Source organism: Salmo salar, chromosome 01 (assembly GCF_965601325.2).
Source record: "Salmo salar chromosome 01, fSalSal1, whole genome shotgun sequence".
In the NCBI taxonomy this organism is placed as follows: domain Eukaryota; kingdom Metazoa; phylum Chordata; class Actinopteri; order Salmoniformes; family Salmonidae; genus Salmo; species Salmo salar.
This window is the reverse complement of record NC_138291.1, coordinates 47458125-47530213: the sequence shown is the minus strand read 5'-3', so window position 1 is coordinate 47530213 and position 72089 is coordinate 47458125. Positions and strand designations below refer to the sequence as shown.

Below are 72089 nucleotides of genomic sequence, written 5' to 3'. Positions count from 1 at the left end.
CCACTCCATGGACGCGACGCTAGGCCTCACAGCACCTCAATGGACCCTACCTCCCTGGGATGAACAAAGTTTGTCTTTCATTCAGGTTGGAACAACCACCTTCCCCATCTCCCCTCCTTCTTCTCGTTCATTTTCTTCTCCAATAAATCTCTCCTTTACTCCTTCCATTTTCCAGGAACATAGGACCGGTCCTGACCTCCGACCCCTGTAAAAGCAGGACAAACACAGGAACGCAAAGCGACCATAATGAGGATAAACAGCATCGGTGTATGTGTGTGTGTGTGTGTGTGTGCGCACAGCGGCACTCATACAGGCATTTCGTTTGGTTAGTTTAGAGAGGGGCCGGTTGGTAAACATTTGGACAGGCAGCCTAGGCTTCACTCCTGCTCCTGAACAATGGGAGATGTGAGGGGCCAGTGTGGACTGCTATTATCAGCCGGGCCAGGTGAGCTATGTGAGGCCCATTGTGAATAGGGGTCGTATGGTATGTCCACTCCAGGTCAATTCTGAGACAGAGAGAGGAGCGTGAGGGGTCAGTGATAAGCTCTTGAGAAAGCAGGTTTTACGAGCGGTGAAATCTCCCACCAAACAATGGAGTGACCCTGCCTGAGCAATGTAGGACCACTAGCCACTTATAGAAGACTGTTGGGAGATTTCATGATCTCCATTCACACTCAAGAGACACAATGCTGGGGGAGTAAATATTGGGTAGAGACGGAGAGAGGTTTGGCTGGCGAGAACATTCCAGCTATGTCTTTTTGTACAATTAAGTGATTTCTTGAAGATTAATATATCAATCATGCAATATGACAACACACACACACACACACACACACACACACACACACACACACACACACACACACACACACACACACACACACACACACACACACACACACACACACACACACACACACACACACACACACACACACACACACTCAGCTGCTTACAGGGAGCATGAAGCACTTGAAGCCCTCAACAGGGTCACATTCATTGTCTTCTCCAGTGCTTTAATCCAGTGCATGTGCGTGCTTATGCGTGTGCCTGTGTGTGTTATACAGAGCTGGGGTCAGTTCCGAGTAGCAGAGCCTCGGAGCTGGTGTCCACTCCAAGAAACAAAGTGTTCCTTTATGCCTTCTTCAGATGACCATAAGGATACTTCAATGGTGACATCTCAAAGGAAAGCATGCTAATGCTGATGCTTAAATGCATTCATATTTCAGCTGACAATCTTTTATACCTACAATATGCCATTGATACATTTATTTTGTTGAACACACTATGTCAAACGATGAATGAGTCACTATGAGAATTTCACTTTGTTATGATTGTTCACCTCACAGCTGATTCAAGTAATTGAAACTTGATGGTGATGAGTTGATTATTTGAATCAGCTGTTTAGTGCCAGGGCAAAAATCAAAATATGCAACCTTTGGGGTCCCCAGGACCGATTTTGGGAAACGCTGCACTAAGGTATCCATGCACATGTAGTTCGTTAGACACACCTGAAGTCTCTGTCAGGGGTCATCGGCTCACAGGTCTCTCTGCTTCCTGTCTCTACCTAGTGTAGGGGAGGAGCAGTGACGCGAACCGCTGTCGAAATAATCAGTCGGAAATGAAAACATCATGGCAGAGCAGACCCTATTACGCTGGAATGGAGGAGAAACGCTTGTGGGGTGACATCACCGTCCATTCTCTCCCACTCTCACTCTCTAAGCAGTTTTTTATGCCTGTGGATATGGGAACCAACGATTAGCACATAAACACAATTCCCCACCGACCATGTCTAAATGGCCCACAGCTGGGGTTACATAGGGCTGGGGCTGAGCTAGGGTCGTCACCCAGGGCCTAAGGTTCATCACGGGGACACACTGTATTATAAACCACTTTATTGTGAATGAGTGCACACACACACACACACACACACACACACACACACACACACACACACACACACACACACACACACACACACACACACACACACACACACACACACACACACACACACACACACACACACACACACACACACACACACACACACACACTCATGAACACACATACTGTTCATTGACTTATGATAACAAAACCATGCCGTATTCGCCTGTGGACAGCAAACTGCTGCTATAAGATTGTTTGTTTGTTGTTAGTAAAGGACCTATCAGTTGTTCACAAGGTTACCCGGCCCCTTCTCCAAAATATAACCACAAAATGTATTACTGCTATTCTCCACAAAGTCTATACGATTTAGCTAAACCAACTCCAATAAGCAACAGCTTTCCTTCAGATTTATAAAATCAAACAATAAACTCCTCCTGTCATTCCCCTCCAGACTGTGTTATAGTTTGGACACAGAGGGAGCCATTGATTAAGGGTTTTCTCTCCCTCCCTCTGCTCTCGGTCCATGCATGACCGTGGACACACACTGCCCTGTTTGTCTCAGGACGGTCAGAGGGAGCAGGCCTGAGCCTTGGAGGGGCGGTACGGGGCCATTGGCGGACTGAGGGGTGTGCTGTTCACCTTTCTCCGACGGGAGCCAGAGAAAATCTGTGATTCCCGTTGGTGTGAGACAAGTAAACAGAGGCTGACCCACTAGCGGCTAGCTCACTGCCTAGAGCGAGCGCGTGTGTGTCCCAGGGCCTACTGTAGCTTGCCAAATGTCAGGGAAAATGTGCACAGAGCAGCTTTCATGGGGACATGGGCTCCTCTTGCCTGTCAATACAGGTGCCCAAAGAAGAGGAGGAGAGAGGGTGGTTTGGGAAAGTCAGAAGAAGGGTTGTTTACAGTAAGTGTGAGTGAACAGGTATCAAATCCAACAAGCTCTCACAGTCTCACTGCAGAATTAGACATTTATCCACATTTATCCAAATGTTTTTGACAGCCTGGGTTGACTCCTCCTGCTCAGTATCTTTCTGTTTCTCCAAACATCAAATTTTGAAGTTGCTCCAAACGTCAAATTTACAAGGCTAAGATTTTGGATAGGGTTAAAACATTAAAGGAAAATTCCACCCACAAACTCTCTTTTGGTATTTCTTTAATTAGTCCATTGTTGATAGAGTCCCAATCAAGTTAAAGTACATAACTTTCAAGATATATCTTGAAAACTTGATTGCTCACATGCAAAACATTTTGAGACGATATCAACAATGGACTAATGAAACAAATACCAGAAGATAGTTTTTGGGGACTCATTCTGAATGGTTAAGGTTAGGGTTAAGGTTTGGGATATGTTTAAAACAAAACAAATAAAAACACAACCATCTGATCCAGAGTCATGGGATTACGCCCATCCGTCCCAAATGCCCTTAAAAAACCTTACAAAACCCAACCTTACTTGACGGTAATAACGCTCACTGTAGCCCCTAGTGGCCGGTTTTGAAGGCATTCTCGACTCCTCAGGACATGGAAAGACATCTAATTTCGAAGTCACTCTTAGCTTGATCATATCAACCACTCGACTCAAGACCATGTTAACCCACTGAGGTAAAGCCTAGACATCAGTTTTGTATAAGGGCACAAGGTGAGACCCAGATGCAGACACGGGAAGCAGATGGTTTGAGTCTTTGATATTTATTAATAATCCAAAAGGGGTAGGCAAGAGAATGGTCGTGGACAGGCAAAAGGTCAAAACCAGTTCAGAGTCCAGGAGGTACAGTGTGGCAGGCTGGCTCGAGGTCAGGGAAGGCAGAATGGTCAGACAGGCAGGTACAGAGTTCAGAAAACAGGCAAGGGTCAATACCGGGAGGACTAGCAAACGAGAACAGAAAAGGCAGGAGCACGGGAAAAACACGCTGCTTGACTTGGAACATACAAGACGACCTGGCACAAACAGACAGAAAACACAGGTTTAAATACCCAGGGGATAATGGGGAAGATGGGTGACACCTGGAGGGGGTGGAGACAAGCACAAGGACAGGTGAAACAGATCAGGGTTTGACACTTTGGGAGTTATGAGTCTTAGGCAAGGCATATGAGTCTTAGGCAAGGCTATTTAACACAAATAGGTAATGAGTTGTTGGAGGTAGAAGGATAGTTTTGAGGGGGAGAACAGAGGGCTAGCTTTTGAGAGATGGCTAGTTTGTGTATACTTGGCTGATAATTCACTGTAAGACTTACTTCATCACAGCTCCAGAGTTGGAAAGCACCATGCAACTAAAGCCCAGGCTTAACACACTCTTCCCCGCAGGAAAATCAGAGCTTATAGCCTGGCCTGGATCTAAGACCAGAGCATGTCCCCCAGACTCAATGCAAGGAACAGTCACACATACAGACATGCATGCAAACGCACACACACACACACGCGCGCATGCACACACACTCCCAATACTCATACTGGCGACACATTCATGTATTCCTTACCCAGAGCTCCCCTTACCACCAGCTGATATCCTTTATCCCCCTCTCTCCCAGGGCCAGTCTCACATCTGTCCGACATTTCTCCTGTTTTCCGAGTGTGAGAGAGGGAGAGCAAATGAGTAGTGGTGAAATGTGGTCAACATGTGTTTGGCTGAGCTCCCTGAGCCCATTATGGTCTCTGAGTCACTTATGAATTAATAATATAATAATTCATAACAGAATAATATGGCACTACCTCCTCCTGTTCCTCCACCATTAGGGTCGTCACAGTCAACGCTGTGAGCTCTCCAACCAGATGGTCTCCATCCATTTAGATATTCATCAGACACTCATCTCACCATCTCCACCTCCCCTAACCCCTCCTTTAGGGGAAAAAATTAGTCATAAATTAGTGATGAGGTCATATTCCTGAGACTGAGGAGACGTATCTATTATTATCTGTATTGTAGCGAACGGCGCCAGTTCAATGACTTCAGCTGTTCTTCAATCTAAGTCTCCCAGCCCATAAACAAAGCCTGTAAACTTGCTAACCACTGCTCCAATAGGGTTAACGTCCTCAGAGTTGTTATAATAGTATCAATTAAAAACCTTTATTTTGCTTTGTGTGTTTGGCTGACTTGACATAGCCTACCATTCAGCAGTGAGACTCTCTGCTTGCTTTCAGAGCCTCACTAAACCTTTCCAATAGCCACCTGGTCTGAATATCTGATACACTCAACATTTGTTTTTCAAAACCCTGATGTCTGTCATGGCCCATACAGGAGAGACAGACAGAGATCTGTTCGGCCGGTCTGAGCGTTGGAGTTGGTTGCGTGCCCTACCTTCAGCTTTAGCGAGCTAGCGTTAGCACCTCGCTGTAAAGTGTTCGGCCTGGCTGGGAATAAATTATATCAGTTCTCGGAAGCAAATATAGGCGTGCTAATGGGGAGAATAGTTGACACCCAGCTAAGCAGTCTAATGTGAGAGACCTGTGTTAACGAGAATCGCTGGATAGAAACCCAATGAGAAGCCCAGAGCAGAGCCGACGGCTAGACATAGAGAGACTGTGTTGCTGTAGATACTGTATTCATGTAACACTGTATTACAGTATTAATGGATTACTGTAAATGTAAACTCAACTCTGGGTCTCACTATATTGAACACTATGAAAAATGTATGTTTCTTCATGATATAATGGATCGATGATATTGTTGTTATATGATGGTTATGACAATGATGATAAGAATGAAATCCAATTAAATTTTTCCAAAGGAAGAGGTACAAAGTCATCTAAATCAGATGGCTAACAAAAGGGGGGCTGGAGAACAGCTGTAAGACGGTCAGATCTAGCCCGTCAGATCCACTGATAAGACTGGATGATGCAGCAAGGCCAGGGTCTGTAAGAGAGGGTGGAATGGTTCTACAGGTCCAGGAAGAGAACCCTGTCTGTCCGGTGTGTTTGAGACTCAGGTTCTTTGATCTCCTCTCTTCCTCTCAGCTCTGTTCTGACTGTTCCAGGAGAGCCCTTCTGGAGCCACTCTCCTTCAGCTCTGCCTTGGATCTCACTCTCCTGTATTAACAGCCCCTCCATTGCCCGTAAAACTAACCTCAAAACTTCACTTTCTTTCTTTCGTTTTCTGTTTGTTTCTCTCTTTCCCACTTTATTTTTTGAAATAAATGTTTCTCTCTACCTCCCTCCTTGTCTCTGTTTCTCCCTCTGTGTTCTGTTGTCTCTTCCTTTGTTCATCTCCCTTGTCCATATTATGCCATTGTCTGTCTCATTCTTTCTATATCTCCTCTTTCTTGTCTTTCTCTCACTCCATCTTTTTATAAAGCCTGTGTGTCTATGCTGGTAACTCAACATTATACATGCCAGCTACCAGAGCAAGTGAAATCACTGCAACACTTAACAAAGAGATGCAGTCAGTTTTAGAATGGGTGGCAAGTAATAAAATAGTCCTAAATATTTGAAAAATTAAAAACATTGTTTTTGGGACAAATCATTCACTAAACCTGAACTAAATCTTGTAATGAATAATGTGGCAATTGAGCAAGTTGAGGAGATTAAACTGCTTGGTGAAACCCTGAATTGTAAACTGTCATTGTCAAAACATAATAATGCAACGGTAGCTAAGATGGGGAGAACAAGTCAACTAGAGGCCCTAGCTTTGTCGCACCTGGACTACTGCCCAGTCATATGGTCAAGTACCACAAAGAGGGACAGAGCAGCATGGATGGCCCTTAAATGTATACAGAGAGCTAACATCAATGGCATAAATGTCCATCTCTCCTGGCTCAAAGTAGAGGAGATATTAACTGCATCACTACTTGTCTTTGTGACAGCCTTCCCTGTAGCTCAGTTGGTAGAGCATGGTGTATGCAACGCCAGGGTTGTGGGTTTGATTCCCACGGGGGGGCAAGTACGAAAAAAAAAAAAAATGTATGAAACGAAAATGAAATGTATTTATTCACTACTGTAAGTCGCTCTGGATAAGAGCGTCTGCTAAATTACTAAAATGTAAATGTATGGACTTGTTGATAACACCAAGCTGTCTGTTAATACGACTAGCCACAGCTTAGACTCCCATGCATACCCCACAAGACATGTCACCAGAGGTCAGTCGATTCACAGTCCTAAGTCCAGAGTGGACTCTGGAAAACGCACAGTACTACACAGAGCCATGACTACAGAGGTGAAAAAACAAAGTGAAAACATGTTTTTAGAAAGTTTTGCATATGTATTGAAAAATAAATACAGAAATAACTAATTTACATAAGTATACACACCCCTGAGTCAATACTATGTAAAACCACCTTTAGCAGCAATTACAGCTGTAAGTCTCTAAGAGCTTTCTACGCCTGGATTGTGCAAAGTCCCATTCATTTTTGTAACCAGGAATACTGGCTGGTACAGTCAACATGATAATGCTGCAGAAGCATGGGAGACACACAACAAATTGTAACCTGTACCCTGAAGTCACTGTTCGCATGATTCAGGGCGACACTGCGCATGAGCGCCATTGGTAGGAGCAGACAGCGAGACTCCCGTGAAGTGCCATCTGAAGGGGTGGGACACCACCTTGTGGACTGGGAGAGATTGGTTCTTCTTCCATTTCTACCACTCTTGATGGCACTGACAGAGATGGCAGCTTGTATTTCTACCAATACAAGATGGCACCGATAGAGATGGCAGCTTCGCTTCTAGTCCTTAGGAAAATTTACACTATTTTGTTTTTTGATGTAGTATTTATTACATTGTTAGCCCAGAAAACCTTAAATGTTATTACATACAACCGGGAAGAACTACTGGATATCAGAGAGACGTCAACTTATCAGCACAGCCAGCACTACGACCAGGAATACAACTTTCCCAAAGCGGATTCTTTGTCTACACCTCCCAGGGCATTTGAACTGATTCCAGAGGCCGACCCAAAACAACGCCGCCGGAGGAGAGGGTGCCGGAGCGGTCTTCTAGTGAGGCTTCGGATGCGCACACCACCCACCGCTCCAGAGTATATTACTCGCTAATGTCCAGTCCCTAGTTAACAAAGTCGACGAAATCTAGGCAAGAGTTGCTTTCCAAAGAGATATCCGGAATGGTAACCTACTCTGATTCACGGAAACATGGCTAGCTGGAGACATGCTGTCGGAGTCCATACAGCCAACGGGATTTTCAGTGCATCGAACCGACAGGAATAAACATCTCTCCGGTAAGAAGAAGGGCAGGGGTGTATGTTTCATGATTAACGACTCATGGTGTAATTGTAACAACATACAGGAACTCAAGTATTTTTGTTCACCTGACCTAGAATTCCTCACAATCAAATGCAGACCGTATTATCTTCCAAGAGAACCCCCGCAGGTGGATACCAAGATGGCCATCAAGGAACTTCACTGGACTTTATGCAAACTGGAAACCATATATCCTGAGGCTGCATTTATTGTAGCTGGGGATATTAACAAAGCTAATTTGAGAACAAACCTACCTAAATTCTATCAGCATATCGAGTGCTGTACATGAGCGATTAACAAGCTCGAACATTGCTACTCTAACTTCCGCAATGCATACAAGGTCCTCCTTTAGGCAAATCTGACCACGACTCCATCTTGTTGCTCCCCTCCTATAGGCAAAAACTAAAACAGGACGCGCCCTTGCTAGGGTCTATCCAACGCTGGTCTGTCGGATTCCATGCTTCAAGATTGCTTCGATCACGTGTACTGGGATATGTTCCGGGTAGCCTCAGATAATAACATTGACGTATATGCTGACTCGGTGAGCGAGTTCATAAGGAAGTGTATAGGCTGTTGTACCCACTGTGACTATTAAAACCTTCCCTTACTAGAAACCGTGGATTGATGGCAGCATTCGCGCAAAGCTGAAAGCGTGTACCACTGCATTTAATCATGGCAAGGCAACTGGAAATATGACCGAATACAAACAGTTTAGTTATTCCCTCCATAAGGCAATCAAACAAGCAAAGTGTCAGTATAGAGACAAAGTGAGTCGCAATTCAATGGCTCAAACACGAGAAGTATGTGGCAGGGTCTACAGACAATCACGGATTACAAAAAGAAAACCAGCCCTGTTGCGGACATCCACGTCTTGCTTCCAGACAAATTGTAAAAGTTCTTTGCGCGCTTTGGGGACAATACAGTGCCACTGACACGGCCCGCTACCAAAGACTGTGGACTCTCCTTCTCCGTGGCCGAAGTGAGTAAAACATTTAAATGTGTTAACCCTCGCAAGGCTGCCAGCCCAGATGGCATCCCTAGCCACGTCCTCAGAACATGCGCAGACCAGCTGGCTGGTGTGTTTATGGACACATTCAATCTCCCCCATCCCAGTCAACTGTCTCCACAAGCTTCAAGATGGCCTCCATTGTTCCTGTACCCAAGAAAGCAAATGGAACTGAACTAAATGGCTATCGCCCCATTGCACCTACTTCTGTCCTCATGAAGTGCTTTGAGAGACTAGTCAAGGATCATAGCACCTTACCTGCCACCCAAGACCCACTTAAATTTGTTTACCGCCCCAATAGATCCACAGACGATGTAATCGCCATCACACTGCACACTGCTCTTTCCCATCTGGACAAGAGGAATACATATGTAAGAATGCTGTTCATTGACTATAGCTCAGCATTCAACACCATAGTGTCCCGTGTGGCTCAGTTGGTACAGCATGGTGTTTGCAACGCCAGGGTTGTGGGTTCGGTTCCGACGGGGGACCAGTACGGAAAATAATTTATGAAATGTATACATTCATTACTGTAAGTCGCTCTGGATAAGAGTGTCTGCTAAATTACTAAAATGTAAATGTACCCTCCAAGCTCATCATTAAGCTTGAGGCCCTGGGTCTGAACCCTGCACTTTGTGACGGGCTGCCCCCAGGTGGTGAAGGTAGGAAACAACACCTCCACTTTGCTGATCCTCCACACTGGGGCCCCACAAGGGTGGTTGCTCAGCCCCCTCCTGTACTCCCTGTTCACCCATGACTGCGTGGCTAAGTAAGCCTCCAACTCAATCATCAAGTTTTCAGACAACACAACAGTAGTAGGCTTGATTACCAACAATGATGAGACAGGCTACAGGGAGGAGGTGAGGGCTCCGGGAGTGTGGTGCCAGGAAAATACCCTCATACTAAACTTCAACAAAACAGAGAAGATGATCGTGGACTTCAAGAAACAGAAAGAGGGAGCACCCCCCTATCCCCATTGAAAGGACAGCAGTGGAGAAGGTGGAAAGCTTCAAGTTCCTAGGCGTACACATCACTGACAAACTGAAATGGTCCACCCACACAGACAGTGTGGTAAAGAAGGCGCAACAGCACCTCTTCAACCTCAGGAGGCTGAAATAATTTGGCTTGGCACCAAAAACCCTCACAAACTTTTACAGATGCACAATTGAGAGCATCCTGTCGGGCTGTATCACCGTCTGGTACGGCAACTGCACCGCCCACAACCGCAGGGCTCTCCAGAGGGTGGTGAGTTCACCCAAAGCATTACACCGGGGGAAAACTACCTGACCTCCTGAACACCTACAGCACCCGATGTCACAGGAAGGCCAAAAAGATCATCAAGGACAACAGCCACCCGAGCCACTGCCTGTTCACCCCGCTATCATCCAGAAGGTGAGGTCAGTACAGGTGCATCACAGCTGGGACCGAGAGACTGAAAAACAGCTTCTATCTCAAGGCCATCAGACTGTTAAATAGCCATCACTAGCACATTAGGGGCTGCTGCCTATATACATAGACTTGAAATCACTGGCCACTTTAATAACTAGAACACTAGTCACTTTAATAATGTTTACATATCTTGCATTACTCATCTCATATGTATATACTGTATTCTATTCTACTGTATCTTAGTCTATGCCGCTCTGACATTGCTCATCCATATATTTACAGTGTGGGAAGAAAGTATTTGATCCCCTGCTGATTTTGTAAGTTTTCCCACTGACAAAGAAATTATCAGTCTATAATTTTAATGGTAGGTTTATTTGAACAGTGAGAGACAGAATAACAACAAAAAAATCCAGAAAAACGCATGTCAAAAATTGTATAAATTGATTTGCATTTGGATTTATTGAATAATGGATTTAATGGTGCTCCGTGGGATGTTCAAAGTTTCTGCTATTTTGTTATAACCCAACCCTGATCTGTACTTCTCCACAACTTTGTCCCTGACCTGTTTGGAGAGCTCCTTGGTCTTCATGGTGCCGCTTTCTTGGTGGTGTTGCAGACTTTGGGGCCTTTCAAAACAAGTGTATATATACACTGAGATCGTGTGACAGATCATGTGACACTTAGATTGCACACAGGTGGACTTTATTGAAATAATTATGTGACTTCTTAAGGTAATTGGTTGCACCAGATCTTATTTAGGTGCTTCATTTGCACGCACCACTTTTCAGTTTTTTCTTTTTTTTTTATGTAATTTTTTTCATTTCACTTCACCAATTTGGACTATTTTGTGTATGTCCATTACATGAAATCCAAATAAAAATCCATTTAAATAACAGGTTGTAATGCAACAAAATAGGGAAAATGCCAAGGGGGATGAATACTTTTGCAAGGCGCTGTATTACTGCACTACACCCGCAATAACATCTACTAAACACGTGTATGTGACCAATAACATTTGATTTGATTTGATCCTGGTAGACCAGGTTTCTCCCTTCCAATATTGACTGATACCATTCAATTCAATAATAAAAAAAGACAATACAAGTAAAAGTTGTGTCTAGTAAAAATGTAACGCCGAGTGCCAGATCTCTCTCCAGAGAGATATAGCTATGGGCTAAAAAACATAAATAAAAAACGTTTGCTGGAATGGGCTAGTTGATCTGGACTTTTCTGACAAGTTTTACATTACCGTTCAAAAGTTTGGGGTCACTTAGAAATGTCCATGTTTTTGAAAGAAAAGCACATTTTCTGTCCATTGAAATATCAAGTTGATCAGAAATACAGTGTAGATAGACATTGTTAATGTTGTAAATGACTATTGTAGCTAGAAACGGCAGATTTTTTATGGAATATCTACATAGGCGTACAGAGTCCCATTATCAGCAACCATCACTCCTGTGTTCCAATGGCACGTTGTGTTAGCTAATCCAGGTTTATCATTTTAAAAGGCTAATTGATCATTAGAAAACCCTTTTTCAATTATATTAGCACAGGTGAAAACTGCTGTTCTGATTAAAGAAGCAATAAAACTGTCCTTCTTTAGACTAGTTGAGTATCTGGAGCATCAGTATTTGTGGGTTTGATTACAGGCTCAAAGTGTAGCTCTCTAGGGTATGCAATGACTAACATGACAAGAGTAACTGATGATGCACTACCCAATTTCCAAATTGCACTTTGTGCATTCTACTATTACAACTTTCAAGAGTAAGTTTAAAGCTGGACCGAGGAGAGGGTCACAGTTGGGGGGGGGGCAGAGTTTGGGAACCACTGACATAGGTTACGGTTGAGAGGAGGTTAAAGAGGAGGGAGGAGGCAGGCGGGTTGGAGTGTTTCTCCCTCATTATTAAGGGAGAGGGAGGGCTTTGGGGTGCCTCATGGAGGAAGAACCCGGGGTGATATGGGAGCAGAGAGTGAGGGGTGGTTCTGGGGTGGATGATGGGAGGGGTGAGGTATTACTTAGGGGAGGGATCAGGGCCCAGGGCAGCACCTGACTTGGCTGGTGCTGCCCTCCTCCTGGGGCAGGCATCCTAGCAATACCTAATGTGGAGGCAATTAGATTATTAGAGCTCCAGATGGCAGTTACACAGCCAGATATCTATTCTGTGATAAGCTTACAAGACTCTGGTGTGCTACACTCACTTTCTCTGCTCTATTCAAATCTCTCTCTCTTAGCTTGATTAAAGTTTTTCTCTGTCTTAGCTCGATTTTTCTTTCTCTCTCTCGGATTCAAAGTTGCTTTCTTTCTCTCCTACATTCATCTCTCACTTTCTTGTTTACCCTTCCCTGTCTCTCTCGCTCACACACTCTCTCTCATTCATAGTAAACATGAATGCCAAATGATCTTCTTTCATTCCTATACCCTAATGATCGTATACAACCTGTAAGCCTGAACATAAACACCAGTGGGACTAGCAACTTGTGGCAAAGTTAAATTTATTATATTTTGTCACAGCACATTTATAAATCACAGAGAAGAATGCTGAGCAGTTGATTGATTGAGGGTTACGTGGTGTGGTGTTAGAGAGCAGTGTTTCTCAACCTTTTATATGATCTCTCAGATTATGGCTGGGATTCAATATGATTCAATCTGCGTTTTGTAGACAAAGCAGTTATTAAAGGCAATGTTACCGAGTAAGTGGAGATCGCATCAAGGTAAACGCTGCAGATGTCGTCTCAATAGAAATTACCTTTAAATGTAAAGTGCGCTAACAAGGATCTAGCGAATCTAGGCCCAACACTAGCAATTGAGAACTGATTAAATCGTTGTTAGCTAACCATCTGAGGGACTGGTTAGAAACAGTAACAGTCCGCGTATTAGGGGTGTATCAATGTTCTATATCAATGGGAGAAACACTGGTATAGAGTGAACACATTCCCTTTTCATGTAACAGAGACCACATTGGGGATGCTCTCAATAGTCATCTTCATACGATTAATTTCAATAAATACTATACAAAAAAATTGATCTAAGACCGAGATAAAAAACATGGCACATGCTGAAAAAAGTACATACCCTTTACAATTAGCTATAAAAACTAAATGATTTACAAAGATGTTGGTACACTGCACTGTGTATTACATACAGTATATATTTCATTATGAGTTTGTATATACATGTATATTACTTACTTATGCTTTTAATAAAGTGCCTTTCTTAAAAAAAACAAGTTTACAAAAATTATACCTTATCTTTTCAAAAGAAAATATTCCTGATAAAAAAGGTTTGCAACGTAAACTTTCAAATGTAAGCCCAATACGAGACATCTCCAAAAAGACTAAAGTATTTTTCCATGACAAAAACAACAAAGAATGTTTCAAATTGAGAAACAGCATTGAAGTTGGCCAATGATAAATAGCACAATGAAACACGTTGCCAACTGCAGTGTACTAGGAACATTTCTCCCATAAACCCATGAACTTTAAAACAGATGGTTTTGCATCATCATCACCCCATTGGTTTGTAAGAAAAGTAAACACAATCATTGTATAAAGTTGCACTTTATTCCCATCTCACAAGCTCTATCACCTTAACATTTCCCTTTGCTAATAAAAGGTCCAACAATGAGACAGAATCTGTAAGGTACATGGAAAAGAGTCGAGCAATTCATACTGTGCTGAGTGGATTTAACAGTGGCCATTGAAAAATAGTCAGTTTGTTACTGTACAGAAACACTGTACAGAGAAAGAGAGAGGGCAAGAGGGAGAGGTGGACGTGGCTTGCTTTGAAAACAATATAACTTTGAGAATCAGGCCAATGTCAATACTTTCTAAGAAACAGTTCTGATAGCCAGCCTTTCTTCCATCCCTATTTTCCTCTTCTCTCTCCTTCTCTCCCTTTTCCTCTGTAGCCATACTTTACTCAGCACTCCCACAGAACACACATACACAGATATCTATCTACTGCAGTGGAGGCACCTCCTCAGAGGAGGGGAGGACCATCCTACTCAGTCATTTCATGAAAAATAGTGAAACGTTATAAAGGTTATCCTTTTAAGATGATACTATACTAAATATATTCACATGTCACCAAATAACTGATTAAAACACACTGTTTTGCAATGAAGGTCTACAGTAGTCTCAACAGAACTCTCTGGGGTAGCACCATGGTGTAGCCGGAGGACAGCTAGTTTCCGTCCTCCTCTGGGTACATTGACTTCAATACAAAACCTAGAACAATGGATTAAAGTGATCTTTAAGAAATCATTCACTGCCTTTTTTTTGTTGAGTGCAAAAATGAAGGAGAAGCAGCAGAGAGAGCGAGAGCTAGCTCTATTTATTTTTTTATTTTTCCTTTCATTCACTTAGCTAGCTAATTCAGTTAGCTAATTTAGCCTACTCAAACACCCAGCACAAACAGAAGCATGCTATCTATGTTAGCTATCTGGCTAAGGCTAGCCAACACTGGAACTCTTCCAAGTCAAGGTAAGCGGTTTAATTAATGTATTGCCATGAGGCCCGCTGGTGTAACTGCTAAACTGCTTGCTGTACACTGTACTGCGTGATTGTAGCGGGTTTACTAACGTGTTAGTTCTAGTAGCTATGTTGACTATGACGTTAGCTAATATGGTGACAACGATGTAGGCTGTGTGTAGTGGTTAGCGATTACGGCATGAAGGTTTGGCATGGAAAGTTTATTTTTGCATGGTCACAGACAGCTGTTGTGCACTGAAAGGGAAAAGGTGAGGGGAGGATAGCACGTAGACGCGAGAAGGAATTATACAATGAGCAAAGTGATGATTCTGTTTGTATGTGGCTGCTATGAAAGTGAACTGTGTGTGCGGGTGATTAGGGGTGTATTCATTCCACCGATTCTGTTGAAAACCGTTTCTTAAACGGAAATAAACAGAACGAAACGGGGATAAACCTACCTGAATTTGTCCAATAGAAACTCTCGTTTGCAACTGTTTGGACTAATGATTACACCCTAGATCAGCTATATTCAGGCAAGAGTGTGCAAGGCGGTATTGAATGCGTCACTGTCTGTCACCTTGATTACTCCAATTTGTCTCTCGATCTGTTATAAACTTTCATTCGTAGACTAGGTTGTAGCAACCTCATGATAGATATAGGGAAAATTCAAGAATCATGTAGCCTAAACCTATTGATGTTACATTGAATGGAATATAAATGACACTCATCCGATATGCTGTAATAGAAATAAGGCCTTGCGCATAAAAAAAAGGTCCTCCCTAATCTTAAACGGCACCAACCACCACTGATCTACTGAACCTAGAGGTCCTCTGAAAAACATACACGCTTGCACGTGCATACACACAACACAGAGTACATTCCTAGGACAGAGAGATATGCTGTGAGAGTCAGTGGAGGCTGTTGCAATAGAGTGAATGTTATGGTATCAAACACATGAAAACCATTATTACTATGAGTTGTCCTCCCCTCAGCAGCCTCCACTGGGTGTAGTGGTTGTAGTGTAGTGTAATGTGATGGTGAAACCTGAGGCAGCAGCAGGCAGGCTGGAGAGCCATGCAGCAGTGTGAGCCTGAGCTGTTAATGCCATGAGGATTCAGGGGGTTTTCACAGCTGGGCCCAATGGAAGATGAACCCAGTGTAGTGTGAAGGTATCCATTACTCCATGCCAAACAGTCAGAATGGACTCAATTAAAGAGGGACTTCATCCCAAATAGTACCCTATCCCCTTTATAATGCACTACTTTTGGTCCAAAATAGTGCACTATATAGGCGATAGGCTGCTATTTGGGACAAATTCCCTCTTTAATTGAGTCCATTCTGACTGTGTCTGGCATGAAGTAATGGATATCTTCCAGGGACTGTGGATGGTTAACTGGTCATATCCCAACGTACACTCCTCATATGAATCACTGCATTACTTTGTCTGTGTTCACTTGGCTGTGTGTTTGGTAGTGATATGAAGCAACAACGTGATGGTCAAGGCAGTTTGAGTCCATAGGAACACATCACATTCAATGACAAGGCTTTGGATACTATGTGATTAAAATGTTCAAAATCCATGTAAAACATCACAGCACAATTTGAAAAATATATGGCACATGAAAACCAAACGAGGGTGGTCTGCAGTGATAGGTGGGATGGGCTGAGAGTGGCTGAGGGGTGGGATTAAAGAGCTCATGTTCGGTAATGTATTATTGTTATGTGATTGCTTTATATAAAAGTACCATGTATGTAAAATCTATATGTACAATGCATGTATAAGTAGCAAAAAAGCTGTAAAAAAAACAAAAAATATATTTGTGTCCTCCGATGGGGGGGTTAAGGGGGAAAAAAGGGTGAAAAATGGCAAGGCTTTGATCAGAGAATGTGGACAAATGTTACCAGCACCGTGTCTCAACAGATGAAGGAGAACGCATGTCATGCTGCTGTTTCATCTGAGAGAATTTGAGGGAAAAAAAAAAACGTTATTCATACCAGAGGCTGTAACGCTCTTCTCATATTATGTTCGTCAGTGTGTCTGAGTCCAACTACTACAGCCCTCTGTGTTCTTATTGTGATTGGCATCTTGATGAATTGGGATCTCTGTGAAGTTTCCAAACGCTATTCGCTTAACTGGCTTCGATATGGCAGAGTGCAGGATGTTGAGGGAATACTGGAGGGCTGCCTGACTCTCTGTGTGTGTGTGTGTGTGTGTGTCTGTGTTTGTCTTTAGTGACGGCCTGATGACAACCTACAGAGAATTCCCCTATGCCAACTTGAGCCAGTTATGAATGGGCATGGATGAGGGCGAGGGAGAGAGAGAGAGAGAGAGGGAGGAAAGGAGAAAAGGAGCAATCGAGCTACCAGCTCCCACAGTCTCACGTCAGAATTAGACTTTCATCCATGTTTCTTAAACGTCAAATTCAGAAGTTGTTCCAAATGTCAAATTTCAAAGTGTTTAAAGTTAGGTTTAGTCATTAACTCCAAATGTTTAAGGTTAGCGGTTAACCTCAGGCATTAACTCCAAATTCTTAGGTTAGGCAGTAACTCCAAATGGTTAAGGTAAGGTTGAAAGTTTGGGATACCCTTAAAAACAAAAATACTTTCCATTGCTGGTTTTGAACTTGCAACCTTTGAAATCAGAGGCAGATGATTACGCCCAATCCCCGTCCACAACACAACACCATAGCAAAACCAAAACCTTCTTGAAGGTAACAGTGCTCACTATTGCTCCTAGTGGCCGGTTTACACATAATTTCCCGACGTCGTCAGATGTGGATGGACGTCGAACATTGACTTGTATCACGGGTGACCTGGATGTAATTAGAGTATAAAAAAGGGAAGGAGAGGATAAGTCCCGTGTGGCTCAGTTGGTAGAGCATGGCTCTTGCAATGCCAGGGTTGTGGATTCATTTCCCATGGGGGACCAGAATGAAAAAGTATTAAGATTGTATGCACTCACTACTGTAAGTTGCTCTGGATAAGAGCATGTGCTAAATTACTAAAATGTAAAAATAAGAGAGAGAGTGACTGAGTGTGTAACACCAAAGGTTGTGTATTGTTTCTGCTGTTGTCATTGCAGTGTGGAGAGGGAGAGCTGTCCATCAACACTATTCTTTCAGGATGTATTCAGCCTCAACATCTCTCAATGGCACTCAGTCTGATAACCAGGGTTAGTATTAAGACCTTAAAACAACACCAGGCAACAAGACAGGGTGGAGGGGGAGAGGCAGCAGGTCTTGGACACCAGTGAAGGGGAGAGCTCTTCAAAGGGTTCCACTGTTTACAGAGATGTCTCTCCACTTCCCCTCTGCTCAACTCCCACTCCTCTCTGGAGAAAGGACCTCCATGCATCAACTGAGCCCAGACACCCCTCTCCTGCACCTTCACTTCTACCTCCAGCCTCACTCCATCCTCCCCCTCACCCCTAGAGAGTCCAAGTATCTCTCTCCTTTCAAGCCCCCCTACCAAGCGTTTCCCCCTCTTCCCTCCTACCTCTCTCCCTCTTTTCCAGCACCTCTACGACTGTCTCTCTGAGTGTCTCGGGTTGCGAGGAATGCAACACCGTGACTTGTTAACAGGCGATAAAAGGAAAACATCTCAATACGGCTCAATTATGGATCAGATTAAACGATGGAGCAATCCTTAGGAGGAATACAAGCGGTGCGTCTGTCGATGAGAGAGAGAGAAAGAGAGAGAGAGAGCGACAGAGAGACCTTCAAGGTTTCAACAATGTATTTTTATGTTTCCCCCAGGATTAGCTAACCATGACCCAGTGCAACTTTATCTGACGGAGCATTACGGCCAAATGGCTCAGGAGGATGAGTATCTGGTCTTCTGATACTGGATATGACTGGATGAATAACACAATAGAGTTCTAGGGGTCAACATCTCCAAAGAAATATGTGGCTTGACATGAAATAAGAAAGTAAGAAAAGCACAATGCATCTTGGGGCTGTGCTTGATCAGTCTGTTTTTTTGTTCCGACTGGAGTTGGGCCAAGAGAGAGAGAGAGCGTTGGGGAGAGAAATAGAGAGAGATAGAGAGAGAGAGAGAGAGAGAGAGAAGGGAGGGAGGGAGGGAGGGAGGGAGGGAGGGAGGGAGGGAGGGAGGGAGGGAGGGAGGGAGGGAGGGAGGGAGGGAGAGAGAGGTGGATAGAAAGAAGACAGAGATTGTGAGAGAGAGCTTCAAGTCTAAGACAATCAACAACTAACATTCTGTGTTGAATTCATCCCCATTTTAGCAGCTTGACAGGAATTCCTTTCATGAGACAGAGTATTTGAGTAAATACAATACAGGCCCAATATGAGTCCAATAAATACACTATCCATGTTCCTCCATGTTCCCTCAGGGGTTCTGGAACAGCCCATTGCAACCACTGAGCCATCCCATCCCCCTGTACCCATCCCCCCATCCCTTTTCTCAATAGCAGCAGCACATGTGAGTCTATGGGGTGGTGGGTTGAGGGGTGTCAGAGAGAACTAGGACAATCTAATTGCAGTCTCTCCCTCTTTAAAATTTCCCAACGTTTACAAACCAGTGTTTTTTTTTCTTTTTTTTTGAGTGTAGCCCAAAAAAATGCTCTCCAAAATCCAGACTTTCACAAGCAATAAATTACCAGTTAGAAAATAGTTGTTTTTTTCTCTTCCCGTAACACCACAGTAAGTCATCCATGGGAAAGCATATTCCAATTGGCAGGTGGATTCTGATGAGTCATCCAATGAGGAAATGCTTGCTGGTGATGATGTCATAACAACGCGCCATTAAGACGCGACGCTCTTAGAGTTTTCCCACCCACTCCAGATAAGAGTACTCAACTTGACTCCATTTTGGATGGGTGGCTGCCGGGTTGCCTGATTAGAAAAATGTAAAATTTCGTTATTCACTAAACTCTGTACCATAATGTGTCCAAACACTGAGTAAGGGGGAGGGGGTCTCCAGGTCTTTCATCCAAAGCAACTGATAGTTAATACAATATATTCAGTACATGGCCCATGCCCAAATCCAATAGAGCCATTGGAACCAAGTGTCTCTCTCCCCACTCAGGATCTCAGTACTCCTCCCCCTCTCCTCCCTCAGTACTCACGGGCCTCCACTAGCTCAGCCTGGTACACGTCCTCTGTGGGGTTGTGGGCACACTGCAGCCCGTTGTTGGGCGGCCTCACAGAGTGGAAGCGGCTCCAGTCCCCTTTACACAGGATCCAGGGCAGCACGTCCACTTTGTAATGCAGCTCCGGTGAGAACTCCGTACTGATGAGGTTTGGCGCGCCCGCCCCTTTCCCCCGTGTGATCAGCTTCATGTGGTCATCGTAGCAACAGTGCTGCGCGGCCAGTGTGGTGCTGTCGAAGGAGAGCATGGAGCGTGTGCAGAAGCGAGCGGAGGGCTTGTAGATGTCCAGCCGTTCTTTGGGGCCGGAGGCGTCACGCCAGCGGTAGGTCTTACGCAGCGTCTTGTCGAAGATGTTGACGGCGCTGTAGACGGCCTCAGATGGGTAAGAGCAGGGGCAGCTGGGTAGTTCGGTCAGCACCTGATGGAGGTACTTCTGGAGAAAGTCGTTCTTGCAGCTCAGCCACTTCTCACAGCTGTCCACGTCTGGGGAGGAGATTAATCATACAGGAGTCAACAGATGATGAATAAACTATCCATCGATACCACAAGTCAATCGACAAGGATCAATCAATGATCAGCAGAAATCAATTAACTATCAATAAGCACAGAAACATACACTAAGCACCTGCTACTATAAGTGATGCAAACATATAGAGTTGAATCGTAGCTGAAGGCACAAACAAACCATGGACTTTCACACAAATCACCCATTGACATCTATGCATATTTGTGTGAAACATCACATTTTCAATGCGTATGTGACGGTCGTGATAATGGTCGGACCAAGGCGCAGCGTGTGTTGAGTTGCACATCTTTATTTGCAGTGAAAATTTGAACAAAAAACATACAACGACCGTGAACTACGTGGTGCAGAATGCACTCACACAAAACAATATCCCACAAAAGCAGGTGGGAACAAGGACACCTTAAGTATGATCCCCAATTAGAGACAACGATAATCAGCTGCCTCTAATTGGGAACCATACTCAATCCCAAACATAGAAATGAATCGACTAGAACACCCCCTAGTCACGCCCTGACCTACAACACCATAGAGAGCCCTTCGTTCTCTATGGAGGATTATCATTTTTTGCCTTGGTCCGTCCATTATCACAACCGTGATAACGCATTGAAAATGTGATGTTTCACACAAATCATGCATAGATGTCAATGGGTGATCTGTGCGAAAGTTCAGGGCGTGACAGAGTATATAAATAAAAAATGGATTCGGACCATATTTAATACATTTTCCAGCACATAGAATATATACAGTATATATATCTATGAAATACTATAATGCATACTAATCACGGTAATCAACCGCTCTCTTTCGACAGCTCAGGTTTTGGCCGTAATAAAAAGATGACTTTCGGGGAGGATTATAAGCTAAGACAGCGTTGGTAACCCTGAGGAAACTAGAGAGACGTTCCAAGCATAAAGGAGTGATTTCAGCGCGTTAAAACCCATTACTTTGAACCGGGGGGCTGCAAAGCTCTCAAAGACCATGGAGAGCAAATGAGAGCGGGTTAAAAAACAAAGCCATAGTCAGTGCTAGAGAATAAAATGTTGGAGGCTGCGGTCAAATTGGAACCTATTCATTATAAACATTTATGTTCCGTAGTGGATTGGGGAAAGAGCAAAAAAAAAATGGACACTTTATCTTGTTATGTTTTTGTTGCGCATTCTTTGTTATTTTTGCCCAGAGTGAAAAGACCTATCCCTTTCACTGGCCTGTGCCAGACGTAGGGAGAGCAATAAAAGACAAACTAAAAAGCAATTCAAACATTTCTTGGAGGAACAGTTGGGTTTTTCATGGGCTTTGTAACAATCTCGGTGGAGCAATCCTTAACGCGGTGGAGGGAGGGAAAATTCTGACTACCCCAACTGGACTCCTGCAGTCTCTCTATGATTGGAGCCCCAGTAGAACAGTTTAAACCCCCCTAAACAGAACAGACCATTAAGGCCCCCCAAATACTAGAACGGGCCGTTGGCTACAGAAAAAGGGACAACCAGGTAATACACAGCCACGCATGCACACACACACACACAAACACACACACACACCAACTTGTCATATACACATTTCAACCAACATACTTGTGTCGAGGGAGTCAGTGCCATTTGTTGTCTCCAGAGGTATCAGCTCAGTCACTGCTAACAGGTCATCTACAGAGAGAAGGGACGCAGACACTGGTTAGGAAACCTGCTGAATGGAAAGCCTCATACCGTAGGCAAAGGGAAAAAAATGTTTCTGAGTAGCTGTTGATATGACTAGGGGGACTGTCTATGCCCAACACACACACACGCGCACCCACACACACCTTCCTGGGTAGCAGTACGAGCCTTCATTGAGCGTTTTAAAACAGACATGGAGCTGTGTACACACCAGGACTCTGCAGGAGGGCAACAGAACAAGCAGCTCACTACTAAACACACTAACAGGGATCAACATCACGTTTGTCCATGTCCCAACTGTACTGATATAAAGAGCCCTGTACTAGAAGCATCAGGCAGACCTTTTAGGAAAAGCCTAATGGTACGATCACTGTAGAACTGATCACTAATATATGAAAGGCTGGATACGTTTTAGCCTGTTGCTTTAACACGTGTAAAGTCCTTTGAAATCAGTGATCATGAAGGAAAGGCGGCACATAGAGGATGCTATTTGGAACTACTGGGACCCAACCAGAGGCAGGCAAGGTCTGATGACATCACACAGCCACGAAACATGGCCATTGTTGATGACATTACATAAGTGTCTCTCTCACCTGGGCATCTGTCCAGGTCACAGGTCCGGGACTCGGTCGCCGTGCACGCATAACCACATGAACGGATACGCTTCTGGTTGCCATGGCCACAGGTGACGCTGCATGGAGACCAGACGCTCCACTCCTCCTCCTCGTACTCTAAGATGGGGGGATGAGAAAGGGGGAGATGGAGAGATGAGAAAGGGGGGGAAAGAGGGACGAAAAAAAAGCAAAGGGTTATATTAGAGAAGTGCGGTATGTCTTTGAAGTGAGCCTAGTGAATTCCTCACCCAGCTGGTGAGAGCGTTATGCAATAAAGCAGCAACGACCAAACATGTTTGGAGCTACAGTAGAGTGTTCATCTGTCAGCTCTAACATGCATACATAAACCTTCTTCAATGTGCTGGCTGTGGCAGGAACAACTGAGTATCTTAGTATCTCAGGAACAACATAGAACAAAGTAGACACCAGGAACAACCGTGTCTTGGAGCAGACCAAAAAAACCACACTTCAAAAAGCCAAGGAGGCTTCAGAAAGGAGTGAGAGTCTTTTCATGAGGCTGTAGCTGGTGGCTGTCATTAACTTCACTAGGGCTGTAGCTAGTGGCTGTCATTAACTTCACTAGGGCTGTAGCTAGTGGCTGTCATTAACTTCACTAGGGCTGTAGCTAGTGGCTGTCATTAACTTCACTAGGGCTGTAGCTAGTGGCTGTCATTAACTTCACTAGGGCTGTAGCTAGTGGCTGTCATTAACTTCACTAGGGCTGTAGCTGGTGGCTGTCATTAACTTCACTAGGGCTGTAGCTAGTGGCTGTCATTAACTTCACTAGGGCTGTAGCTAGTGGCTGTCATTAACTTCACTAGGGCTGTAGCTAGTGGCTGTCATTAACTTCACTAGGGCTGTAGCTAGTGGCTGTCATTAACTTCACTAGGGCTGTAGCTAGTGGCTGTCATTAACTTCACTAGGGTTAGGGTTAGGGTTTTAGTTTTTGCCTTAGCATTAACACACCTGATTCTAATCAAAGGCTTGATAATGAGTTGCTTATTTGAATCAGGTGTATTAATGCTAGGGGGAAAAAACTAGGGTCCCTAGGACCAGGATTGACAAACACTAATCCAGTACCTGCTTTAGCTAGTTCCACAGGATGATGTCTATAACAGAGAAAAACGTACCTGCTATAGACATACTTTTTTCAATCTTTACTAATGACCTGCCACTGGCTCTGAGTAAAGCCTGTCCGTCTATGTATGCTGAGGACTCAATCGCCAAAAATAAAACAGACACTGTACCTGCTATATTCTGATCTACTGTAGAACCTGTCAAGTACAAGTGAATATCTTTAACAGACACAGACATCAAGCTGCTATATTCTGATCTAAGACCTGTCAGGTAAAGTGATTCTCCTTAAAAGAGACAAACACCAACCTGCTGTAAACTGATCTGGAATCTGCTTCTCTCCGTCTCAGTGAGACTCCATCCCACCACCAGAGACGCTTAACTGCTCCCTCAGTTTCCACACAGAAGTTAATGACGCGTGAATTAATATTGCATATTTTTCAGGAAAGTATAATCTCGCTAATGATCAGGATATGGGGCCAGTTGGCAGGCTAGGGTGTGTGTGTGTGTGTGTGTGTGTGTGTGTGTGTGTGTGTGTGTGTGTGAGCATGTCTATGTACCAGTGTGTGTGTGTGCGCGTGTAGATGTGTGTGTATCCGCAAGTGTGTGTGCTTGCGTGCTCGTGCATGTGCCATTGTGTATGTGTGTGTATGTTTCTCTTGGTTGTAATAAATATGTCAATGGCAAATTCTCAGCAGCATACAGCGGAGTGAACAAAGCCAAGACAAACAGTGCCCCAGGACAGCTAGCCCTGTACTAGGCTAGCTAATAGGTTTTCTGTTTCTCTAATGAACAATCAGTTCTTTCCCCATGTTAGGGAAGGAGGAAGAGAGGAAGAAAGAAAAGATGGAGAGACATAGGAAAGAGAGAGACACACAGTGAGGGAGAGTAATGGAAAAGATAAAGAAATAGAGAGGGAGAGGGTAAAAATGTAAGAGAAAGGGCAAGTGGAAGAAGATGGGCATAGGGACACATGCTAGGTAGGACAAAGGGAGGAGTGCAAAAGGAGAGCCATCAAGGAACATACTCAACGAGGTGATCAAGGGATGGAGCGAGAGAGAAGAACATAGAAAAAAAGAGAAGAGAGGAAAAGGAGATTAGTTCATCCAGCGTCCTGCTGCCTCTCCGGCAGTTAATATGTTTTTGGCTAGTTGCCGTTGGTTGCTAGTTTGGGGCTAATTGTGAGCTCTGGGCCTGGTGTTGAATGAGATGGAGCCTTCTCCTGTTGGCAGACTACAGTGTGTGTGTGTGTGTGTGTGTGTGTGTGTGTGTGTGTGTGTCTTGAAGGAGCCTTCTCATGTTGGCTGGCCAAGTCAAACAACACAGAGGTGTGGGTGACATGCTGCACTCCTCCACTCACTAACACTAATCCTGGAATGCTCTGTAGTCTCTGTAGCCACACACACACACACACACACACACACACACACACACACACACACACACACACACACACACACACACACACACACACACACACACACACACACACACACACACACACACTGTCTCTCTTCCCGTCTTGTTCTTCCCTCTTTCATTCTGTTTCCTTCTCCCTCTTCCTCCTTGTCATCCCTCTCTCCATTTCTCTTTCTCTTAATAAACCCCACCTCCAACTCTCCCTTTCTTGCTCTCTTGTATACTAAGGGTGTGACAAAACTGAGCACATAACATACATTATGGGTTCCTTAAATGTACAGTGCCAAATATAAACAAATAAGGTCTCCTAATGATAATGAATATGAATTTGGATGACAGAAATTATTAAATATTAAAGCACTAAACGCATCACTAAAGGCTTCAGTCATACAAAAGTTATACTTAAATCCGAACTGGTTCTCTAGCAAATTCATAAGAATGTCTCACCCCATGTTCAAGAATGGCCTTTTTCACTTTATTCAGATTACAACCTCGCACTTTCAGTTATTTTAAAAGGAAATAATCTCCCAAATATAGCCATAGGTTGGTTGCAATTTACATTTACTCCACCAGAAAAAAAACTGAACAAATAATACAACTAATATTGTGGTTAAACTCAAATATACTAATAGATTAAAAAAATTAAAAAAGAAGATAAAAAAATTTAAAAAATGTATAATCTTTGTAAATGATATCATAAATAGGACTGGTGGAGTTATGTCACACATGCAGCTAACAAAAATATATGGAAACCCAAAATTACAACCAACTAATTCCAGCATTATCACACAAATGGAAGAGGAAAGTGGAAGGGGGAAAAAGTAGGGAACTTGTCTGGCGGGCATGCATTAAAGACAATAATTGGTTAAAGAAAATTGTGATAAATAAATAAGTATACCAGTTTAATTTAAGGATCAAAAAATTGACTGCTGTGCCATATAGATTGCAAAATAGTTGGGAAGAGATATTTAAGTACCGATTCCATGGCACATGGTTTATGAACTGTGTCACGACTTCCACAGAGGTCGGTCCCTCTCCTTGTTCGGGCGGCGCTCGGCGGTTGACATCACCGGTCTTCTAGCCATCACCGATTGTTACGGCTTGGTAATCGTGGAGGAGGAATGAGGCGCAGGAAGCAGTGAACACAGGGTAGTGGTGTTTTTAATATACACTCACACAAAAAACAAATGTTCCCACACACAGGGGAGAAAATACATACGGCGTCCAACAACGTCGACACGAACATAAGCCGTCTGACAAGAAACAATCATTAATCCCGCACGAACAGGAGCGGGCCAGCTAAACTAAATAGCCCCTCTAATGGCTAATTGACCACAGGTGTCACAAAATAAAAAAAGGGAAAAGCAAAAGGGAATCGGTGGCAGCTAATAGGCCGGTGACGACGACCGCCGAGCGCCACCCGAGCAGGAGGGGGCGCCACCGTCGGTGGGAATCGTGACAGTACCCCCCTCCTGACGCGTGGCTCCCACAGCGCGCCGACGCCGGCCTCGAGGTCGACCCGGAGGGCGAGGCGCAGGGCGATCCGGACGGAGGTGGTGGAACTCCCTCAACATAGATGGGTCCAGGACGTCTGCCGCCGGCACCCAGCACCTCTCCTCCGGGCCGTACCCCTCCCAGTCCACGAGGTACTGTAGGCCCCTCGCCCGGCGTCTCGAGTCCAGAATGGCCCGTACGCTGTACGCCGGGGACCCCCCGATGTCCAGAGGGGGTGGAGGGACCTCCGGCACCTCATCTTCGTGAAGGGGACCAGCTACCACCGGCCTGAGGAGAGACACATGAAACGAGGGGTTAATACGGTAATAGGAAGGGAGTTGCAACCGATAACACACCTCGTTTATCCTCCTCAGGACTTTGAAGGGCCCCACACACTGCGGCCCCAGCTTCCGGCAGGGCACACGGAGGGGCAGGTTCCAGGTCGAGAGCCAGACCCTGTCTCCTGGTGCGAACACGGGCGCCTCACTGCGGTGGCGGTCAGCACTCCTCTTCTGCCGCGCACTGGCCTCCTTTAGTGAGTCCTGGACGGCTCTCCAGGTCTCCTTGGAGTGCTGGACCCAGTCCTCCACCGCAGGAGCCTCGGTCTGACTCCGGTGCCATGGTGCCAGGACCGGCTGGTAACCTAACACACACTGAAAGGGTGATATGTTAGTAGAGGAGTGGCGAAGTGAGTTCTGGGCTAACTCAGCCCAGGGAATATACCTCGCCCACTCCCCTGGTCGGTCCTGGCAATACGACCTCAGGAACCTGCCCACCTCCTGGTTCACCCTCTCCGCCTGCCCATTGCTCTCGGGGTGATAACCGGAGGTCAAACTGACCGAGACCCCCAGCCGCTCCATAAACGCTTTCCAGACCCTGGATGTGAACTGGGAACCTCGATCAGAGACAATGTCCTCCGGCACCCCGTAGTGCCGGAAGACGTGGGTAAATAGGGCCTCCGCAGTCTGCAGGGCCGTAGGGAGACCGGGCAATGGGAGGAGACGGCAGGACTTAGAAAACCGATCCACAACCACCAGAATCGCCGTGTTCCCCTGAGAGGGGGGAAGATCTGTCAGGAAGTCGATGGACAGGTGCGACCATGGTCATTGTGGAACGGGGAGGGGCTGTAACTTCCCTCTTGGTAGATGCCTAGGAGCCTTACTCTGGGCACATACCGAACAGGAAGAGACATAGGACCTCACGTCCTTAGCTAAGGTGGGCCACCAGTACTTCCCCCTTAGACTCCCCACTGTCCTCGCCTCACCAGGATGACCCGCAGTAGGTAGCGTGTGCGCCCACCGAATTAAACGATCACGAACACCGAGCGGCACATACATGCGCCCCACGGGCACCTGCGCAGGCGCAGGTTCCAACACCAATGCCCACTCGATGTCCGCGTCCACCTCCCATACCACAGGTGCCACCAGCCTAGACACTGGAATGATGGGAGTTGTATCGATGGGCCGGTCCTCCGTGTCATAGAGACGGGACAGCGCGTCGGCCTTAGTATTCAGGGAACCCGGTCTATAGGAGATGGTAAACCTAAACCGGGCGAAGAACATGGCCCACCTCGCCTGACGTGGATTCAGTCTCCTCGCTGCCCGGATGTACTCCAGGTTTCGGTGGTCGGTCCAGATGAGAAAGGGGTGTTTAGCCCTCTCAAGCCAGTGCCGCCACACCCTCAGAGCTTTAACCACTGCTAGCAACTCCCTGTCCCCCACATCGTAGTTACGCTCCGCCGAACTGAGCTTCTTCGAAAAGAAAGCGCAGGGGCGGAGTTTCAATGGCGCACCCGAGCGCTGTGATAGCACGGCACCCACCCCAGCCTCGGATGCGTCCACCTCCACTACGAACGCTAAAGACGGGTCCGGGTGCGCCAACACGGGTGCATCGGTGAACAGCATCTTCAACTTCTTGAAGGCTCCGTCCGCCTCCGTCGACCATCGCAAACGCACCGGCCCCCCCTTCAGCAGTGAGGTAATGGGAGCCGCTACCTGGCCAAAACCCCAGATAAACCTCCGGTAGTAATTGGCAAAGCCTAAAAACCGCTGCACCTCCTTCACCGTGGTTGGAGTCGGCCAATTACGCACGGCCTTAACGCGGTCACACTCCATCACCACCCCCGTGGTGGAAATGCGATAACCCAGAAAGGAGACGGCTCGTTTGGAAAACTCACACTTCTCAGCCTTAACGTATAGGTCATGCTCCAGCAGTCTACCAAGCACCTTGCGCACCAGGGACACATGCGCGGAGCGGGTGGCGGAATATATCAGAATGTCATCGATATAGACAATCACGCCCTGCCCGTGCAGGTCCCTGAGAATCTCGTGAACAAAGGCTTGAAAGACGGCTGGAGCATTTTTCAACACATACGGCATGACGAGGTACTCATAATGGCCTGATGTGGTACTAAAGGCGGTTTTCCACTCGTCTCCCTTCTTGATACGCACCAGATTATACGCGCTCCTGAGATCCAGTTTTGTGAAGAACTGTGCTCCGTGAAATGATTCCACCGCCGTAGCGATGAGAGGTAGTGGGTAACTAAACCCCACCGTAATAGCGTTTAGACCTCGGTAATCAATGCACGGACGCAGACCTCCCTCCTTTTTCTTCACAAAAAATAAACTCGAGGAAGCGGGTGAGATGGAGGGCCGAATGTACCCCTGTCCCAGGGATTCCGTGACATATGTCTCCATAGCCGCCGTCTCCTCCTGTGACAAGGGGTACACGTGACTCCTGGGAAGCGCAGCGTTAACCTGGAGATCTATTGCACAATCCCCCTGTCGATGAGGTGGTAATTTAGTCGCCCTCTTTTTACAAAAAGCGATCGCCAAATCAGCGTATTCAGGGGGAATGCGCACGGTGGACACCTGGTCTGGACTTTCCACCGACGTGGCACCTATGGAAACTCCTAGACACCTACCTGAACACTCCTCTCACCACCCCTGGAGAACCTACTGTTTCCACGAAATATGGGGATTGTGACCAGCCAGCCAGGGGACCCCCAGCACCACCGGAAACGCAGGCGAATCAATAAGGAAAAAACTAATGCGTTCCTTATGATTCCCCTGCGTTACCATGTCCAGTGGCACCGTAGACTCCCTGACTAGCCCTGACCCTAATGGTCGGCTATCTAGGGAGTGCACGGGGAAAGGGGAATCTATCGGCACCCGCGGAATGCCCAGCTTAATGGCAAGTCCACGGTCCATAAAATTCCCAGCTGCGCCTGAATCGACTAGCGCCCTAGAGGGAGAAAATTTAGTAAACAAAACAGGTAAAAACACATGACCAACAGGGGGTTCTGGGTGAATCTGGTGCTGACTCACCTGAGGTGACCGAGAAGTGTTCTGCCTACCATCTCGACTCCCAGACTGGCTCCTCCAACACCGGTCGGCCGTGTGTCCTCTCCGACCACAGCTGGTGCAGGAGGAGCCACCTCCTCCGGTGCCCCTTGGCACGGCCCCCCCTACCTCCATAGGGGTAGGGCGGGGGTGCACGGGGGTGGAACGGGCAGGACCCTCTCCGAACGCCCGCGGGCAGCCAGCAAATTGTCCAGTCGTATGGACATATCTATCAGCTCGTCCAGGGACAGAGCTGTGTCCCGACAGGCCAGCTCCCTGCGGACGTCCGCCCGGAGACTGCAGCGGTAGTGGTCTATGAGGGCCCTGTCGTTCCACCCCGCCCCAGCAGCCAAGGTCCTGAAGTCCAGCGCGAAGTCTTGGGCACTCCTCGTCTCCTGCCTGAGGTGGAACAGCCGTTCACGGCGGGTGAACTCTGGGTAGTGGTCCCTCGCCGAGTCTGGACCGTTCCAGACCGCATTAGCCCACTCCAAAGCTCGGCCCGTCAGGCAGGAAACGAGGGCACTCACGCTCTCCTCCCCCGTGGGAGCAGGTCTGACGGTGGCCAGGTACAGCTCAAGCTGGAGCAAAAACACCTGGCACCCAGCCGCCGCCCCATCGTACTCCCTCGGGAGCGCCAGACGAAGCGCGCCAGAGCCAGACGTCATGGGAGGCGAAGATGGCTGTATCGGGGGAGGTGGAGGTGGAGAGAGGATACCACTTCTCTTCCATCGGTCCATCCTCTCCATCATCTGGTCCATTGCCAATCCGATGCGATGGAGGACTGTCGTGTGGTGGAGTACGCGTTCCTCCATCGAGGGCAGAGGAGTGGCCGCTGCTCCCTCTGATTCCATGCCTTCTATCGAGGCGCGGGATTCTGTTACGGCTTGGTAATCGTGGAGGAGGAATGAGGCGCAGGAAGCAGTGAACACAGGGTAGTGGTGTTTTTAATATACACTCACACAAAAAACAAATGTTCCCACACACAGGGGAGAAAATACATACGGCGTCCAACAACGTCGACACGAACATAAGCCGTCTAACAAGAAACAATCATTAATCCGGCACGAACAGGAGCGGGCCAGCTAAACTAAATAGCCCCTCTAATGGCTAATTGACCACAGGTGTCACAAAATAAAAAAAGGGAAAAGCAAAAGGGAATCGGTGGCAGCTAATAGGCCGGTGACGACGACCGCCGAGCGCCACCCGAGCAGGAGGGGGCGCCACCGTCGGTGGGAATCGTGACACCGATCCACTTTTAATTTTCCATTTGTTTTGTCTGTGGGTTTTTCCCACCTGGTTTCAATTCCCCCATTACATGTTCATTATTTAACCCTCTGTTTCCAACATGTAATTGTGTGTGTTTGTTCTATGTTGATGGCTGTATCTGACGGCTGTTATTTTGTTACCGGGTTTTGTAATATGCACCCGTGTAATTTTTGTGGTACCGGTATATTTCACGCACCGTTGTATTGTTTCTATACTGGTGTTTTTCATGTATTAAATATCTTGTCCATGCATCTCAGCTCTCCTGCACCTGACTCCTTTTCACCAGTTACCCAAAGCCTTGACAAACTGATACGCAAAACAACGCCGGATTCAAAACTTAGAATTATTCAGTCTAAATTATTATACAAAATTCTTGCAACCAATAGAATATTATATATACATGGGGGATACAACCTTCCCAGCTCTGCAGATTTTGCTGCGACGAGACAGAAACATTATATCATCTGTTTTGGTACTGTCCATATGTAGCTTGTTTTTGGTCGCAGGTTCAGGAATGGCTGAAGAATTGCAACATTTACTTGGAGCTAACTCTGCAGATAGCACTACTGGATGACCTGAAAAGTCATAAGCTGTGTTCGAATACTCCTACCAACCGCACTAACCGGAGCTTATTGGTCATGGTATGGATATAGTTAGTATGCCAAAAGTTCCCGACTGTTGTACTAAATTCGCCAAAATATGAAGTATTCGAACACAGCTTTAGTCAATCGATCAATAAAATAATAATACTTTTATCAAAAATCTGTAGAAATTATGAGAATAGAAAGGTTCAAAACTTTTATGAAATATCACAGCCCAGTTGAAAAAGATATGGCAAATAGAAATCCAATATGGATGGTGTTAAGAGATAGATGGGAGGGGTTGAATGGAGCTGAAGGTTGGGAATAATAATAATAGGTTGGGAATAATAATAACTAATAACAACAAGATGACTAATGTAAAACAATGTGTTCGTAAAATGTATATAGGTTCAGAACTTTTGTGAAAGAAATAGATGGGAGAGGTCGAGGTTAGAGGAAGGACAGGAGAAAAAACAAACAAAATATAACTATTGTAAAATAGACTGTGCCCGGAAAATGTATATAGTATGTACAAGCTGGAAGTAGAAGCCTTAGCGTTGTTGTTCAGTAGTTTTTCTCCAATTAGGGGACGGGTGGAAGGGTTAGAAAGTAACAAAGGAAAATATATTTCTTTAAGTATGTGTATATACAGTACCAGTCAGAAGTTTGGACACACCTACTCATTCAAGGGTTTTTCTTTATTTTTACTATTTTCTACATTGTAGAATAATAGTGAAGACATCAAAACTATGAAATACCACATATGGAATCATGTAGTAACCCAATTTTTTTTTAAACAAATCAAAGTATATTTTAGATATTAGATTCTTCAAAATAGCCACCCTTTGCCTTGTTGACAGCTTTGCATAATCTTGGCATTCTCTCAACCAGCTTCATGAGGTAGTCACCTGGAATGCATTGTAATGAACAGTTGTGTCATGTTGAAAGTTAATTTGTGTAATCTATTTCCTTCTTAATGCATTTGAGCCAATCAGTTGTGTTGTGACAAGGTAGGGTTGGTGTACAGAAGATAGCCCTAAAAGACCAAGTCGATATTATGGCAAGAACAGCTCAAATAAGCAAAGAGAAACGACAGTCCATCATTACTTTAAGACTTCGTCAATCCGGAACATTTCAAGAACTTTGAAAGTTTCTTAAGGAGAGTGGTTAAATTGTTGTGAAGAAGGCTTCAGGGCGCCCAAGAAAGTCCAGCAAGTGCCAGGACCGTCTCCTAAAGTTGATTCAGATGCGGGATTGGGGCACCACCAGTACAGAGCTTGCTCAGGAATGGTAGCAGGAGGTGTGAGTGCATCTGCACGCACAGTGACAGACTGATATTATGCAAAAGGTACAGGGATTGGACTGCTGAGGACTGGGGTATAGTGATTTTCTCTGATGAATCCCCTTTCCAATTGTTTGGGGCATCCGGAAAAAAGCTTGTCTGGAGAAGACAAGGTGAGCGCTACCATCAGTCCTGTGTCATGCCAACAGTAAAGCATCCTGAGACCATTCATGTGTGGGGTTGCTTCTCAGCCAAGGGAGTGGGCTCGCTCACAATGAATAAAGGATTGTACCAACTCATCCTCCGAGAGCAACTTTACCAACCATCCAGGAACAGTTTGGTGACGAACAATGCCTTTTCCAGCATGATGGAGCTCCTTGGCATGAGGCAAAAGTGATAACTAAGTGGCTCGGGGAACAAAACATCGATAATTTGGGTCCATGGCCAGGAAACTCCCCAGACCTTAATCCCATTGAGAACTTGTGGTCAATCCTCAAGAGGCGGGTGGACAAACAAAAACCCACAAATTCTGACAAACTCTAAGAATTGATTATGCAAGAATGGGCTGCCATCAGTCAAGATGTGGCCCAGAAGTTAATTGACAGCATGCCAGGGCGGATTGCAGAGGTCTTGAAAAAGAAGGGTCAACACTGCAAATATTGGCTCTTTGCATCAACTTCATGTAATTGTCAATAAAAGCCTTTGACACTTCTGAAATGCTTGTAATTATACTTCAGTATTCCATAGTAACATCTGACAAAAATATCTTAAGACACTGAAGCAGCAAACTTTGTGAAAATTAATATTTGTGTCATTCTCAAAACCTTTGGCGACGATTGTATGAGAATTCCTTAGATATCGTTCACCAGCTGTTGTTTACAAATATACATAGACCTTGTCTTACCAGAGACTACTGTTCTATCCTGTCGATACAGTGTATAACCCGCCAGCTGTATGTTATTCATGTCGTCGTTCAACCATGACTTGGTGAAACATAAGATATTACCGTTTTTAATGTCCCGTTGGTAGGATATACGTGCTTGTAGTTCATCTATTTTATTATCCAATAATTGTACGTAGGCTAATAGGACCGATGGTAAAGGCAAATTACCCACTCACCACCAGATCCTTACAAGGCACCCTGACCTTCGTCCTCGAAATACGGGGATTTGGGCCTTGTCGGGTGTCTGGAGTAAATCCCTCTCGCCCGACTCGTTAAAGAAAAAAATGTCTTTCAATATGAGGTGAGTAATCGCTGTCCTGATTTCTAGAAGCTCTTTTCGGGTCATAAGAGACGGTGGAGAAAAACATTACGTGCAAAATCATTTACAAATAACAAAAAAAAACACACACAATAACACAATTGATTAGGAGACTGTAAAACGGCAGCCATTCTCTCCTGTGCCATTGTGTAATCTCAGTGACTTCTGGGAAGGGAAGAGTAAATTAAGTTTGGCATTAAAAAGAGGGCCCCACTTGCCCCTCAACAAAACAGACATGGAATCACTGGTCACTTTAATAATGGAACACTAGTCACTTTAATAATGTTTACATACTGCTTTACTCATTTCATATGTATGTACTGTATTCTAGTGTATTTTAGTCAATGATATTCTGACATTGTTCATCCTAATATTTATATATTTCTTAATTCCATTCTTTCACTTTTAGATTCACGTGTATTGTTGTGAATTGTTAGATACTACTGCACTGTTGGAGCTCGGGACACAAGCATTTCGCTACACCCACAATAACATCTGCTAAATATGTGTATGTGACCAATACAATTTGATTTGATTTGACAACTCCAGCCCCTCCTCCTCCACCCCCTAAATGCCTGTGCTCCCCCCCTCTCTTCGGTCTAAATGATCACAAATAAATATTAGTTGTTTGGCCAGGGGGTTGTGAGGAGACATCATGCCACCATTACCCTGAGAGTCAGCGCCAGCAGAGGTTCAAATGACTGCTCTATCCCAAGAACCAGTGTCAACTTCAAAGGACACACACTTCAAAGGACACACACGATGGACTGACGGTCGAGCGCTCGCTCGCTCTCTCAGTTCCTCCCTGAGCTTGCCCTCGTGCTCTCCATCTCTTTCTTTCTCCCCCTTTCAATTTGTTCTCTCCAGCCCAATAGCTTTATCTTTCCCTCTGTTATTATCTGACCTGTATTCTACCATATCTTTAATCTTGTCTTTTAATCATTTTTGTTGTGATATTTTTTTGTTTTATAGTTTTTTTCTTAGGGTACATTACTATCCATTTCAAATTAGAAGTTTATAAAACCTGTACCTGTAGGCTACCACTCAAAATAACATTAAGAAATACATAGAGTTGAATAATAAATAATACATTCACTATGAACAGGAAAAGAAAACAAAAAAGATTTGGGCCTCCACCCCACCCCAACCTCCCATCCCATTCCCCCAACTAGCCAACATGTCTCCATCCAACCCCCCCACCCCCCAGACAATGGTGGCCTGTCCGCTGTGAATATGAGAATAGTAATAATCTATCAGAGCTCTTTTGGCAGAGCGCTACAGACAAAGCAGAGCCGTAGCACTGTGGGCTGACTGGTCTCACTTAGAGGTGAGTGCCTACTGATCAGGTTAACAGCATTAGAGAGCTGTTAGCTAGTCTGGTGGCTAACTGCTACTGTCAGAGAGAGAGAGAGAGAACAATAAAACAACCAACTAAAAACCAGTAACACAGAGCCAGAGCCAAGAACTGAAGCTCTTTCCAGAGGGCTTAATGAATGAGCTTGAGGGTTGACAAGGAGAGTTCAAGGTTCAGACAGATTATAACTACCGGAGCCGAAATAAGGTCTTCCGAAAATGTTCCTACCTTCTTCATTGAATGCAGCCCTGTGACTTGACTACTGTAATCATTCTATTTTGGCCATATTATTTCAGTTATAATATGATCCACATATTAAAATAGTTAGCTACAGTTATCCCTGGAAGGGAAGGGAGAGGATAAGGAAAGGCTATACAGAGTAGTCTGTAAGAGCATGTCTTGGGCAGTTTTCACTATAAAGATCAACCTTCTTAGATGTCTTATAATGGGACATAATGACCATCAAAAGCAGCATTTCTAAAGAGGCTAACCTACAGGCCTACAGTATACAATATCAAGTTTATAGTAAGTTATCTCTAAATCTTTAAGTTCTTGGAACATAAATCTGAATCTCTAGGATGTCAACAAACACCTCTAATTGTCTCCCCAGTAGACAGTAGGCCTAAACATTCAACAATCCAATCATCTTTCATGCCATGAACATGACTTTATCCAAGGTGAACACAGTACACCTCACAGGCCAAGTCCTGTTCCTCTCGCTCCCTGGCTGGCTGTTTTACAACTGATAGGCATCAGAGAGGTGAGGGAGGGAGGGAGAGTTTGGAAGAGAGCCTCAGGGAGGGAGGGAGGGAGGGAGGGAGGGAGTTGACATGTTTATGTAGCGGACCTTGAGCGAACAGCCTCGAATCATAAATCATGTCGTAGGAACAGAGAGTAAGGCGGGGGGAGAAAAGGAGAGACAGTGGGGGACGGAGGCCCGTATTGCTGTCTCTGAGCCTCGCGGAGGAAACTGTCAGGACAAAAACATCTCAGACAGCTCGCCACATACATGCCCTGACCACTGACCCCCGAACCATACACAAACACCAGCCCTCTCTCAGATCTGTGATCAGATCAGGGACACCAAACAAACAGGAGGAACCCTCTTCTACAATAGAATGGTACAGTAACAATACACAAGCCATACATTCTCCTAGAAACCTTATCTAATCATTGTCGAAGAAACTGAAGGGCCAAAACTTCTGCTTCCTGTGGGGTGTTTTAAAAAGGTGTCTTTTTAAGAGGATGTTATTTGCAGTGCATCGTCCAGGTAGGTGGTGGTGCTACACATTGGATGTTTCACAAATTGGAACACGGAGGGGTAGGAGTCCAAATCAATGTGGAATGGAGCTCGGAGGGCACTTCTCGGATGCATACTCTGTTTGTATACATTTTGAAGCGTACATCGATGCAAGCCGCAACAGAAAGTACGCACAGAATTATGATGCAACCATGTAAAAAATGGTGTAACGTTTATTGAAATCAATGGTCATTGTTTGAGCTGAAGTGAGAGAAAATAAACTCTGACTTCAGAATGACATGTTGCCCATTCACATCTCATACGTTTCCTGACTACAATATTTGATCTTGATACGTTAATAAATAGATTCTATGTTCATTTTGACATGTTTACCTGCCTACAATACCCACTGTAGTGTGTGCAGATGCAAGCCCATATGGGCCCGGGGAGTTCGAGTGCTTGTCAAATGTACTGTTTTATGCGTTTTCCACACTGTCATGCTCACAAGAACGTACTCTAGAGAATGTCCTCGTAGAACGTACTCTAGAGAATGTCCTCGTAGTATGCACTCGGTGCATGAGAGCGTGGAGCACGGTGGTATGCATATTGAAAAACACCCATTGTAACTTGATTCTGCCGAATTGTTCCTTCTTTATCTATCATTTCGTGATAATTACAACAACAACAAACATTCCATCATAAAAAACATACCGTAGTTCTCCTTGGAGTCCCATCCCTTGTTGCTGCTCCAGCGGCTGGCCCAGCCGCCACCCACGCCTGCCCCCACCCCAGTCCCCCCGGTCCCACTAAGTACAGGTTCCTGCTCCTCGGGGTTGTAGTTATAGTCCTCTGTGGGCTGCTCCTGTTCCTCTAGGCTGGTCCTGCTGCCAGGCCCGCTCTCAGCCTGGTCTGGGTACTCCCAGAACAGAGGCCAGAATAGCTTCTTGTGGCCCAGCCACTCCTCCGATGACAGGGACCAGTCGTTGCGGCCCCCCTCCCCCCCCTCCTTGGCCAGGTCCATCTCCATCTCTGTCTGTGGGTCCTCCACCACCTCGATGGTCACCTGGAGGAGGGGGGGAGGAGAGGGGGGAGGAGGGGGGGGAGGCGAGAGAGAGAGAGAGAGAGAGAGAGAGAGAGAGAATACACTATGAAAGAGATCTTTTAGGTTTCAAATGAAATACTTTTTTCATTGCCTTGAACAACATGCCAATGCCAAACACACATGGTTTCTGCACCCTTCTCAACATGTGTGTACTAATTAAATACTAATTCGAGTGATAATACGAGTAGCAAAATCTTTCCCAGGTCTCCAGTCCTCCTTTCATATATAGAATATTGCATTCTGTGTAATCACAACTGAATAATGTGAAACCTTTATAAAAGTTAACCTTTCTACAACTGGGAATTGAGGGTGTGATTTCACACTTCACAATTATCCTCAGCAAATTGCAACAAAATCATAGAGTAAATTGCCTCTGGACCGAAGCTGTTGCCAAGAGTAACATTCAACACAATTGCTTGTGTAATCTTATGGAGTCTTACAGGCTTGCATCCCAAATGGCACACTATTCCCTATATAGTGCACTACTTTTGACCAGGACTGATAGTAATGCACTATATAGGGAGTAGGGTGCCATTTGGGGTGAAGCCAGGGTGTCACAGACTCTGGTGCGGTTGATGGCCAGCAATTATTGAACACACAGTACTTTCCCAGATGATGGTAAAACAGCAATGACTGTAGAGTAATACTGATAACACATACACTGGCCACAAAACTGCTTCTGTAACTGTAGTCACAGCAATCGAAGGCCGGCTAGTAACGGTAGGAAGGGAATGCAACAGAGGTTAAAGAAACTATGGGGATAGGGAAACAACCCTTCCAGTACTGTATGTGATATGTACTTCCTGGTGAATATGACTAGGACCAGGTGTTCTTCCTGACCACATGGCCTCACCAGGAAAAACTCAGAGTCCTAGTTATACCAGCAATAACAACTAGAGACCAGAGGTACTCCCCTGTAGCTCAGTTGGTAGAGCATGGCGCTTGCAACACCAGGGTTGTGGGTTTGATTCCTGCAGGGGACCAGTATGAAATGTATCCCCTCATTACTGCAAGTCGCTCTGGATAAGAGCATCTGCTGAAATGTCAATGTTTCCATAGTCAGGCTACGTGTTCAGGGAAAACTCCTTGCTCTACCACTGTCCATTAACATTCTATATACTAACATTACTGCTTCTACTGTAAACAACCTAACATTTACAGCATCGGGCTCAGACATGCAACATTGGAAAGAAAAATAAACAACCCCCTCCCACCCCCGTCTAACAACATGGTCTGTTCTGCCCCAGCCCTGTTGTCTTGGTGCCAGTCTGATGCCCTATCTGAACCCACTGGATTCTTGGGATGAACCAACCAGGGTCCTGAGGGAAGCGGGTGTGTAGGTAGGTTTGTAGACAGTGTGTCCAGGCATGTGTGATGAAGGGAGAAGGAAAGGAAGGTGGTTGGGGAAGTATGTGATGGAGGGAGGTGGAGAACAGAGTGGAAGAGTGAAAAGGGATGGCAGGAGCGGGAGGAGATACTTAGAGCGGGGCTGTAAAGGGAGGTGTATATGGAGAAAGCGGGATAGTGAAGCGAGTTGAGAAGTAGGGGAGGGATAGAAGGAGTGAGGTGCGGGATAGGGGTGTGTGGTGGTGGAGAGGGAGGGATAGCTAGAGATGGAGGGAACAAGATAGAGGGATAGGGGATAGACTGATAGACTGCCACGAGCCTGCAGGTCCAGACAAAGGCATGGTTGTTTATGCTTCTGCTAGTAGTTACCATCTGATGGCTGCTACAACTGTTTATAAAGACAACCCACTGGCTAAAGACACAGATTAGGATGGGGAGTCATGGCTACTAGTCTTATGCCTCTCAGACCCTTAGCACCATCTCTTTCTCTCTCTTTCCCTCTCTGTCTCTCTCTGTCTCTACCTCTCTCACTCTGCTGACAATAATTGTCAATAGACCGACAAGTCAAGGAAGATTCATATATCAAAATATGACAATGCTTGATTTAAAAAGCAATACGCGAAGTAGTAGGACAGGACACACTGTGGCGTCATTACAAGCCTGCATGATTCCAAGGGGCAAAGAGAGGACATAGCCAGCCCACTGTATGGCTCTTGCTAGTTGTCAGCAGGGTGAAGTTGGACTGTAGTGTACTGTACTGTATAAGACCTCCGTAATATTGAAGCTGAGCTCTATTTCCTCCCGCCTGTCTGAGCGGTAAGTGGAGGAAGTGTATTAGGCCTAACTATGACCCATTATAGGCTGTGACTCATACATAACTGTGGATCTGAAGGACAGGCACTTCCAGTATTAATGCCCCAGACAAACCATAGGGAACTAAGCCACTCCAGTAAAATAGTTCCTGTGTATTGTCAATCAGGAGATTGTACTATGCAGAATGTTGGTAATTTGTCAACGATGATGGGCAGAGGGACCAGTATTTGTGCACATGTGTATGGGAAGACAAAAATATTTGAAACATCATTATTTATATATCGGATGCATTTGGTTCTATTCAAATCTACTCTATTGTTGTATTCTATTCCTCGTAGTGTGCCAGTACAGTCTGGTACGGTTCACTCAGTTCGTCACGCTATGACCCTCCACAGTCAAAACCAATGAATTCCAGCCGACGTGATAACAAGGTAAAAAGCCCACTAAAGCAACCAAGGATATTAGCGGCTGGCTCCCAAAGAAAGACTTATAAAACCAAATAGCTTTGTCTGGTTCCTATAGACTAAAGGATGGCCCAATCCCACTTGGATCAAGAACACATTTTCCTTGTTATAATAACGAGGCGCTTTCAATTTCTGGATACCTGGGCTTCTCTTGTGTCAGTTTTTCCCCAAAGTCTAACTTAATTTCCTTTCAAATCCACTTGCACACATAAACCCTCTGAAATAACACTAAAAATAAAATGAACGTTTTTTTTCTTCATACTTCTGTATAAAAAAGCACTTTTGAGATAATCAAGATCTGCTGCGCTTGGAGAGCATGTTAAAAAGTGCTTGTTAAAATAATAAAATAATGCGGTGACCTCTCACCCCTTAGATTTGGCTGTTTTCTCTGCTCTCTCCCTAAGCCCCATGCAGATGTTCGAGCATCATGGCAGACTTGAAGCACCCCACTGTAAAGGTCTCGCCTGGAGAAATTTAAGAGGCCGCGCCGACTCAAAACAGCTGTGAAGAAAGATGGGAGGGGGAGTCAGTGTATGTGTGTGTGTGTGTGTCTGTGTGTGTCTGTGTGTACATGCGTGTGTGTGCATTCACGTATGTGTTGGGGTGATACAATAAGCTTTAGAGCAAACGCCCCACCTCCCTTCTTATTCTGGAGTCCCTGCAGCCTCTTACAATAATAGCAAGAAAAAAATTAAAGGGATAAATTATCAACTAAATGAAATGCAAGGAAAACAGAGAGCCTTGTAAACTCTACTGTTGGCCAGTGGTTCCCAGTGTGTTTGGTACAGTAGCAGCGATCAGATATGAAACACCACTAGAGGAATACAGTCTCTAACCCTATTAAATACTGCCTTTTACCCAGGCCTAACTAGGGAACTTGAATTTTCTGCAAATCCCCATAGACATCAATGCATGATGTACACAGAAGTCTGAGTTCTGTGCATGGGTGTCTAGTTATGATTCAGCCCACTTTAAAGAAATTCACTTCCTTGCCCCGCTCAGTAACTGTTTCCTTCTTAACTTACTCGGTTAAGAAGAACATGAGTTATTAAGTGTTTTTCATGCTGGATCAAAACATGGTACAATCTTTGAAAAAAAGGCGCTACCTGGAACCTAAAAGGGTTCTTCGGCTGTCCCCATAGGAGAACCCTCTGAAGAACCCTTTTGAGTTCCATGTATTCTACCTGGAACCAAAAAGGGTTCTCCTATGGGGACAGCCAAAGAACCCTTTGGGAACCCTTTTTTTCTAAGAGTGTACCGTCCCTTGGATACAATCATTTGATGAGCTACGTTCTGCTAGTTCGCTCCGGGGCAGTCACAGTTTGATACTCTCAACACTTTTCCAACCATCCATTGTTACACATCAGCTAACATTTACTGAAAGCACTCAATCCAGCAATCTGGTGCCTCAGTCGTTTCCTGTTAACCATAAGTCATTATGCTTCTAAATGACTCTAACACGCAGCCCTGTGAGAATTAGCTGTCAACCAGGCTTTGGCATGGCTCACACATTATACAGAGAAGCTGGATTGCAAAACCAGGTGCAAAAGGTTGTCGCTGAATAAATTGGCTGTCAACAATAATGATGCATATATGCAGCGCTGTGTGTGTGTGTGTGGGTGTGTGTGTGCATGTGCGTGTGTGTGTGTGTGTGTGGTGTGTGTGTGTGTGTGTGGAGGCTTACGGTAATCCTGTACACAGTATCATTATAAACATCCTGAGATCTTTGTTGTGACAGTCGTCCTTCCCTACGCTAGAGTGATAGGGTTTTATTAAGCTTTGGGGTCATTGAGACAACGGTAAGATAGTAACATTATTACAATAAGTTTCCTTCCAATTTATCATGAATATAAAGATACAGACGTCATCCCAATGCTCTTCAATAGCTTCCTTTTCTTAAATTCTTCACTCTACACTAACAGTAGATCTGAAAACACTACTAGTAGATCTGAAAGGATCGTTGGATGGATGTAAGCAATTTTTCACCTTTATTTAACCAGGTAGGCAAGTTGAGAACAAGTTCTCATTTACAATTGCGACCTGGCCAAGATAAAGCAAAGCAGTTCGACAACATACAACAACACAGAGTTACACATGGAGTAAAACAAACATACAGTCAATAATACAGTAGAAAAATAAGTCTATATACAATGTGAGCAAATGAGGATGAGATAAGGGAGGTAAAGGCCAAAAATGCCAATACTGGAAACTCTACCTAGCCCATACAACCATGATATATATGTGATATATTCTGATGTACTAAACAGAAGAGCTCCAGAGATACACTATATATACAAAAGTATGTGGACACCCCTTCAACATAGTAGATTCGGCTATTAAGCCACACCCATTGTTGACAAATTGAGTGTATAAAATTGAGCACACAGTCAATGAATCTCCATAGACAAACATTGGCAGTAGAATGGCCTTACTGAAGAGCTCAGTGACTCAATGTGGCACCGTCATAGGATGCCACCTTTCCAACATGTCAGTTCATAAAAATTCTGCCCTGCTAGAGCTGCCCCGGTCAACGGTAAGTGCTGCTATTGCGATGTGGAATCATCTAGGAGAACCAACAGCTCAGCCGCGATGCGGTAGGCCACACAAGCTCACAGAACAGGACCGCCGAGGGCTGAAGCGCGTAGCGTGTAAAAATCATCTGTCCTCGGTTGCAACACTCACTACCGAGTTCCAATCAGCCTCTGGAAGCAACATCAGCACAATAACAGTTCATTAGGAGCTTCATGAAATGGGTTTCCATGGCCGAGCAGCCGCACACAAGCCTAAGATCACCATGCGCAATGCCAAGCGTTGGCTGGAGTGTTATATAGCTCGCCGCCATTGGACTCCGGAGGAGTTTGGTGGAGGAGAAATAATTGTCTGGGGATGTTTTTCATGGTTTGGGCTAGGCCCCTTAGTTCCTGTGAAGGGAAATCTTAACGCCACAGCATGCAATGACATTCTAGACGATTCTATGCCTCCAACGTTTTGGCAACAGTTTGGGGAAGGCCCTTTCTGCTTTCAGCATGACAATGCCACTGTGCACAAAGCAAGGTCCATACTGAAATGGTTTGTTGAGATCGGTGTGGAAGAACTTGACTGGCCTGCACAGAGCCCTGACCTCAAGCCCATCAAACACCTTTGGGATGAATTGGAACACCGACTGTGAGTCAGGCCTAATCGCCCAACATCAGTGCCCAACCTCACTAATGCTCTTGTGGCTGAATGGAAGCAAGTCCCCAAAGCAATGTTCAAACATCTAGTGGAAGGCCATCCCAGAAGAGTGGAGGCTGTTATAGCAGCAAAGGGGGGACCAACTTCATATAAATGTCCATGATTTTAAAAAGAGATGTTTGACGAGCAGGTGTCCACATACATTTGGTCATCTAGTGTACTATATAATACATAGTGTAATATTTAATTATGTGTCCTCTCCTACCTGTAAATTAGGGTTGTGTAAACCTTCACACCATTTAGCAGACACTCTTTTCCAAAGAGACTTACAGGAGCAATTAGGGTTAAGTGGCTTGTTGAAGGGCACATCAGCAGATTTTTTACCTAGTCAGCTCAGGGAGTTGAACCAGCAACATTTTGATTACAGGCCCAACACTCTAACCGCTAGGCTACCTGTACAAACCTACCTGTACATTAGGGTTGTGTAAACCTACTTATTCATTAGGGTTGTGTAAACCTACCTGTATATTAGGGTTGTGAGATCCCAGGTCTGCGTTGGCCAGCTCAGGGAAGTTCCTGAGGTCCAGGATGAAGGGTTCTGGATCCTCCTCTGGTTCTGGTTTGGGCAGAACCCCCTGGGACCAGCCACGGCGTCGGGGTCTCTGGGAGGATGGGTTGGATGATGCCAGGCTCTGGAGCTGGTTCTGCTGCTGGAGGTCCTCCAGAGTCTCACCCACATCGCCACCCGGGCTAGCCTGAGATATCGCCTAAAGAAAAAAGAGATAAATGATCAATTATTTCATTTTTTCATGCATCACCTCATACAGGTTGATAGTAGATGACAGATAATAAATTGAGATCATCACTGAGAGTAGGTATCTCTTTAACAAGAGTCCTGATGCAGGCCCATGCACAAGCTTTGTCCTATTGTTGCAACAATATATTGTGGATCAGAACATTTTCTCAAAACGTTTTTAAAATGTTGTGAAATGTTCAGAGACAATAATCTTATAAATGTTGATACAAGATTACATTTCTGTGGCATTACAGAACATTCCACATGTAGTTAGATAAGACTGAATGAACATGCTGAAGACTGAATGACGATAACAACAAATGAGCTAATTCAATTTGACATCATCATGATCTAACCGGAGGGGTATACTATGAAGTAAGCTAGATCTACTCAGGCTTTTCTAAAGCTAGCCAGTTTCAGTTAGCTTCACATTCCAGCTCAGGCTTCATCCGTACTACGATGGTCATGGCTCACATCAACAGCATCCTCCCGGATACCCTAGGCCCACTCCAATTCGCATACCGCCCCAACAGATCCACAGATGATGCAATCTCAATCGCACTCCACACTGCCCTTTCCCACCTAGACAAAAGGAACACCTATGTGAGAATGCTGTTCACTAACTACAGCTCAGTGTTCAACACCATAGTGCCCACGAAGCTCATCACTAAGCTAAGGACCCTGGGTCTAAATACCTCCCTCTGCAACTGGATCCTGGACTTCCTGACAGGCCACCCCCAGGTGGTAAGGGTAGGCAACAACTCGTCTGCCACGCTGATCCTCAACACTGGGGCCCCTCAGGGATGTGTACTTATTCCCATCCTGTACTACCTGTTCACCCACGACTGCATGGCCAAACACGACTCCAACACCATCATTAAGTTTGCTGATGATACAACAGTGGTAGGCCTGATCACTGACAACGATGAGACAGCCTATAGGGTGGAGGTCAGAGAACTGGCAGTGTGGTGCCAGGACAACAACCTCTCCCTCAATGTGAGCAAGACAAAGGAGCTGATCGTGAACTACAGGAAAAGGTGGGCCGAACAGGCCCCATTAACATTGACGGGCTGTAGTGGAGCGGGTTGAGAGTTTCAATTTCCTTGGTGTCCACCTTACCAACAAACTATCATGGTACAAACCCACCAAGACAGTCGTGAAGAGGGAACAACAAAACATTTCCCCCTCAGGAGACTGAAAAGATTTGGCATGGGTCCCCAGATCTTCAAAAAGTTGTACAGCTGAACCATTGAGAATATCCTGACCGGTTGCATCACCGCCTGGTATGGCAACTGCTCGGAATCTGACCATAAGGCAGGTGTCACTACAGACCCTGGTTCGCTTCCAGGCTGTATCACAACCGGCCGTGATTAGGAGTCCCATAGGACGGTGCACAATTGTCCCAGTGTTGGGGTAGGCTGTCTTTGTAAATAAGAATGTGTTCTTAACTGACCTGCCTAGTTAAATAAATTAAATGGAAATAAGTATTACATTTTAGTCGCTTAGCAGACGCTCTTATCCAGAGCGACTTACAGTAGTGAATGCATACATTTCATTTCATGCATTTTTTTTTTGTACTGGCCCCCCGTGTGAATCGAACCCACAACCCTGGTGTTGCACACACCATGCTGGCATTGCAAACACCATGCTCTACCAACTGAGCCACAGGGAAGACCTATCTGATTTTATTGTGCTGTCACATGTTTAAAATGTATGTACTGTTTATACAGTATGTATTATTTTTTATCAATTAGTCAATCAAAGTACATACAACACAACTCAAGTCAAAGCTGTTTTACTCCACAAGGTATGTAGGTATCTTCTTTACAGAGAAGAGAATAGTCAGTCAGTCTGTCAGTCTACATCACAGTTGGTTGGCGTTAGCAGTAATACCGTCTACAGGGATAGAGGTTTGGAGTGAAGCCTGGGATGGTACAAGCAGGTAGAATATCACACACACAAACACACTCACACGTACACATACACACACGCACGGACGTGTGCACACACACACACACACACACACCCAAATCTCCATCATCTGGTTCACTTTAGTATGTAGTCCGTGAGTCTGGGCCAAGAGAGAGAGAGGCCTCTTGAGTCAACAACATCAAACCCAGCTGAGTCACTTGACACTGACTGTGCTTTGTCCGTCTGTCTAACCCATCACTGTCTGCCTGTATGTCTGTCTGTCTAACCCATCACTGTCTTTCTGCATGTTAGGATATCACACTGTACTGTTCTTATGGATATACAGTGGGTATCAGAAGTATTCACACCCTTGGATTTCTTCACATTTTGTTGCATTACAAAGGGGTTTTGAAATAGATTTAATTGTGATTTTTTTGTCATTGATCTACACAAAATAAAATCAACACATTTTTACAAATTAATAACAATTATAGTACATTTAAAAAATAAATAACTAAAATAGAGTTGTTGCATAAGTATTCACCCCCTTTGATTAGGCAATCTTTAATAAGTTCAGGAGTAAAATGTGTCTTAACAAATCAAATAATAATTTACATGCACTCTGTGTGAAATAATAGGGGTTGACATTTTTGAATGACTACCCCTTCCTCTGTCCCCAATACATATAGCATCTGTAAAGTCCCTTAGTCAAGCATTGAATTTCAAGCACAGATTCAATTACAAAGACCTGGGAGCTTTTCGAAAGCCTCATAAAAAAGGGCAGATATTGGTAGATGGGTAACAATAACAAATCAGACATTGAATATCTATTTGAGCATTGTCAAGTTAATAATTATGCTGTGGATGACGTATTAAACCACCCAGACACATCAAAGATATAGTTTGATGATACATTCCAGTCCTGAACTGAGCTGCAGGACTGGAATGAAACTGCTCAGAGATGTCACCCTGAGGACATAGGGGATTTTAAAACAGCTACGGAGTTCAATGGCTGTGATGGGAGAAAACTGAGGATGGATCGACAACATTGTAATGACCTAAATGAGAGAGTGAAAAGAAGAATACAAATATACCGAATATTCCAAAACATGCATCCTGTATGCAACAAGGCACGAAAGTAATACTGCAAAAAAGCACGGCAAAGGAATAAACTTTTTGGCCTCAATACAAAGCCTTATGTTCCAACACGTCACTGAGTAGTGGTGGCCGCATCTGTCACTGCTTGAAAATCTATGGCAAGGCTTGCAAAGTTCTTAGAGACTTACCCAAGAAGAGGCACAGCTGTCATCGCTGCCAAATGTGTTCCTAACATGTATTGACTCCGGGTTAATCAAATCAAATCTTATTTGCTTACTTACAAGCCCTTAACCAACAACGCAGTTTTAAGAAATGTAAGTGTTAAGAAAAAATAAGAAATAAAAGTAACAAATAATGAAATGGCAGCAGTAAAATAACAGTAGTGAGGCTAGACACAGGGGGTCCCGGTACAGAGTCAATGTGCGGGGACACAGGTTAGTAATTGAGGTAATATGTACATGTAGGTAGAGTTGAAGTGACTATGCCTAGATAATAAACGAGAGTAGCAGCAGAATAAAAGGGGGGACAAGGCAAATAGTCTGGGTAGCCATTTGATTAGCTGTTCAGGAGTCTTATGGCTTGGGGGTAGAAGCTGTTAAGAAGCCTTTTGGACCTAGACTTGGTGCTCCGGTGCGGTAGCAGAGAGAAAAGTCTATGACTAGGGTGGCTGGAGTCTTTGACAATATTTAGGGCCTTCCTCTGACACCACCTGGTATAGAGGTCCTGGATGGCAGGAAGCTTGGCCCCAGTGATGTACTGGGCCGTACTCACTACCCTCTGAAGTGCCTTGCGGTCGGAGGCCGAGCAGTTGCCATACCAGGCAGTGACGCAACCAGTCAGGAACCAGTCTCGATGGTGCAGCTGTAGAACCTTTTGAGGATCTGAGGACCCAAGCCAAATATTTGCAATCTCCAGAGGGGGAATGGGCTTTGTCGTGCCCTCTTGACGACTGTCTTGGTGTGTTTGGACCATGATAGTTTGTTGGTGATGTGGACACCAAGGAACTTAAAGCTCTCAACCTCCTCCACTACAGCCCCATTGATGAGAATGGGGGCGTACTCGGTCTTTCTTTTCCTGTAGTCCACAATCATCTCCATTGTTTTGATCACGTTGAGGGAGAGGTTGTTATCCTGGCACCACACGGCCAGGTCTTTGACCTAATCCCTATAGGCTGTCTCATCGTTGTCGGTGTTCAGGCCTACCACTGTGTAATCGGCAAACATAATGATAGTGTTGGAGTCGTAACTGACCATGCAGTCATGAGTGAACAGGGAGTACAGAAGGGGGCTGAGCACGCACCCCTGAGGGGCCCCAGTGTTGAGGATCAGCGTGGCGGATGTGTTGTTACCCTTACCACCTGGAGGCGGCCCGTCAGGAAGTCCAGGATCCAGTTGCAGAGGGAGGTGTTTAGTCCCAGGGTCCTTAGCTTAGTGATGAGCGTTGAGGGCACTACAATGTTGAACGCTGAGCTGTAGTCAATGAATAGCATTCTCAAATAGGTGTTCCTTTTGTCTAGGTGGGAAAGGGCAGTGTGGAGTGCAATAAAGATTGCATCATCTGTGGATCTGTTGGGACGGTACACAAATTGGAGTGGGACTAGGATTTCTGGGATAATGGTGTTGATGTGAGCCATGACCAGCCTTTCAAAGCACTTCATGGCTACAGATGTGAGTTCTATGGTCTGTAGTCATTTAGGCAGGTTATGTTAGTGTTCTTGTGCACAGGGACTATTGTGGTCTACTTGAACCACGTTGGTATTACAGACTCAGACAGGGAGAGGTTGAACATGTCAGTGAAGACACTTGCCAGTTGGTCAGCGCATGCTCGGGAGTACACGTCTTGGTAATCCATCTGGCTCTGTGGCCTTGTGAATGTTGACCTGTTTAAAGGTCTTACTCACATTGGCTATGGAGAGCGTGATCACACAGTCGTCCGGAGCTGATTCTCTCATGCATGTTTCAGTGTTACTTGCCTCGAAGCGAGCATAGAAGTAATTTAGCTAATCTGGTAGGCTTGTTTCACTGGGCAGCTTGCGGTTGTGTAGTCTGTAATAGTCCTTAGTCGTCTGTAACAGTTTGCAAGCCCTGCCACATCCGACGAGCGTCGGAACGGGTGTAGAATGATCTTAGTCCTGTATTGACGCTTTGTCTGTTTGATGGTTCGTCTAAGGGCATAGCGGGATTTTTTATAAGCTTCTGGGTTAGAGTCCCACTCCTTGAAAGCGGCAACCTACCCTTTAGCTCAGTGTGGATGTTGCCTGTAATCCACGGCTTCTGGTTGGGGTATGTACGTACAGTCACTGTGGGGACGACGTCATCGATGCACTTGTTGATGAAGCCAGTGACTGATGTGGTGTACTCCTCAATCCCAGCGGAGGAATCCCGGAACATATTCCAGTCTGTGTTAGCAAAACAGTCCTATAGCTTAGCATCTGCTTCAGCTGACCACTTTTCTATTGACCGAGTCACTGGTGCTTCCTGCTTTAGTTTTGCCTGTAAGCAGGAATCAGGCGGATAGAATTATGCTAAGATTTGCCAAATGGAGGTCGAGGGAGAGCTTTGTATGCGTCTCTGTGTGTGGAGTAAAGGTGGTCTAGAGCTTTCTTCCCTCTGGTTGCACATTTAACATGCTGGTAGAAATGAGGTAAAACAGATTTAAGTTTCCCTGCATTAAAGTCCCAGGCCACTAGGAGCGACGCCTCTGGATGAGCATTTTCCTGTTTGCGTATGGCCGTATACAGCTCATTGAGTGCGGTCTTAGTGCCAGCAACGGTTTGTGATGGTAAATAGATAGCTACGAAGAATATAGATGAAAACTCTCTTGGTAAATAGTGTGGTCTACAGCTTATCATGAGATACTCTACCTCAGGCGAGCAAAACCTCGAAACTTCCTTAGATATCGTGCACTAACTGTTGTTTACAAACATACATAGACCGCCACCCCTTGTCTTACCAGAGGCTGCTGTTCTATCCTGCCGCTACTGTGTGTAACCTGCCAGCTGTATGTCATTCATGTCGTCGCTCAGCCACAACTCGGTGAAAGATATTACAAGCTTATCTAATCAAGGTATATTCGTTGTTGTTTTTTTCTTATATATTTTTTTGTTGCTCAGAGCTGTGCTCAGCTCTGTATTATGCCTCTGATCAAAGCCTTCTATCCACTGATCATGTGTATCCTGTCTTGACTCTGGCTGTGTCTCTAACACAAGCAAAACAGATGTCCTCTCCCCAATCCCCTCCACAAACCACCCGTACATACATTCCACTTCCAACCCTCAACTAGATTTCAGCATGACCAAAAACCAGAGGTCTGCAGCAGAGAAGGCCATTCATGGAACAGGTTTAGGTTGGGGCTTTACTTTAGCTGAGGTTGGGTGTTAAAACAAATGTATCCCAGTAGTCATAACAGAGAAGCCTGCCTTTGAATGAGTCAAGAACGGAGTTGAATACCAGGAACGCAACGTTCTGTGCCAGGAAGAATAACTATTAGTGGTGCATGAGTGGGTCTAGATTCACCAGGCACACGATACAATGAAAGGAAAGTTATTCCAGTCTTAACAACTTCCATCCAGATACATGACACAGAGAGAGGGAGAGAATGAGGGGGGGGGGGGGGGTGGGGGGGTGGAGAAGACAACAAAAAAAGAGAAGAGATTTTTACCAAGTGGCTACGCTACACTGTAGTCTATCCCCTGTACTCCTTTCTCTCTTGATAACATAATGACAGGTCACATAAGCTACGTTTACACAGGCAGCCCTTATTGGCAAAAATCTGATGTGATTGGTCAAAAGGCCAATTAGTGGCAACAAGATCAGAATTGGGTTGCATGTGTAAACGCAGCCATAATGTATGACTGACTGATGGTCCCCTTCATGACTTCCTCCACTCTCTCTGGACCTTTCACCTATCCCAGGTTGGAAGGAAATCGAAGAGCTAAATTAGTGGCAAAACGGTCCTGCTCAACTGCACACGACAGAGCCATTGGGATGTGACTCTTCTAGCTCTCCTCCATATAAACATTAACATCACCAAAGCAACCTTCCACGGATAATAAAAAAGATATATATTTCTCTCTGAGTGATTGAGTGTAAATTGGGGAAAGAGTTGGGAGAACAGAGCACACACAGGGGATTGATAGGGCTCTCTGAATTCATTGCTTTAACACACAGAGAGAGAGAGAGAGAGAGAGCGCGCTCGACCAGAGAATTCTTGGAGATCCACAAGAGCCATGGAGAGTTGGCCAGGAGAAACATCCCCTGGAAACCAACGAAGACAATCACCAGAACAGAGGTAGGGAGGCCAGTGTGTGTGTGGGTGGGTGTGCGTATCTATGTCTGGACGCCTGCCCGGAAACTGGCAGAAACTTTGAGAAATCTCTCATTGTCGGATTTATTTCTTCTTCTTCTCTGGCACCACGTCGGCGTGTAACTATATCTGATTTGGTTGGCATTCCCCGATAGTATCACTAGCATAGCCAAACGTGTTTTATCCTATCTCTTCAATAAAGCAGTCTTTGTGCATTCTCATTGCAGACACTCACTGTAGCTATGGGTAGCTCTGGAAAGATGGCTAACAAAGGCAGCCAGAGTCCAGAAATAACACCTTGAATAACCAAACAAACACACAGCGGCCCAATAATAACATGTAGTGAAGCACCACCGATAGTGCTCTGCTGACCTGACAGTGTTCTAGAGAGATATGGTACCAAACCCCCGCTAGTGCTCTGCTGACCTGACAGTGTTCTAGAGAGATATGGTACCAAACCCCCGCTAGTGCTCTGATGACCTAACAGTGTTCTAGAGAGATATGGTACCATCCCCCCGCTAGTGCTCTGCTGACCTAACAGTGTTCTAGAGAGATATGGTACCAAACCCCCGCTAGTGCTCTGCTGACCTGACAGTGTTCTAGAGAGATATGGCACCAAACCCCCGCTAGTGCTCTGCTGACCTGACAGTGTTCTAGAGAGATATGGTACCAAACCCCCTGCTGACCTGACAGTGTTCTAGAGAGATATGGTACCAAACCCCCGCTAGTGCTCTGCTGACCTGACAGTGTTCTAGAGAGATATGGCACCAAACCCCCGCTAGTGCTCTGCTGACCTGACAGTGTTCTAGAGAGATATGGTACCAAACCCCCTGCTGACCTGACAGTGTTCTAGAGAGATATGGTACCAAACCACCACTAGTGCTCCGCTGACCTGACAGTGTTCTAGAGAGATATGGTACCAAACCCCCCGCTAGTGCTCCGCTGATCTGACAGTGTTCTAGAGAGATATGGTACCAAACCCCCGCTAGTGCTCCGCTGACCTAACAGTGTTCTAGAGAGATATGGTACCAAACCACCGCTAGTGCTCCGCTGACCTAACAGTGTTCTAGAGAGATATGGTACCAAACCCCCGCTAGTGCTCCGCTGACCTAACAGTGTTCTAGAGAGATATGGTACCAAACCCCCGCCAGTGCTCTGCTGACCTAACAGTGTTCTAGAGAGATATGGTACCAAACAGGCACTAATTGGAGTTCCATGACTGGAGAATGTACAGTGCCCTAAGGAACTAGACTTGACTGTTAGACTGTAAGTCATGCTGTTATGCTTCATATGAATCTTTCAGATCTATGTATGTGTATTCATGGAATGTGTGTGTGTGTGTGTGTGCGCGCGCGTGTGTGTGTGTCACACACTGTGTGTTCTTTAGCTCACCACACACTAATGCAGTTCCGTTGAAGCGTTAGTTTACGTTTCTTGTTCATTAAAACCTGAAGCTGAGATTGCAGTGTGTACCAATCAGCATATGCAACCAGGCTGTAGTTTCATACCTGGATTATGGTATACAGTTTCAGCTTAACCTCAATTAGGGCGTCTGACATTTGAGAACTTTCCACTCCACACAGTCACCCCATGCCACCATATAGAACAGCAACTTGAAGTTCTGTACGGGATAAAGAATTTGGCACTCTCTGTGAAATGTGGCATGGGCATCAGCTCCCCTCTAAGAGGGGGAACTAGCCGATCATTCCAGGATTATTTGGTTTAACAATTACCAGAGCCTCTCAACCCAATTCTACCCCTCATCCCTGTTGCTCTGCCTCCACACACACATGCACATGAAAGCATACACGCACACACACACACGCATGCATGTGTCATGACGTTGGCCTGTGGGTAAGGTTTATGACCCCCCCATGAATACCTTTCTCCCTTCCCCTCTCTTTCTGACCCTACTGAAGGACTTGAATAGCCTGTGTTAAATATAGAGAGTCTGGGAACATCAAACAAATGGGGAAAAGGAACCATATTTTGGTAATAAAACCAGTTGGAAATATGCTTGGGAACGTAATGAGTATGGATGTCAGTTCGGTTGTCATCTGAGACATTATGACTGATGACAGGACGACATAAACTGTACCTGAGAAAGTATACACCCTCTAGTTATCAGAGTAACATGGAATTGTTATGCAATTGAAATGTTTGATATTGAAATTGTTTGTTAGGAGATTAAATGTAATTTTAGCTTCCAAATGAGAGAATTGGGTTTTCATAAGGAAAGTGCCCTGCTTGATCAGTGGCCCACCCCTGTGAAGAGACAGGGGTTATAAACGATGAAACACATCCTTCCCCCTCTCCACTATATAAGCCTTTGACGAAAAGATAACCACATGTTCCAGTACGTGAGGTCTGCAGCCTCTACGTTAGAAGGACACACGTCAAGTACAGAACTAAGCCAACCTCAGCGTGAGCTTTGGTGGCGAATGGTATGAACTTTGAGCTGTAGACGTGGGCTAGGAAAGGACGGACGACTGATCCAGTCTAACAACCAGACGAAGATACCACCACGTATCCACTTTACCACCATTGACATTCTTCCGAGGACAGGAAGATCTGTTGGCCAACCCGGCCAGCATCTACGACCAACCTACCGAAGCGCAGCTCAGAGTAAATATTTATTGCATTTTCCTTTTCCAAATGGGCGGTAATTTAGTAATGCATAAGATAATGTATTTACGTTAGCATAGCTGCTGTTTCTTCGTTCCTAAGTCTTCCCGCTCTTTCATTCAAGCCCAACCCCCTTTCCTTTGTGTAACCAGCCATCATACAGGTTCCGTCCACCAGGACATTTTCTGTATGACATCATTTGTATTCTGTGTATATGTAATTCTGTGTGATTAGTTTAGGTATTTAGTAAATAAATAATTAAACCCAATTTTCTATTGCTGATTCAACTTGTTAGCCAGGGTTCATGAAGATAGCCAAGAATTTACCACTTTCATTATGAGACTGAAAATAAGATAAGGGTTAATATTGACTGCTATCGATGTAAAATATGACTAAGTATTTTAAGAGTTTATTCGGAAGATAACGGCTCTATAAACGTTCTTCCGTGGTGCCCCGACTTTCTAGTTAATTACATTTACATGATTAGCTTAATCAGGTAATATTAATTACAGAGAAAGAATTTTATAGGTTAGCATGTCATATCACTTAATCCGGCATAGCCAAAGACACGACACATGCCCAAACAGACATATATACTGAGTATACAAAACATTAAGAACACCTGCTCTTTCCATGACATAGACTGACCAGGTGAATCCAGGTGAATGAACAGGTTAAAGAAGGATTTTTAAGCCGTGAGACAATTGAGACATGGATTTTGTATGTGTGCCATCCAGAAGGTGAATGGGCAAGACAAAATATTTAAGTGCCTTTGAACGGGGTATGGTAGTAGGTGCCAGGTGCACCAGTTTGTGTCAAGAACTGCTGGATTTTTCACGCTCAACAGTTTCCTGTGTCTATGACGAATGGTCCACCACCCAAAGGACATCCAGTGACAACTGTAGGAAGCATTGGTCCACATCGGCCAGCATTCCTTCGGAACAATTTTGACACCTTGTAGAAATGTCCATGACCCGACGAATTGAAGCTGTTCTGAGGGCAAAAGGGGGTGATACTTAATATTAGGAACGTGTTCCTAATGTTTGGTATACTCAGTGTACATGTACACATGCATGCTCACACATACACACATAAGAGAGTCACATGCAATATTGCTGCATACATTCCAGGCCAGAGTTAGGATAAGTAAGTAGTTGTTTGTGTGTAAAACAGGTGGTTCATGTTGCGTCCCTCAAACATTTAGCCTCGCCGGCTCCCTCTGAGCAATGTCAACCCAACCGCTCTCTCACTTTAATAAAAATACATCACAGAGAGAGATGGAGGGGGAAGAGAGGGGTGAGAAAGAGAGTGAGATAGAGAATGTGAGAGAGAATGCAAGATCAGGATAGGGAGAGATTGTGTGAGAGAGGAAGTGAGCGTGAGAAAGCGAGTGAGAAAGAGCATGTTTTCACACTCCGCACAATTCCACCCTGCCGTTGTTGCTTTCTAAACTGGCGCTGTGCTACTTTTCGCCAGATTGTCAAATTCTCTAGAACATTCTTTCACCTTCCAGGCAGCTAGCAAGGTATGTTTCTGGCACCCTGCCGGGCCAACGGTGAGAGAGACTTCCGCTGTATCTAGTGATCTATAGGCCTCTTCTGTGAGTACATGGATGCCTGCATGGGGGAGTTCCGCAGTTATACTGTTATTGAGCTTAGCCATCTAATCAAAAGTCTTCATCTTCCACAAGAAAACAGTGGAGACATAAAATCAGTTTTATAAGAGGAGAAACAGGACCTTTGTGCAAGGCGCTGCTTCCATAATCAGGAGGTGCCGGTTGTCATGAGATCATCTAGAGATTGTTTCCCAGACCCAGATCGCACCTATTCCTGCACTAAGATTCATGTTCAATGGAGAATGTTCATTGAAAGTGCTTTTTAGTCTAGGACTCGGGACTGGGCCCAGGAAACTGCATGGCCCCTAGTGACTGAGACATTAACCAAAACTCTCGAGTTAACAGACAGAGACAGATAGAATGAAGTCAGTGCTAGGGTGAAGGATATGGGGTTTCTGTGTTCTGGTAACACCCCATAAATCCAGAGGTAGAAATATAAGAGGACCAATGAAATCAGATTCCCTCGCTCTCGCAACGATTGCATCATCATGCCCTTCATTTGACGAAGATTACGGATTAAATATTTCATTAAGCAAATACTTGTGTGTGTTCAAAATTAGAGCAATATCCACCATCGTAGTATGGATGAAGCATGAGCTGGAATGGGAAGCTACAGTAACTGAAGCTGGCTAGCTTTAGAAAACCCTCAGTACATCTAGCGTCAATCGTAGTACACCCCTCTGGTCTTTACATCTCTCTAACTTAAGTCAAACAACATACACCGCAGCTCAGCTGGGCTTCATACAGCAGATCTTCACCATGTTATTTATGTGTTATGAGGTATGGTGATTCAGAAAAAGAGAGGAGACAAAAGAAACTCAAAGCACCTGTGTGGATAGCGAAAGAGAGGGTAAAGAGGGTAATTCCGTAAGAAACACCAATTACTTACATGGTCATTTATCATTTATTTGCACGTAATTACTAAATCAATACCTTCAAGTCCTCCTCTTGTGTTGATATTCTCTCCCGTTGTTTCTGTGTACTTTACCTTTAGTTAGCATGTACGTTCGTAGTAACAGGGCTGTAAAATGAAGTGGTGTCTGTTTCAGCATATACAACGTAGTTACTTGTGAGGTACCACGGCATTGGACGACTCCATCCAATGTAGACAAGAGTACATTTCTTTGTGATCGTACCCTGTTTTTACAAGATACCACCTTCACACTTACAGGGTAGGTAGGAGGTAAGAGGGATGTAAGATGAAGCCATTGCTAATACCATATACTGTCACGACATCGACGGAAGGTGGCGCCCCTCCTCGCCCGGGTGGCGCTCGGCAGTCGTTGTCGCCGGCCTACTACCTGCCACCGATCCTCTGTTTCACTTTCTGTTGGTTAGGTCTAGGTTAGGCATGCACCTGTTTTGTATTAGTTGTTTAGTGGGGGGTGGGGGGGGTATTTAGTCGTGCTACGTAGGCTTGTTGTTTGTGCGTGATTGTTTTATGTCAGGATGCTTCTCGTCTGAGGAACAGGTGTTTCCCTCTGCCTGTGGTTTTCTAAGAGTTTATTGTGGGCTGCGTCCCTGCATTGTGTGTGGGCTGGTATTTTGGGCTTTTGTTTAATGCGCCCTGCCCTACCTAGTTTTGGACTAAGTGAATACCAATTAAACATGTGTTCACGGATTTGTGTCTCCTGCGCTTGATTTCACCCCTCCTGCTTCCTTGAGCAAACCTGACATATACACTGAGTAAACAAAACATGAAGAACACCTACTCTTTCCATGACATAGACTGACCAGGTGAATCCAGGTGAAAGCTATGATCCCTTATTGATCACTTGTTAAATCCACTTCAATCAGTGTAGATGAACGGGAGGAGACAGGTGAAATAAATTATTTTTTGAGACATGGATTGTGTATAAGTGACATTCAGAGGGTGAATATTTTGATTTATTTGTATTTATTTAACCTTTATTTAACTAGGCAGGTCAGTTAAGAACAAATTCTTATTTACAATGACAGCCTACCCCGGCCAACACTGGACCAGTTGTGCACTACCCTATGGGACTCTCAATCACGGCCGGATGTGATGCAGCCTGGATGGGCAAGACAAAAGATTTAACCTGTCTGGGCTAGGGGGCAGTATTTTCACGGCCGGATGAAAAACGTACCCAATTTGAACAGGTTACTACTCTGGCCCAGAAAATAGAATATGCATAGTATTAGTAGATTTGGATAGAAAACACTCTGACGTTTCTAAAACTGTTTGAATGGTGTCTGTGAGTATAACAGAACTCATATGGAAGGCAAAAACCTGAGAAAAAGTCAACCAGGAAGTGGAGGATCTGAGAATTGTAGTTCTTCTTTCTAGTCCCTTTCGAAACTACAGTATCCATGGGGTTACGTTGCACTTCCTAAGGCTTCCATTGGCTGTCTAAAGCCTTCAGAAAGTGGTTTGAGCATTCTCCTGTCACTGGGCAGATAATAGGAGCTCAGTTTCTGAGTGGACTGCCTGGCAACAAAGGGATTGGATATGCGCGGTCACGCGAGCACGCTGTTCCTTCGTTTTCTCCTTGAATGAATACGCTATTGTCCGGTTTGAATATTATCACAATTTTACGTAAAAAATACCATAAAGATTGATTTTATATTAGTTTTAATTTCTTTTCGTTTTTAGATTTTATTTGAAATTAAGTTTAGTTTCAGTTAGTTCTCACATTTGATTAACACATTTTTATTTAGTTCCAGTTTGATAAAAACATTTCTATTTCATTTTTCTATTATTTAGTTTTAGTTTAATTGTTAGGGACAGAAAGGATAGTACCCTATTCATGGGGGCTAGGAGCCAATTCGAGTTGAAGTCAGAAGTTTACATACACCTTGGCCAAATACATTTAAATCAGTATTTCACAATTTCTGACATTTAATCCTAGTAAAAAATTCCTGTCTTAGGTCAGTTAAGATCACCACTTTATTTTAAAAATGTGAAATGTGAGAATAATAGTAGAGAGAATGATTTTTTCATCTTTTATTTCTTTCATCACATTCCCAGTGGGTCAGAAATGTACATACACTCAATTAGTATATGGTAGCATTGCCATTCAATTGTTTAACTTGGGTCAAACATTTGGGTGAATTTTGGGTGAGTTGGGTGAATTTTGTCCCATTCCTCCTCACAGAGCTGGTGGAACTGAGTCAGGTTTGTAGGCCTCCTTGATCGCACACGCTTTTTCAGTTCTGCCCACAAATTTTCTATAGGATTGAGGTCAGGGCTTTGTGATGACCACTCCAATACCTTGACTTTGTTGTCTTTAAGCCATTTTGCCACAACTTTGGAAGTATGCTTGGGGTCATTGTCCATTTGGAAGACACATTCGCGACCAAGCTTTAACTTCCTGACTGATGTCGTGAGATGTTGCTTCAATATATCCACATAATTTTCCATCCTCATGAAGCCATCTATTTTGTGAAGTGCACCAGGCTCTCCTGCAGCAAAGCACCCCCACAACATGATGCTGCCACCCCCGTGCTTCACGGTTGGGATGGTGTTCTTTGGCTTGCAAGCCTCCCCCTTTTTCCTCCAAACATAATGATGGTCATTATGGCCAAACAGTTCAATTTTTGTTTCATCAGACCAGAGGACATTTCTCCAAAAAGTACGATCTTTGTCCCCATGTGCAGTTGCAAACCGTAGTCTGGCTTTTTTATGGCGGTTTTGGAGCAGTGGCTTCTTCCTTGGTGAGCGGCCTTTCAGGTCATGTCGATATAGGACTTGTGTTACTGTGGATATAGATACTTTTGTACCTGTTTCCTCCAGCATCTTCACAAGGTCCTTTGCTGGTGTTCTGGGATTGATTTGCACTTTTCGCACCAAAGTACATTCATCTCTAGGAGATAGAATGCCTCTCCTTCCTGAGCGATATGACGGCTGCGTGGTCCCATGGTGTTTGTACTTGCATACTATTGTTTGTACAGATGAAGGTGGTACCTTCAGGCATTTGGAAATTGCTCCCAAGGATGAACCAGACTTGTGGAGGTCTACAATTTTTTTAATGAGGTCTTGGCTGATTTCTTTTGATTTTCCCATGATGTCAAGCAAAGAGGCACTGAGTTTGAAGGTAGGCCTTGAAATACATCCACAGGCACACCTCCAATTGACTCAAATTATGTCAATTAGCCTATCAGAAGCTTTTTAAGCCATGACATAATTTTCTGGAATTTTACAAGCTGTTAAAGGCACAGTCAACTAAGTATATGTAAACTTCTGACCCACTGGAATTGTGATACAGTGAATTATAAGTGAAATAATCTGTCTGTAAACAATAGTTGGAAAAATGACTTGTATCATGCACAAAGTAGATGTCCTAACCGACTTGCCAAAACTATAGTTTGTTAACAAGAAATTTGTGGAGTGGTTGAAAAACGAGTTTTAATGACTCCAACCTAAGTGTATGAAAACTTCCGACTTCAACTGTATGTGTTGTAAGTCTATAGTTTGTTTGTTGGGGGGCATGTCACTTCATGCCACTAGGAGGCAATAATAAGGTGGTGGTCATAGTTTTGGTTAGGTTTAAATTATAAATACATTTTAGGCCTCGTTCCAGAGCTTAGACATTTCTGATGCCTGACAGATCTTACAATGCCTGGGTAGGTATATTACAAATCAGCTAACCACACTATATGTTATTGAAATCTGTCAGTTGATGACACAGTTGATGACGTGGCACGCAACCATTGGTTGATGCATGCAATATCTGAGCAGGGGAACGCAACCACTGTCTGCTTATTGCCCCAGAGCGATACACATTTTTCTGCTCGAGGCAGGGCACTCTGGTCTGCTTATTGCCCTCGCCGCGACCAGAACAAAATAGCCAGTGAGATGTTTCGCTATAGGGCAGCCCCCTAAGCAGACCAGAGTGGCCCCTCTCCGATCATAAAAAAAATGTGGCGGTGTCTCGCTATCTCTGCCACGGATTTCTTTCCTGTCATTAGCTAGTGATAGCAAACATTATCTATTATACAGATATTGACAAGATGTTCATGTAACCGCTCTAACAATGAAAATACATGTCCTCAAAGATGGAAGGCAGGCGGGTGGAGACGAGATCAGGTGGGACCATTCTAGCCAATGAGAGGACAACTAAGCGTGTGAACAACAGGCACAACTAAGTTGTTTTTTTCAAAGTTGCAGAATGCCACGTGCTTCCACTTATATCAGTACATTTGTAACAACCTAAACATTACTCTATTTGATCAAATAACCCTCATGTAAATTCAAACTCTCTCATAGATCTCCATGCAAAAAGGTCTGCTTATCTCGTGGGGACAGATTTTTGGCGGAGGAACAGTAATCATCTCCTGAGTGGCGCAGCAGTCTAAGGCACTGCTTCTCAGTGCTAGAAGTGTCACTACAGACCCTGGTTCGATTCCAGTCTGTATCACAACCGGCCGTGATTGGGAGTCTCATTGGGCTGGAGATCGGGCCTAGCATACAACTCACTCATGATGTCAACATCATCAATCAAACCACCATCATTTCAATACCTTTGGAACATATTGATGTTGAATAACTAAGTGCTATATGATGTGTGTCTTATTAAGCCATAATTTGATGTTCTGTTCAATTGGTCTTGTTTTATACCAAATAAATGGCCCAGCGTCGTCTGGGTTAGGGTTTGGCCGGGGTAGGCTGTCATTGTAAATAAGAATTTGTTCTTAACTGACTTGCCTAGTTAAATAAAGGTTTAATAAAAAATAAGTCTTCTTCGCTTTTCTTCTCTGGCGAAACACTGCCATCTATTGGCAGCATTTGCCTGCAAGAATCAGAAGTTCGAAAACCCAATAATTTTTTTTTTTTAAATCCCATTTGATTTTTGCCCAAAAGTTTAAAATAAAATACAAAAACTGAACATCATTTATCCTTTTTTTTATTACTTTGAGTTAGTTTTGAAGTCAAAGATAATAGTTTTTATTTTTAGTAAATTGTTTTTACAATTTTAGTTTTTAGTTTAGTTTTAGTTTACTATAATAACCCTGACAAAAACACACACACACACACACACACACACATACACACACACACACACCCTTTAAACCTCCATGCTCATTTGAGACACCTCTTTCAAAGTCAATGAGATCTCATCATCTTGCCATGTAGCCAAAATAATGGGTAACTGGGAATTTTGGGTAATGGGTAAGTGGATGTTAATTGCTTAATTCATTCCTAAACCACACCTGTGTGAAAGCACCTGCTTTCAATACACTTTGTATCCCTCATTTATTCAAGTATTTCCTTTATTTTGGCAGTAATCTGTATGTAGTAGTAACAGGGCTGTAAAATGAAGTGGTGTCTGTTTCCAGGTAAATACAATGTAGTACCAGCACATTGGATGACTCCAATCCATGAAGACAACAGCAAATCTGTCCGTGATCCTACCCTGTTCATGGTACCACCTCTACACTTATGGGATAGATATGAGGTAAGAGGACTGTAAAATGAAGCTGTTGCTAATACCATGTAAATACCAGATACTGTCAAGTTTACTCCAGTACAATATAACAAAGTGATCCAGTTTGTAAGTGTTTTTTTTATACGATTGAGACACAAAACTTTGTTTAATGAATATTAACCAAACAAACCTAGCTAGCTAGCTAAGTAGCAACACATTTGTATTCACAACCATATCAAAGACCTAGCATAACAACAAAAGTGAAATGCATAAATGTCTATGTGAATATGTGTAAATCATTTTTACATTAGCTACTGTATATACAAAAATGTTTTGTATCTACATGACATGAATATATATCATATACAAATATGATTAAACAGAATGACTGCATATATCCCAATCATGAGCTAACATAGAAGATGACTTGCAGAAATTGCTAGCTATCTGACCATTTCACTTACCAGAAAAAGTGCTACAAATTAACTGTAACTATGTGTAAATACAACTTTCCACAACCATGTTATCAATTAAAGGGCATGTAGCAGCTATTTCTCAATGCCAGAAACGTATATAATTGTAACTTAGAGCACCCCAAGAAAACCTTCCCAAATTACAAACACTTAAATCAATTTTTATCATATTCTAATATTGTTCTAAATGTTGGGTTTCCATGCTCACTCTTCATACACTTGCGGGTATAATAAAAAAAAAATTTAAAAAAAAAAAAAAAAAAGTGTGGGTTAGTGGTATGGAGCTAGCTAGCAATTGTATTTTTATTCATCAAGATGGCCAAGCTTTGTGTGGTAGCAGGGGGTAGAAACACTTGCTATGGAAATGTGAGTATGCCTCTATTATCATGCAAATGCAACACTTTGTAAAGTGGGATACAGTTGTGAGAATGAGGTCGGCGAATTGGGCATTTACTCGCAAATTTTATCCTTGAGAACTTCCATGGCTGTCAACAATAGAAGGAGGGCTTCAGCAAAATGTTGCTTTTCAAAATGGATGCTGTCCTTACCAACAATGTGGCCTATAAAGTATCACAAACAGCCAGCAGCACCAGCAGAGACAAAGCATTATCAGGACTTTACCGGCTAAATGAAAGAGCTAACTTATTACCTCTATGCTAAACTTAGCTAGCTATAGAGCTACCGTATTTAATCAAATCAAATTCAAATCAAATTTATTTTTATATAGCCCTTCGTACATCAGCTGATATTCTCAAAGTGCTGTACAGAAACCCAGCCTAAAACCCCAAACAGCAAGCAAAGCATGTGAAAGAAGCACGGTGGCTAGGAAAAACTCCCTAGGAAAAACTCCCTAGAAAGGCCAAAAACCTAGGAAGAAACCTAGAGAGGAACCAGGCTATGAGGGGTGGCCAGTCCTCTTCTGGCTGTGCAGGGTGGATATAGCTCACATATGTATTTAGCTCACATCTTCCATCTAAATAACACTGATTAATGCTAAAGTAGCCAAATTAACATGTCTGCCAACTGTTGCTAGCTAACTGCTGGTACTGTCATACTATAGATAGTACAAACCTATGGGAAAAGAGTAGTTTGGTCACGATGGAGGTCAATGTTTCTGTATAGAGCCTGTGGCTGGGGCCCAAACTGTGTGTATGTCTATGTGTGTGGATAGCGAGCTAAACTGTAATGCAAAGCTTTGGCCAGGTATTAGAACGTGGATCTGGTGGAATTTCAGAGAAAGGAGACAGATTTTCTTTAGAGGGGTGGATTGTGGATTTTGTTTAATTGGAACATTTATTTCTAGAGCTTCCCGCATAAGTTGTGTTTTGGGAGCCGTTCACTGTCTCGTTGGATGGTGTCTAGCATTGGGGGAGTTTTCTATTGAGCCTGCCTGCAGGCTAAATTGAAATGCGACACTTTGGTCATGGATCTGATCGCAGATCTGGGGTCATTTAGAAGTCCTGGAGACAGGCTTTCTATGGAGGGGTGGATTGTGGATTTTGTTAAATGGGAAAGTAATCAATGTTGTCACAGTTGCTTCTTGTTAAAGAGGCATCAGCTAACGTTAGCTTGCTATAGCTAGCGATCCTTTCCCTCTGTTTCTGAATGAATTTGTGTCTGTTTCTTTCTAGCAGGCAAAATAAGTGAGCTAGATATGTCGATAACATATCCAAGTTTGTCACTGGTATGGGGTAGTAAATATCCTAAAGCTAGCCAGTTAGACAGTGATAGCCGCAAGCTAGGAGAGAATTCACTTTCTGTTTTATCTGCTGCTGGCTTGATAATGTTTACTCAAATATATTTTTCCACATGTAATTGATGAAAAAAGATTTTTATTCTCTAAATATTATAATTGTGTCAATATATTGTGACTATCGTTGAAAAATCCTCACAGCCGTTATCCATGCTAAAACATAAAGTACAACCTGGTGCGCATCAGCTTACCATGTACAGTAGGCTAAAGTAGGCTCACCGTGTGAGTCATCAAAATTGAGATCTTGCGTTCATGCGTTTCTGCCAGTCTTCGTGGTTTTTATGTGCATGCATTTTACAATTGTAAATTAACAAATAATTGTTCAAGTTAGAACCCATGTATACTAGTTAATATACAGCACCAACTACATAAATATCTGATAGGGTCCATTATCTGCTACCTGGACTTTAAGAAACACGTCTTTCCAAGGTCCTCTCTCCATCCTACTTCTTCCCACCGGCTAATCCTCCGACTAATCCAAACATAGATAGCAATCATTTATCTCTGGTAGAAGTCACATTTCTGACTAAATAACAACACGTACGTCCTTAAATCATGACCAATAATACTTATACTCACAGATGATGGCAATTTAAAGGCTAGAAAGACAAGGATGACTATGGATTGTTAGCCAGACGACTCACACAACTCTTTGTTCGCTACATACTTTGTTCGCTACATCATCAAAGATTATGGATGTACTGACAAGATACATGTCTCTCTGCCCTAACAATGGGAGTCGTTGTCCACAAAGCGGAAAAGCGGGCTGTCTAGCTCCCTGCTATCCTTTCTTTGGATTGGTGGATACATTGTTGTAATCCTTTTTTGAATATTCGATGAGTGTTGTTGACGTCAACCGCCTGTATTCAATGGAGAGAGATGCTATGCTAATAGCCTTATACCATGGATATGCATAAACTCTTAGAAAAAAATGTGCTCTTTTTGCTTCCAGGTAGAACACTTTTGGCTTCCATGTAGAACCCTTTCTACAGAGGGTTATACATGGAACCCAAAAGGATTTACCTGGAACCAAAAAGGCTTCCCCTATGGGGACAGCTGAAGAACCCTTTTGGAAGCCTTAGCTATCCCGAGGCAATTCCGATATGAAGTGTTTTTTTCACAAAGTTGCTGGAATGTCACGTGTCCTTCTTATACCAGTACACTCGTAACAACTTAAGCATTACGGGACTTCTATTAGATCAAATAAACCTTGCGTAGCAAATAAGGTATACATTTTTTGTTGTTGACCAAATTCGAAACTCTCTCATTGGAGTCCATACAAAAACTCCATGCTTGGTGGGCGAAACAACGAAAAAACGCTACCTGCTGGAGGGAGACAGATTTTCTGCCAAATTGGGCCTCCCTCTTCCTCTCTGCAATCATTGAACTTGTTTATGGTGACGAGGAGCGTTGTACAAAACAAATTCTTCAGCAATTGGATCGCCTCGAACCAATCAGAGTACCAAAGTCAATAACACATTTTCAAACCGCCGCTTTACCCACGTGTGTTCTGGCTCTGGCCCAACACATCGGATTCTGGGCCAATCAGACGGCTCCGAATCTGTTTACATTCGGTGAAGGGGTCGGGAGGTACTCATTGCAGAGAAGAAACGAACGTCTGTGGATGTGGTGTAGCATTTGGACGGAGCTACCCCCTGCTGAGTCCCCAACAACCAGACATTCCGGTTTTCAGGGGAAATTGAAAAATAGCCTGTGACACGACTTCCACTTCTGGACATTAAGAAGGAGACACTCCATCTTAACTCCTCCTCTACTTTTACTGGCTTTGTTGAACGGTGTAGAAGAGAACCTCCCCCTACAGTTTTTTTTCTTCTCATCAAGACTAGTATGTAGGGGATCTAGTTTCAGGCATTTATTTTATGCCTGCTACGTTAGGTTACAACGGAGCAAGGAGTCTGGGTAGCCAGGCAAATAGACGGTGGCAAGTTTGAACATCGTGGGTGAGATTGAAAAGTAGCTACTAGCAACAATAACGAGTCACTTCCAGGTTACGAATTTTGGAACATTTCAAAATAAAAGTCCCTCATGTCATAGTAGAAAAGTGTCAAAAACATTTGGTTTAGCGTTTCCCAATGTAGTTATAATGTTGCATCCTATAACGTGCACTATGCAAAACTGCAAAAAATACTGAATTAATATCATACACAGCGTTTTGCCGCATGCTTTTATTTTGATGGAAAAAACAGAAGTCTTAATGTGGCCAGCCGTCCCTGGCCACCGGTTGCTGAAGTGACACTTCACATGCAAGCTCCTCCGTTCCTTCAGATGATGTATATAAACCCTGGATTTCTGATACTATGTATTGGCCAATGAGAGGCTTTGAAGCCACCGGTCACCTATTGGCACTCCCCGGATGAAGCAGTCCTACAGTATTTCAATTAAATGTTTCAAGGACAATTATTTTTTCTGTTGTAACGAGGAAAGTAACATTAGAACTTCAAAAAATTATACTTTAAGGAATATTTTTTAATATAATTTTCAATTTTTTATTTTCATGTTTAGCTCACATAATATAATTTAAAAGTATGTAATAAGGTGTACGTAATAGAATAATCATGTCAAAAACAAATATAGCCATTCATAAATGCATTTCTATAGCTTCCAAAATATTATTTTGAATGGTGGGGGAGTGCCAAGATGGAGGCATGGTGGCTTCAAAACTGTTAGTCATCTAGTGTATATATAAATAATTGATTCCTTCTTACTGCGCTTTGGAAAGATATGTCTGTGGGTAATATTGTGAAAATGTAGTTAAAGACTTGCTTTCGCAAGCAGTGTTTTATGTTGGAATTACATTTTTTGTATGTTTATTCTACATTCTAAAGTCTACTTGTATGCTAGGCTAATTAAGCTAACGGATCACCATTGATATTACATTGTGTGTTAGCATGCTAGCTCCCGCTATGGTAGTAATTTAGCTACATGTTGTACAGAATCTATGTAGCTCTTTTGAGTGTTAAGATATTGTTTTCTTACGAGGCAATATGCATGTGAGAACATTGCATAGATGCTTAGTTTGTCCATACTCTGTTTACAGTTATTTTGTGACACTTCTAGCTATTTCTGCAAATCAATATGCTTGAGCTAGCAATCTTCTATGTTAGCTTGTGGTTAGAATGTATGCAGTCATTCTTTTTTGTGGGTGGGTAAGATTTATTTTATAAACAACACAAAACATACAAATGTTTTATTTTATTGAACCTTTATTTAACTTGTTATTTATAATGACAGCATAACCCGGACGACGCCATGCCAATTGTGCGCCACCCTATGGGACTCTCAGTCACGGCCGGATGTGATTCAACCTGGATTCAAACCAGGGACTGTAGTGTCGCCTCTTCCACTGAGATGCAGTGCCTTAGACCGCTGCGCTACTTGGGTGCCTGAGTTGGGCTCCCGAGTGGTGCAAATGACAACATCATACAAACATCAACTACATCACACCTACCCAGACCCACTAGCACACACCCCCATATCCAGCACCCGCATCACTTTCCGCCACAAGGCCTGAAACTGCAACATGTAGTTTCTCTCCGTAGCCCACGCAATATTTAAATAATACATCTTTTTATTTTTCCATTGTATTATTGGATTGTTTTATTTCCACGTTTTTAGTATACATTTTTCCGAGATAGGGGATCTCGCTACACCCCAATATGCCATGTCTTGAAATACACAGACAGGCGGAATAAAGTATGTTTACAATGTGATACTTCTGACAGCCAACTTTCTAGTTCCGCCCACAACTTCTGGACTTTATAGCGTTCTCAGAAAGCATGAATTATTGAGTCATTATTAGTTTTGCACTCAAGACATGACTCTGCCGTTGTGCTTTATAATTTGTGAATTTTGTCTCTTGTATAATAAATTATGTATGCAGTGATTCTATTCAGTCATATTTGTATGCTTCATGTAGATACAACTTGTATGTAGCTAATGTTAAAATTATTTTCACATATTCACATAGAAATGTATGCAATTGCTTTTGTTGTTAAGCTAGCTAGCTAGCTATTTGATATGATTGTGAATAGAAATGTGTTTTTACTTACGTTTGTTTGGTTGATTTTCATTAAAATAACTTCACTCTGAATTGCGTGCTTGTCTGTATTGTGAAAAATCACTTTGTTATATTGTACTGGAGTAAACATGAAAATATATTGTATTAACATGGAATTAGCAACAACGTCATTTTACAGCCCTCTTACTTCATATCTATCCTGTAAGTGTGAAGGTGGTACCATGTAACAACAGGGTAAGATCACGGGCAGATTTGTTGTCTTCGTGTGATGGAGTCGACAGACAGACAGACTGATAGATAGATAGAGGGAGAGTTCTCCATTAATAATATTTTATCAGAAAGGGTATAAGCCTGAGGCTACACTTGCTTAAGACTTCTGATCTCTGACCCTTTACCTCTGACCTGCTCCCTGAACCCTGGAAAACGATGACTAGTAACTGGGTCATTACTGTATTATAGCCATGTGGAAGGGCAATGCCTTCATCTTTATTAAGATTTAAATGCAGCCCAAAGTCTATGCAGTATAGCATACATACACACTGACAGACATGAACTGCCAGATGCTCCAATGATACCCGAGGGGGGTATTTGAGGTGTTATCAGGTATGAGTGTCATCACAACTGGAAAATGTCAATTTCCTCACCAGCCAATGAGGGCTCTCTGCTCCTCTCAGCCTAAGGACTGCCTAAGAACATACTCTCTGTTGTACATTATTTAATGTTTTTTTTTTTTTAGATTGTCTCCCCTTAACATGTGTAGACAATCAAACGTTTCACTATTGCCCTCCCCAGCTCCCGACTACCTCTGCTTTCATTTCATCAAAATGATTGCGCAATGAAGTCACTTTGGACCATGGCCATTGTTGCTCACTGTCTCTGGTCCATTGAGCTTTCAGAATAAAGAGTTTAACCAAATAGATTAATTTCATGATGAATGATGCCAATTCCTAAACAATAATGTTGTAATTTCAGACAACATACAACGTGTTACGTTCAGCCAGGTGTTTAAGGTAACACTACGCATCAATTCATAAATGCACTCTGTCAAGTTTCAGCAGAGTGAAACATATTTCCCAATCATATGACATTTAATAAAAATTTGCAAATGGCCTAACCCCCTAACTGTGAGTAGAAAAGTTAGTAGGCTTTTACCTCCGTGGTCGCAGTGCTCCTGTCCTTGGGGACTGCACTCTTTTGACTGTTGGTGGGGAAGCTCTTGATTGACACCTGGGTCATCGTCAAGAAGACTACCCACAGCAGGTTAACCTTCCTGTGCATTTTCTGCATGTCTTATCCAAGTTGGGACAACAGCTGTTGGTTTTGTCGGTGTTTGCTGGTGTTGCGATGCTGTGGTCGGTGTGGAAAGCAACAGCAGATATTTAGAAGCCGCTCGGCGTGCTGGACACGTTTTCAGAACCCTCGCCTCTGGTCCATAGCCTAAATATAATCAATATAAATCCGAAATCAATATGTAAGACTTTGCGATATACGATTCTTAATCCAATGTTGTTTGAAAGTGAACTCAGCTTTCAGAGCTGGAGCTGAATTTTGAAACAGTTTGATGCGTCTCGTCGGTGCTCTTTGCTCCCCAAATGCGCCATTAGGCTACTTCCAACAGTGACGCTCAAAGGTTACTTCAAGTATTTTGCACTGTGATCAATAATTCCCGTTGGCTCCTCTCCCGCCAATATCCAGTCTTAGTCTTGTACCAAAACCGTTTAGAACTAGATCAGGCTATCGGCTGGTAGCTATGTTGCCTACCTATCCTTCCTTGACTTTACACTGTCCAAAGACGCTTCGTCTCCTTACTTGCTCGCTTTCCATACACGCTTCTTCGGTCCTGCTATTGCAACCTTATAGTATACTCCTTTGAAATAAATGGACTTAAGTTAATCCCGAGTTTTAATAAGTAACTTTCTCTAACCTTAAATGCTGCTAACTGAAATATGTTCGCATGCGCTCTGCTGTGTCTGTTGTAAGGGACCTCTTGTTTGACTGCTTGAGAATAACCGTTTGTCATCTACAGTCGTCGCTGCTTCTCTCTCTGTCACCATCTGTTCAGTCCCAGTCACCTTCGCAGAGACCACTCGTAGTATAGTGGCCTCATTGGCTGAGGGCTCGATCCGCATCTCCCCTTTACGGGTGACGCTCTGAGGGAGGGTCTTACGTAAGAGCGCACAATAAAAGAGCGAAATCAGTGAATGAATGAGAGACCGAAATGAATGAAGGTTTGTGAAGGGGGTGATTTTAAATATGAGCAAAATGAAAGGACATTATGAAAGAGAGGAAGGATAAGGCCGAAGACGGTGGCTAAACAGAGAATGCTCCCGTTTGAATAAGTCTGGTTAGACACTCCCCGTTGGACTAGAGGGGCGTGTGGTTTAATAATGCAAATTGATATGGAGTAATTAATTTTCTTTGTTCGGGGATGAGCTTAATTAAATGACTTTTCCCACAGAGTTCCCATTTATCTCGCTTATCATCTTGTCGCAACGCAGTCTCACAATCAATTCGTGCATATATGCACATAATTCATTACAGCAAATTTCGTGCGTTGAGTTGCTTGTCCATATGCCAGAATTCCCCGTTTTGACTCCAAAGGTTGCAGAAGCCAGGGACACGAGTGTTGGGTTTTCTCCCAGACTGAAGATACATATGAAGTGAAGCTGATGACGGGTGTGACCTTGTAAACTAAAGAGGGAGAAATTATGAACTTCTCTCCACAGAGGGAATCAGAGATAGCGAAAGACGCAAGACAAAGACATGGCATGATTTACAGCGACCTACAGTATGAGCTGTGATAAACATGTTGAATTAAAACCACACCTGATTTTATGTTAGCCCTCAGACCGAACTCTCCCTTTGATAACCGATGAACCAGCTCTGAATTATGACACATGAGAAGGACAACACTATCAGGAAATCTCCCACTTCTTCAGGATTATACTGTGTCACAGAGAGCGAGCATGAGCATGCGAGTGAGTTAGTGAGAGAGATTCTGTGTTATCTCTGACTTCCGTTAGGCTGTCTTGCTA

The 72089-nt window shown here is 44.1% G+C and overlaps 1 protein-coding gene across 1 annotated transcript; it reads right to left on the bottom strand.

Moving 5' to 3' along the window:
- Nucleotides 1-19066: 19066 nt before the first annotated feature.
- ism2a (isthmin 2a) lies at nt 19067-71138 on the bottom strand. The gene is made up of 6 exons (XM_014196118.2): nt 70207-71138; nt 44575-44820; nt 37865-38216; nt 22820-22957; nt 22149-22217; nt 19067-20534 (listed from the first exon to the last, which is right to left on the bottom strand). Exons 1-6 carry the CDS (start codon nt 70339-70341, stop codon nt 20017-20019), a joined length of 1458 nt encoding a protein of 485 aa, XP_014051593.1. The 5' UTR covers nt 70342-71138; the 3' UTR covers nt 19067-20016.
- Between the last annotated feature and the right edge of the window lie 951 nt (nt 71139-72089).

Bases quoted from the DNA above. Each gene is read 5' to 3' on its own strand.
- ism2a (XM_014196118.2), bottom strand. From the start codon at position 70,341: ATGCAGAAAATGCACAGGAAGGTTAACCTGCTGTGGGTAGTCTTCTTG. The intron at 38,217-44,574 runs GTAGGTTTACAC...CCCCTCCTCCAG, and splicing joins CTCACAACCCTAATATACAG to GTGACCATCGAGGTGGTGGA. The intron at 22,958-37,864 runs GTATGTTTTTTA...CCCCCATCTTAG, and splicing joins GGACTCCAAGGAGAACTACG to AGTACGAGGAGGAGGAGTGG.